Genomic DNA, 72089 nt, shown 5'->3' on the forward strand with positions numbered 1-72089 from the left:
ATCAATGCCCAAGGTCCATCTAAATGCATATGTTTTAATGATATGTGTAATCTTTGGTTCCACAATTCTCCCTATTTTTTATGTTAGTAGACATCAGATCATTAGTTGTAATCATCAAAAGTTGATGCTGTTTGAAAGCATATCACCTGCAAAACAAGGTTCCACAATTCTCCCTATTTTTTATTATGACAACATATCTCTCAGGGGAAGTGGTAAAAGAAAAAGCACATATATGCTTGGCAAATTTGTCTAGTTCTATGTCTTCTTCCTCGGTTTGTTCATCTTCTCCTTCTCATTTTTCCTTAAATGATTAATCTTCCTCTATTTATCCATGCTTGTTGTGAACTCTAATATCTTTTATAGAAGCGTAAGTGATCCAGTGGTTTGTTGATTTTTTTGTTTCCTCCATTGTGTAAACTTTAAAGGTGGCCAGAAGTCTTGTAATTATTGGTCCATAAGGCAGCCCTGCAAATGGGATTTTTTTGAATTGAATTATGTGGTTGAGTATTCCTTCTACCCAGTTGGTTGGGATTTCTTGGGTTATGAGCCATAGGGATACTATATCTTCCCTAAGTACATATCCATGGTTTATGATTCTTGGGAAAAGGATTTTGGTTAGAAGGTAATGGAGGATTCTAAGCTTTGGTCTCGAGTGAGTGGTCTTAAAGGGAACCTTCTTCTTTCCCATGGGGTTTATTACCATGGAGTTTATGGTAGTGGAGTGTTTAAAGTTTTTAAAGTCTATTTGTCTATCAAGAGTGTAGGTCATCCCTTTAGTGGGCAGCTCAAAAATTCTTCCAAAGTGATCCTTGTGAATTGCAATTTTCAATCCTCTTACAGGTGTTCTTAGAGAAGATCCTATTAGGTTCAGGTTTAGATAGAATTCTTTTACTAAGCTTGGAAAGGTCTTATCAGGTATTTAGGTGAAGATATTTGAGGGAGGCCTTACAAATTTGGTGATAAAGTTTTTGACTCTTCAAGAGACTCATTTCCAAGTACTAAGGTTGAATTACTTTCTTGGCTAGAATTGTGATGGAAGCATACATATTTATAGTGTGCCATCTGAAGATTTGATTGTGTATTCCTGACAAGTATTCAATGTAGATTATGTTTATCGAAAATCAAATCAAATATTTCCTATTTGTGTCTGCTAGCCGATTAGCCAAGGGATCTAATCGGTTAGATAGCTTGATTTTTCAAGATTTTGTGCAATCTTCATTAATGATTGGATTTAATTTTCTTGAGGCACAAGTTAAACTTGGATTTGATCTGAAAATCTTCGTGCCAAGCTTTTCTAATCGATTGTCATAACGTGTTAACCGATTGGGCTTTCGTAATTCAGCCTCTTTGGTACATGTTAGGCCTTGTGCTGGATTTGTTACTTTTATACAACGACATGCCATAAAACACTTGAATAATCATCTTTTGGGTTAGAAAATTAATTTATTGAGATAGGTAAAAATTAGATTCATTATTTTAAGGGGTTAATCAGAGTGCTCCGATTACTTCAGCCATAAAATAATGTATACCTCTTTTATCAAGAATTCTTGATAAATATTTTCAAAAAAAAGGGTACACTAAAAATATTATGGTGTATCCTTCTCCACACATAGTTGGATGTGAGAGTTGGTAAAAACAAAATGAATAAGTCCATTACACACATATTCGTTCAGCTAGTCACTAAGGATCATAACCCTTAAGATATTCTCAAATGACTTGTTTCGATCACGATAGTTGATATCTACCATCATTGTTTATCCTTGGATAAGAGACTTAATAAATAGTGTACACTTTGGAAGTGTGTTTTTTCTTTGTATAGCTCCATTTATATTTATCTTAAAGTTTTGGGCTGTAAAGCATACCTGCAAAACAGTTAAGGTTTCGCCTTTGGTGCCCACATCTTCTTGGTCCCAAATGCATTAGTTCCAGAAGATCTAAGGTTCTTAACTTTAAATCTTTTCAATTTATCAAAACAGAAAGGTTATAAGTGTCTTATTCTTTTACAGTGAGTGCATTTATAAACTGGACACTTATTTTCTTTATGATCTATATCTTTCCTAGGTTTTCTATCCTTTTTAAAACTTAACTTGTTTTTTTTATGGAAAATCTTTGACTTAATAGGATCAGGTCGAGCTTCTCTTCTCCTTGGGTGAACTTTCCTAGAGTTTCACATAAGTCAATTATTTCTTTTATAAGGGAGTCACGAAGCTTGCATTCTTCTCTCGAGTTCCTGATCTTAGTCATTTCTATCTCGAATGAATCATTTATTTATTTAATATGCCTTGATGATTCTTTAAGACCTGAGATACGTTCTTATATTTTATTATTTTCATCCATTAATTGACTACTCATTCTAAACAGTTGAGCATGATATGGTTTGATTCCTGGAGTGGTATATGCCTCGTGGGATGCCTTTAAGCATCTTTCATCTTCTTCGCTGGAAGAGGATTCTTTCTTATTTCTCCTAGATGTTGATGTCTCTCATCCTCTTATTTGTTCGAGTATTGAAGAATCATCTTATTTTTCTTTATCATTTCTTGAACAAGAGGATCCTTCATTTGATGTTGAATCTTCTGAGGATCGTTTAACTTATGAGTATGTTCTTTTGAAGTATTTTACTGGATTTCTATGATAGGAGTATGATTAAGATGATGATTCTTCGATTTTCACTTCTTCATCTTTAAGTAATTGAACTAGTTCATTCAATTTCTTAATAATTTCCTCCTTCTTTCTTGATTATTCTTGAAATTCATGAAGGCTCTCATCTTTTGATTTAAGAGTTGGATTAAATTTTCAATTCTTAATTCTTAGATATTTGTTAATGATATAATTTCCAACATAATTTCCTATATATTTGAATTTTGAAAAACATCAGAGAGAGATATCTTTAACTTCTTCGTCTCGTGGGTTCATCTTCTCTTGTTCGATACTTGGAGAAACTCCATATATCATTTCAAGAGTATGCCACATTTTCTTGGCAGTTTTACAACGATGAACATGATAATCTTTACTATCATCTAGAGGTATTATATAAAATTCTTAGTTTTAAGATATATCTCTAATATTCTATTTTCCTCTTCGGTTCAAAGGGAGTAATGTTTATTTATTACTTCATCATTTACTTGATAAGTATGGATAACCGGGCAATTGACTATTATTTTCCATAATTAATGATTTATACTTTGAAGAAAAATTCTAAACCCATCTTGTCAAATATTAAACCTACTATTTTTTAAAATAGGTGGTGTGTTTAAAAATGATTTATTGGCGGAACTCATTTTTCTCTTGAGGCTATTAGTTCTTAAACAGAAGCTCGGCTCTAATGCCACATGTAGGAACTTCATGCATAAGATGGGAGTGAATTGTGTGGATGAGAAAAAGATGGGTTTTGAAAACTTTGCAGATTAAAATTCGAGTTCTAAAACATTTTAATTATCAAGCAGCGAAAAATAAATTTACAGAATATAAATTGCGGAAATTAAATTTTTTAGGGAAAAGAGAGAACACTGAGAACTATAGAGGTTCGGTTAAAACAAAAGGATCTACTTTTCTTCCTAAAAATTGATATTGAGAGTATCCAATAAACATTGAGAGCTTTTAGTAGGTAATACTCACGAACCCTCTTATACAATGAAATATGATTGACTTCCAACTAAAAACAATCTGACCTGAAATTTAGAAATTTGAGTTTTGTCTTCCAAGTGGTTGATTGAAGCAGTTAGTCTTCTTTCCACGTAGTAGATCGAAGCAGTTAGTCCTCTTTCTACCAGAATCTTTGAGCGGTTAGTCTTCAAAGTTCTAAACAAACTTTGCAAGCTTTTACACAGGCTGAACTTGAACCTAATATTGGTTTTAACATGGGCTAACCAAAAATCTAAAGAGATTTTACCACTGGTTCATCTCAAACTTAAGAGATATTTGAATAGGTCTTATCTTGAACCTAAACAAGAGTTTGATACATAATCCTCAAACCAAAGTTTTTTACGAGTTTAGCTTTGAACCCACAAATAATTTCTAAATTTATAATATTCAACCAAGATGTAAAATAATCCCTTGGAAAATTTTACAACTTTACTTTTCCAGACTTACGGCTTATCCTCACTCACAAAAGAATGTTCTCGCATAAGCACTTCGGCTAAAATATTAATCAAAGAAAATGAAAGAAAATTTTAGAGAGAGAGAGAGTGTGTGACTGAGTTATATCAAAACACGGATCGAGACGATTTGGAATGAGGGAAGGACCCTCTATTTATAAGCTAGAGGTTGGTTAAAAAGGAATTTGAATTTAATGCTTTTTAAGACCTTTTAATCGATTATCACCTAATGCCTAATTGATTGGGACTTAATTTTAAACTAAGCCAATCGATTAGGTCAAAGTTCTATTGGCAAAGTCAAAAAGTTTACTGAGAGCTATTCTGACCGCTCTCAATTTATTTGACACAACTTCAAGATATTTTTTTAGAGACATCAATTTGAAAAAAATGTGTTAGTGTGTGTGCACGCGCGCTTTAACCATTTACTTTTACGAGAATACTCTTATGCGTTACAAAGTATTTACTCATGCTAATTAAACTATGGTTTTCTTATACTTTAAGACTTTGTCATATACTTTCTTTTGTAGACACTTTATTGAGTTCGCTTGAGACGAGGCTTGAGTTATATTATATTTGATTGCCATCATCGGATCATCAAGTCCATCAAATCCTAATATTTAGGTTTGCATCTTTTATCTGCTTGATCGCTAATGGTTGACTTGTCAATAGACATTAGATCATTAGTTATCATCATCAAAAGTTGATGTCCTTGTTAAAAGTATATCACCTGCAAAATAAGATTCCACAAGTCATTCTTTATATTTTTAATGACTATCATGCCTCTGAACACATTGAATAGGACTCACCCACACTATCGAAAAAGGAATAACTGATTCCAACATCTGATCACTTAATGATCTCTTCCTGGATCAGATCCTTCATGATAGGATTCAATCTTATCTTTTTTTACTCTCCACAATATTTCATTTTATTCTGACAGTTTTCAAAAATATATCTCAGGAACATCCCCTGATACCAAATAGAATTTCAAAAATTCATATTTGTCTATAACTACTATAAGTACGGACTCTCGTCTCATGTTTCATACCAAAAAATATTACACCATAATGAACATCAGTTGACATGTCGCGAATGTCTACTTTAACGACATGAAACCCTCAATTGAATTTAAGATCAATGAATACACCCTTCTTTCAGATCTGAAATACATAATGCAAAATCTCCAACCATACGTCAATAATCAAAAAACTGTGAAGTTCGAGTATTGTTCATTATCGAATGACAATGAAGAGAAGATTGAATTCAGGAACTTTGAACTGAAGACGGGTGCAAATTTAATGATCCTTGTAAAAAAAATCATTTCGAAACAAAAATATCAATCGAAGTGTATACGACGATTTCGCGATCGATGATATTATGAAGATGTGAGACGTTAAAATGTAATGTTTGATTTATGTTAACAAATTTGTAATGTTATCAATGCTAATTTATTTTGTCAAACTGCACTTTTTTAATTTTCAGATTATTTCTACTTTAGTAAGATCCAAAAATATACATTCTTAAAACTTACAGTGATACATCTCCAAATATAAAATATACACAAATATGGGGCATAGATTATGTGCAACATTGTGAAAAGAGAATTTATTGAAGTAAAATTGAAGTTGTACATTGATTTACAAATTTTCCTTTGTTTACTCTATCCATAAGGAAATGTTACCATCTCTTTATATGTTTACTTCGACCATGAGGTAATAATGCTATCAAATACGACTGAACATTCCATTGGACCAGACACCATTGCACCAGAATATTGATTTTTTTAATTTTTTTTTAATTATATATTTTAACTTTATATTATAATAATTTTTATTTATCTATTTAATTAATTTTTTATAAATATAAAATGTTATAATTACATTGACTTCAATGCCAAATTTATCTAATTTTAAATTCTTAATAATTAAATTTTCAACCGCTGAAGTCAACAATTTGTTAATCGCAAAAGTAGCAGGTAAAAGCATCTAGTTAAAAGTATCTAATTAAAGAAACTAATAATTTTACTCTCTTTTAACAAATTAAACCATAAATAATTGATTTGTGATGAAAACAATTATAATCATATCTAGACAAATTACATAGTAATAGTAATTTAAAAATAAAAGTCACTAAAGGTACTAATTATTTTTAAAAAGTAAATTACTAAACTCATGATAAGGTTAAAATATTGCACGAATGTGGCGTAGCTTATTAAGCTAAATTCAGCAATTTGTTAAATCAAAACAAAGAACTGCTAAATTCAGCAATTTGTTAAATCAAAACAAAGAAGAAAGAACTTTTTAAATAAAAGAGAAATTTATTCAAAATAAATAAAACTAACATTAAATCAAAAAAAATAACCTAAAGAAATTACATTTAATTAAGAGTTATCACAACCACAAACTTAGTTTGATGTTTGTCATAAAAAAAAAAAATCGCTAACCATAACTTTCTTTTATGAATAGAGTTAAACCATGATTTCTTGATCAATATGTCACCAGCTTGTCCACGTACAAAATCGCATGTCTAAAATTATTCTCATGTGTGACAAATAATTAATCTTGAGGAAAGATCAAAACCATCATGAACATGATGACAATGTTTATGCTAAAAGAAAAGAACCTGTCACATTTAAGGGTTAAGCAATTATAGTATCATCACCAACAAAGAAGAGGTCAATTGCAAACCGGAGGATTTAAAATGTGAAGTATGTATCCTATTGTTTCATTTCAAAGAACAAGGTCAAAATTGTAGCAAAATGATTCTTGCAGCAACAAAAAAAACTAACCTAGATTTTAGGAAACTGTGGTATGGTCAATCCACAGAAATCATGTGCAGTTTTACACGGTGTCAAAACACGTGAAAGAATTCATAATATCTAAAACAGTGTTAAAAAGAATGTACTGCATTTCTTGTTCACCTTCACATGAGCTTTTTTGTGTGATCAGCATCAAGGAACTTCTCTGAAAATTAAATCAGTAAGCATTCAATCATATTTTAAAAAAACGGAAAAGAAAAACATATATATTAATCTGGGATTAAAAAAAATACATCAGTTCCAACAACAATCGCGTTCAATAACGGATGTACTGCACAAGATGTGATACTTTGCGAACAAACAACGTCGCGATGAGTCAGTTTCGGGTTGGCTGCCACCGCCACAGCCTCCCCACTATAAAAAAATATTAAAAACCTTCAAATTGCTAAAATTCATATGCTCACTAATACAAGTGTGTGAGTTATTTACCTAGAATCCATATAACAAGGTGACTCGCTAATACAAGTATGTGTGAGTTATTTACCTAGAATCCATATAACAATATTAGTATGTGTGAGTTATTTACCTAGAATCCATATAACAAGGTGACTCGCTACTTAGATGAAATTCCATTAGACGCAAAGTTTTGTCACCATCTGGTGCCGCATAAATCTGCATAATTGGAAGAACACATGATATTGTAAAAGTAATATGTGGAAGATTTCTGTAAAAAGAAGTGTGATATGAAAACTGAGCCTAGAAACATAATTTTTATAGCCTTGAATTTTAATGAAAAATTATTTTGAAATTAAATTAGAAATCAATTTAAACTCAAATTTGCCAAAATGAATTTTGCTTTAAAAATTGAATTTAAAAAACAAAGATTGTTGTAAAGAGGAAAGAGGAATATGGAAATTGATCTTAGGAAATAATCTGAGATGTTAGACTGTGATCTAAGCAAATAAATAAAGGTTTATATAACATTAAAATAATCTAAGATGTTTGATATAGTAATGATTAAAAGCTTTAACATTTAACAAAAACTTAACAGGTAGTTTATAATTTTTCTTACCGAACTTTCTCCCAACCATGACGATGGTTTAGGCCGGTACCTAACAAACAAAATAAAAACAAAACTTATTTTCTAGTCATTCTCAACAACTATAAAACACTAAATTTAAAACTAACTTACACAAGCGGATGGACATGAGTCAATTTTATTTGAAAATCGGCGGTGTCTAAGACCCCACACCTACATAAAATATTTATATAAAAAAATCGTAATCAAATGTATAGAAAGATTTAAACAAAAAAGTAATATTTTTATTCCTTTACATTAGATGTTTATAGGACCCATCTAAGAAAGTATACATACACTTGTATATATGAACACAACCTACCAGCCATTTTCGGTGTTGAAAGCTAACTGAGTGAGATTCGAGGGATTGAAGAGAATGGAGGAAATACAAAATGCTTCCGATTCAGGTTTCTGCATAAAAAAGAAATAACATAGCATTTAACATTTAAAATGGTCTAATCAAATTAAATTCAGGTTTCTGCATAAAAAAGAAATAACATAGCATTTAACATTTAAAATGGTCTAATCAAATTAAAATTCTTTATATCTTCATTGATTAACATTGCTTAGACAAATCTTTAACACTTTTAGATGTGTTTGAGATTCATTCAGGAAATGTATGAAGTGTGTCGAAGAAAAAAAAAAAGAAGTAAAGTTGTCAGGCCGGTGTCGTATGAGTATCATGCATGTGTCTTGACACATATTCAGAGAGTGGCAAAGCAAAGGATTAATCATTTTTTATGCTTGTTTGAGTTTTCCATCATGTGTCAGCAAAGCAAAGGATTAATTATTTTTTATGCTTGTTTGAGTTTTCCATCATGTGTCGTCCGATAGTACACACAGGGATGTCGGACACCTCGAGATGCCTAATTCTAAAAAGGATTAATCATTTTTTATGCTTGTTTGAGTTTTCCATCATGTGTCAGCAAAGCAAAGGATTAATTATTTTTTATGCTTGTTTGAGTTTTCCATCATGTGTCGTCCGATAGTACAAGTGACAGACACAGGGATGTCGGACACCTCGAGACGCCTAATTCTAAAGGTGTTTGTGTTTCAAGTACCCTTCAAAAAACTATGACATTATTCAAAATTAAGGAATTGTAATAAATAAGAAGCATTTAGTTAATCTCACATTCAACTTTGACAGTGGCAGCTCCCAAATAGGTTTGCTCTTGAAAATCAAAAAAATAAAAATAAAATCAGTAGAAAAAATAATTTATAGTTTTTTTAATGGTTTATGAAATAAAGATAATATGACATACTCACATATCCCGATTAAATTGTAGAAATGTAAATCCCAGCCGTAGACTTTGTCACCTTCCCCAGCAGCAAATATAGTCGGAAGAATTGTCCAATAATCGAATACAATTAATAGATGTACTACAAAAAAAATTGTAAAAAAAAATCATATAAACAAAACTTATTTTCAACAGCTTTAAGTTTTATTGAAGACATTGTCAACTACATCAAAATTTATTCTACCATAACAATAATTATAATAGCAAACTTAACTTAGTTTTAATCTGTTCAGAGTTTTGAGGATTCCACTTGATATGTGAAACAACCTTATATCCAACATTAATGTGCATAAGATGTTTGGATTGATCATCTACATCTTCAATGACAGCTAGCAGTAAAAGAAAAGTTTAAAATTTAAATCAATAATAGAATTATGTTAGGTTATCTACAAAATAAACTTACAAGTAAATTTTTGAGAGGTTGAATTTAACTCCTCAAATTTATGGACTGTGATGCATCTTGTTGCTTCTACAACATTACAAGGATGCATCACAGTCCAGGAGTTAAATTCAACCTCTCAAAAATTTACTTGTAAATTTATTTTATAGATAACATAAAATAATTCTATTATTGATTTAAATTTTAAACTTTTCTTTTACTGCTAGCTGTCACTGAAGATGTAGATGATCAATCCAAACATCTTATGCACATTAATGTTGGGTATAAGGTTGTTTCACATATCAAGTGGAACCCTCAAAACTCTGAACAGGTTAAAACTAAGCTAAGTTTACTTTTTTTTCTTGCTATTATAATTATTGTTATGGTAGAATAAATTTTGATTTAATATTTCATTTTAGATGGCTTGTACATGAAGAGAATTGTTGGTCTATGATTTAAAAGATGTGCACCACCTACTTTAAGTAGTTGGCAATGTCTTCAATAAAACTTAAAACGGTTGAAAATAAGTCATGTTTATATGATTTTTTTTTACCACCTACTTTAAGTAGTTGGCAATGTCTTCAATAAAACTTAAAACGGTTGAAAATAAGTCATGTTTATATGATTTTTTTTACAATTTTTTTTAAGTCATGTTTATATGATTTTTTTTTACAATTTTTTTTGTAATACATCTACGGGAATAAATGGATCCCAAACTAACCATATTTTTACTGTTAAACAAAGAAACTACTACGGGAATAAATGGATCCCAAACTAACCATATTTTTATGGCTAAACAAAGACATTAAATAACAAAACTACACCGACTTTTGAATCATAAGGCTCAACACAAAAATGAATTTTTGGATCTTCAATTGAAATTTAATAATGGTACCCTATTGTCTCTAAGGTTAAGTTTCTTATCTTATGTGCTCAGCTCAAATTTCATTTCATATAATATTAAATGTAAAACCGGCAAGTTTCACCCTACTCTCAAATTAGCAAGTTCTAAGATAGGCCTCCAACGAAGAGGCTAACACAAATGAGTATAAAAAAAGCATTTTGAAATGTGTTCGTGCAAATGAACTCAAAGAAAATGAGTAGAAAAAGAAACAAATAAATTTACTTTTTACATTTAACATTTGCAATAAAACAGGGTAATGCTTGATAGCAAGGTAAAATGAATCAAAATACAACTTCATCTACCAATTCATCCCACTGTTATGGGAAGAAAGCATGATTCATTTAATGCCGGCATCTGAAACATATCTTTTTAACATAAGAAATAAGTTTGATGGGAATTGTTTCCCTAAAAACTTGTATCATATTGCATTGAGAATCTTGAACCAAAAAAAAATCAAGAACTATATAACTGATATAGACAAGATAAGACAGAGATCTTATATTGCTACCTACCGTTGTGAAGCATGAACAGAAAATACCTTTGAAATCAAGATATAAGACGCATGCAAAAATGATTGAACATTTAGTTATAGCCAAAAGTAGAGTTTGACCATGCTCACCGGCTAACCTTTGTTATACTTCTTTGTTCTTCGTTGTTCCTGTTCATAAATGAAAGAGAAAAAAGATATAAATTAATAACAGTAGGAATGAAATACAGTGAAAATGAAGGGAAACAAAAAAGAATTTAACACACAACATAATAAGAAAGATAAATGTGAAGCCAACAGAGAGAACAAAGAAAATGGAATGTGAAAAGGTGGTGGATGGTTATGAGAGACGGAGGTGAATGATCAGTACGGCTTTTGCAGATTGAGGATGAAGAGAAAATCGCAAATGACCGGCGAAGTTAGGGTTTTGGAGAACCGGGAATGACCGGCGAAGTTAGGGTTTTGGAGAACCGGGAATGACCGGCGAAGTTAAAAATCGAATGTGGAGTAGAGAGAATCGATCGGTGGAGTAGAGAATGAAGAATGATGTGAAGTTAGGGTTTTGGAGATCGAATCAGGAATGAACGTGAATGAACGGTGGATCGGTGAGGATAGGGTTTACCGGTGGAGTAGAGACAATCGAGAATGATCGGTGGAGGAGTCAGAATCGAGAATGATCGAGAATCGAGAATGATCGGAGGAGTTAGGATTTATCGGTGGAGGAGAGAATCGAGAAAGATCGGGAGAAGTATCGAGAAGGATCGTGGAGTTAAGGTATTTTATTTCTTTTCGTTGTAGAAAACTTATTTACCTTTATTAGAAGAAAAATATCAACAAAATTAATTTTGTTTTGAGATTTTTAATAAAATCATACATGTTATAATAAATAATAAATTATTTATTATTATTTAGGAATATCTATCTAAAATTAAAATATTAATGATATGTCAAATATAAAATATAAATATAAATTATTATAGATGTTTAATATGTTTGTAGGTTTAATTAACAAAAGACTTGTGTATTAAATAAATATATATTAAAATTTATTAATTATGTTTAATAAATATAAATTATAATATATATTAATTATATAAAAAATTAAAATAATGATTGTCATATAAATATGTATTTTATTTTCAATAGTTGCTAAATGTAAAAAATAGTAATATAGGGTCTTTTTTATAGAGAGAATTTATTATTGAGATTGGTTTAATTACAAAAATTAAAAACAAGTTTATTAGTGTTAATATCACATATATTTATAGAATTTTAAAAGCGCACAAATTAATATAACTTTGTTGTGTAATATTCGAATTATGCAATTAAATAAATATTTTATATAATATTTTTAATTGTTATTAAATTAAAATTATATTAATTAAAAAATAAAAATATCAAATGCATTATATTTTATAAAGTTAATAAAAAAAGGATTGTGAGATAAATTTTGAATTAATATATGATATAAATTTTTTTTCCAATATATAATGATTCCAATAAATATTGTAGTGGTGACCCACATTTCAAATACAATTTGTATCATGGCTCAAATGTTTCATAATATTAATAGGCTTCGTGTACCTTCATAAAAGTAGGATTTTGAAAGTTGCATTCACGCATATTCATTCAAGAAGACAAAATGCCACTCAGCTCCTACTAATAACTCGAATAAAATCGTTATTTGGGGGAGTGGAATCATGTATGGGCCGAGTAAGTCAAGTTATGGATATATGTCAGATGATTGTTTATCAGATATAAGGTAAGAAATTATTAATTTGTTCGGCTTATAATGCGTTCATGGGTCAATTTTTTACCACTGTTTTTCTATTTCATGCAAATATCACAATCAAACCTTCATACCTTGCGTATAATATGTTTGAAAATGAATCATTTAGCCATTGAATATAACTGTTTGAAACGATTGCAATATTCAGACTTATATTTTTTTTACTATTTTGAAATCTATTATATATTTATGTAGATCTGGTACATTGACATTTATAATAATGATATCGATTTTTCAGTGGGAACACAACTATGGCTATGATTGAACGTGTGGTGATGGAAGTTACTGAACCTTCCGTAAATAAAAAGTCTTCTAAGAAAGGTGGGAATGGTAATGCAGTTGTTACAAAGACCGTCAACACCGCATTGGTTGCCAAAAATGTTGAGGTCGCAAATTCATATAACAAGGTGACTCGCTACTTAGATGAAAGTCCATTAGACGCAAAGTTTTGTCACCATCTGGTGTCGCATAAAAATTTGCATAATTGGAACAACACATGATACTGTAAAAGTAATATGTGGAAGATTGTTGTAAAAAGAAGTGTGATAGGGAAACGAAGCCTAGAAACATAATTTTTATATCCTTGAATTTTAATGAAAAATTATTTTGAAATTAAATAAGAAATCAATTTAAACTCAATTTTGCCAAAATTAATTTTGCTTTGAAAATTGAATTTAAAAACCGAACATTGTTGTAAAGAGGAAAGAGGAATATGGAAATTGATCTTAGGATATAATCTGAGATGAATATATTTAGAATGTGAACTAAGCAAATAAATAAAGGTTTATATAACATTAAAATAATCTAAGATGTTTGATATAGTAATGATTAAAAGCTTTAACATTTAACAAAAACTTAACATGTAGTTTACAATTTTTCTTACCGAACTTTCTCCCAACCATGACGATGGTTTAGGCTGGTACCTAACAAACAAAATAAAAACATTAAAACTTATTTTCTAGTCATTCTCAACAACTATAAAACACTAAATTTAAAACTAACTTACACAAGCGGATGGGCATGACTCAATTTTATTTGAAAATCGGCAGTGTCTAAAACCCCACACCTACATAAAATATTTATATAAAAAAATTCGTAATATGAAGATATATCAAATGTATAGAAAGATTTAAACAAAAAAAGTAATATTTTTATTCCTTTACATTAGATGTTTATAGGATCCATCTAAGAAAGTATACATACAATTGTATATATGAACACAACCTACCAGCCATTTTCGATGTTGAAAGCTAACTGAGTGAGATTCAAGGGATTGAAGAGAATGGAAGAAATACGAAATGCTTCTGCATCAGGTTTCTGCATAAAAAAAGAAATAACATAGCATTTAACATTTAAAATGGTTTAATCAAATTAAAATTCTTTATATCTTCACTGATTAACATTACTTAGACCAATCTTTAACACTTTTAGATGTATGAAGTGTGTCGAAGAAAAAAGATTGGGAGTAAAGTTGTCAGGCACGTGTCTTATGAGTATCATGCATGTGTCTTGACACGGATTCAAAGAGTGGAAAAGCAAAGGATTAATCATTTTTTATATTTGTTTGAGTTTTCCATCACGTGTCGTCTGACAGTACAAGTGATAGACACCAATGATGTCGGACACCACGAGACGCCTAATTGTAAAGGTGTTTATGTTTCAAGTTCCCTTTGTAAGACCCCAATTTTGACTCTAAGATCCCTCATGCAATTTCATCACATGCATTAGCATTGGGATCATACCTTGAAATTCTCCTTACCCCTCTTTCATTAGGTTTGTTTTAGGAGAGATCACCAAGCACTATGTGATTGTATCATACTTGTATTTTATCATTTTACTAACCAAAATACCAAAAATATGTCTTTGCATTTGCCTAACTCTTTTATAGGCAGGGCATGATCTCCATTGATCTATCAAGTTCACATCTAGGATTTGAGACCCTCATGACCAAATAGCACAACCATGGATTGATCCAAGAATGGTTACAAGCATCATATATGAGTCTCAATGATCTCTACATGTTATATTGATCAAGTATTCTTCAAGAGTTTGAGGGTGATTTGCCTTGGAAACCCTAGTTTGACTGGGTATCTTGAGTAACTTCTCCAACAAGCTATCTTACCAATTGATCAAGTTTCTCAAGGGACACTTCAAAATTCATCATCTTATGCATATATGATCTACCATGAGCCAAGAAAGTCCAAAGAATTGAAGGTTAGCAAGTTGGTTGATGGTGGTTGGCCAGATGAATTCATCTTATCAAAACTAGCACTACGCCAAAAACTGAAATAGACAGCGCACCTTAGAGGGCGCTTTATTACAAAAGCGCACTCTAAAGTGAAGCGAAAAAATAAGGAGCGAACAACTGGAATAGACAGCGCACTTTAGAGGGCGCTTTTGTAATAAAGCGCCCTCTAAGGTGAAGCGAAAAAATAAGGAGGAGATAGAGGGACAACAATACAGGGCACTTTTTAGAAAGCGCCCTCTAAGGTTACCCTTAGAGGGCGCTTTTAAAAAAGCGCTCTATAAGTCCATGTGCATTTCCAGTTTGTAAAGCGCTTTTGGAAAGCCTTAGAGAGCGCTTTCATAAGCGCCCTCTTAGGCCCCCTTTAGAGGGCGTTTTTTTTCCACAAGCGCCCTCTAAGGTCCCCTTTAGTAAACATTAAAATTATAACATACTGCGCGTTTTGTTATTTCACTCTCTGTTATTTTCGTTCTTTTTCACGTTAGGGTTCTCACTGCTACGATTTTCGCTACTTCTAAGGCGTTCTCCTTCCACCTCTGTTAGATCTACGACGTTTCCTCCTTCTATTAATTCGTTGTTAGCTGTTCGATTTTGACACCATAGGTATTTTTCTAATCTTCATATTACTTGGTTTCTCTTCTGACGTTCGCTATTGTTCATTTTTTGTTTCATTTTTCTTGGTTCATACATTTATTGAGTATTCTCAACAATAATTATTGTGTTGCAATGCTAGCAATGGAGACTAGGCATTATGGGTTAAATTTCACCAACTGTTCCATTTGTTTCTCGATGTAGAAAAAGGAGGCAGCAATATCTAAAACACCTTCTACCAATCAAAGGTACACTATGCAGCTTATGAGTGTATTTATTCTAGCATACATAGCGTAGCTAGTAACTTAAGAAGTTTAGGTATGGATGTTATTTGATAGAGTAAATTAGAGTCGACTATTCTTCTGTTAGCTTTCAGTTAGACCATTATACAATTCTACATATATATTTTCTAGTCAATGTTTATCTTTTGTAAAAACTATATGATGATATATAACTATGCTACAAATTAGTGCATACCACTAATGCTTAATGCATGGTTCATACATTCTCATGCTATTGAAGTCAGAGATATCTGAAAATGTTGAGAAACTAACTCAATAAACCAAAATTGTTTTGGTTTTGGGTTGTTGTTGGAGACATGAATGCCCTGCACAGAGACTAACTCAATAAAGCGAAATTGTTTTGTCTCATCCCATTTTTGGTTTCTCTTCTGAAATTGTTTTTTGTTTATTCTAATTAGTAATGGATAATACATGGATGTCTTCCAATCGATTGTCGAGAGAGTACGAGAATGGGGTATCAGAATTCGTTAAGTTTGCCGTTGCGCACGCCGAAGACCCCAGTAGAATGATATGTCCTTGCTTGGGTTGTTGTTATGGGAAACGGGTTGACGCAGTTCAGTTGACATCGCATCTAATGAGGCATGGAATTGATCGAAGTTATACATGTTGGAATTTGCATGGTGAGAAAAGTAACGAGAATGTTGAACCGGGGGATAGTACGACCTATGCCTCAAACTATAGTGGCGCAGATACATACGATTGTGATCGAGTTGAAGAGATTGCAGAAGCACTTGAAGGAGATCTTAAGGATTGTCCCGAAATGTTTGAGAGGTTGGTAAGTGATGCAGAGAAACCTTTGTATGATGGTTGCACTAAATTCACAAGATTGTCTGCGGTATTAAAGTTGTACAACTTAAAGGCGGGGAATGGATGGTCGGATAAAAGTTTCACAGAGTTATTAGCCCTTTTGAAAGATATGCTTCCTGAGGATAATGTTCTTCCCAATCGAACATATGAGACCAAAAAGATGTTGTGCTCTATTGGCATGAGCTATGATAAGATACATGCATGTCCAAACTATTGCGTTTTGTTTTGAAATGAGTATGCATCGTTAAATGAGTGTCCTAAATGCGGTGTCTCGCGATATAAGAACAAGTTGTCTCCAGCAAAAGTCTTGTGGTATTTTCCTGTTATTCCGAGATTTAGACGCATGTTTCGTAGTGAAACCGATTCAAGACACTTGACCTGGCATGCAGATGAAAGAATTATAGATGGAAAGTATCGACATCCGGCAGATTCACCACAGTGGTTGAAAATTGATAATGATTATCCTGAATTTGGAGAAGAATCAAGAAACCTTCGCTTGGCATTATCTACTGATGGAATGAACCCACACGATATCCAGAGTATCTCACACAGTACATGGCCTGCGATTATTATGATTTATAACCTACCTCCATGGCTATGTATGAAGCGTAAGTACATGATGTTGTCTATGTTGATTTCTGGACCTAAACAACCAGGGAATGACATAGACGTGTACTTAAAGCCCTTAATCGAAGATTTAAAGATTTTGTGGGAGACCGGTGTGGAGGTTTATGATGGATATAGGAAAGAAAGTTTCAACTTGAGGGCGACGTTGTTTGGCACAATTAATGATTTTCCAGCATACGGAAATCTATCAGGGTTTAGCATAAAAGGTCAATGTGCGTGTCCTATTTGTGAAGATAAAACAGATTGGAAGCGCTTGGAGTTTGGTCAGAAGAATGTCTTTCTCGGTCATCGGAAATTCTTAAATTCAAATCATCACTACCGTGGATGGAGAAAGGCGTTCAATGGAGAGACAGAACAAGGCAGAGCTCCACCTATATTGACGGGTGATCAAATTTTTGAAAAGGTGAAAGATTTGGATACTCAGTTTGGCAAGCCTTTTGCCCACACACTTGTCAAAAGTGGGTGGAAGAAGAGGTCAGTTTTTTTTGAATTGCCGTATTGGAAGTCCTTGTATGTGAGACATTTTCTTGATGTTATGCATATTGAAAAAAATGTATTTGAAAGTGTTATTGGCACGTTACTCAATATACAAGGAAAGTCTAAGGATGGCCTTAAGGCAAGAAAGGACTTGATAGCGATGGGAATAAGAACTGAATTAGGACCCTTGAAGAAAGGAAAACGAACATATCTACCGCCTACTGCTTATACTCTATCTAAAAAGGAGAAAAAACATTGTGTAAGTTTCTAAGTGAAGTTAAAGTTCCAGAAGGGTACTCTTCAGATATTAGAAGACCTGTGTCTATGAAAGACCTCAAGTTAAAGAGTTTAAAGAACCATGATTGCCATGTTATAATGGAACATTTTCTCCCAATAGGTATACGTTCTATTCTTCCAGAAAAAGTAAGAAGCTCTATAACTAAGTTGTGTTCTTTCTTCAAGTCAATTTGCAGTAAGGTGATTGATCCTGCGATCTTACCAATGTTGCAAAAAGAAATCGTTATTACTTTGTGTGAGCTTGAAATGTTTTTTCCTCCATCATTTTTTGACATAATGGTACATCTAGTTGTTCATCTTATGAAAGAGACACAATTGTGTGGACCAGCTTATATGAGATGGATGTACCCTGTTGAACGTTATATGAAAATATTAAAAGGGTACGTGAAGAACCGAAGTCGACCAGAAGGTTGTATGGTTGAAAGATACATTGTTGAAGAAGCGATTGAGTTTTGTACTGAATATTTGTCTAATGTTCAGTCAATCGGACTCCCCAAGTCTCAGCTTGTCGAAAAGAAAGAAGGAAAAAATCTAATTGGAAATAAAATTGTGGCAGTATCAAGGGTCGAACGGGATCAAGTGCATTTGTATGTTTTGCACAATGAGAATGAGGTTGAGCCGTATGTTGAAATTCACAAGGATGTTCTCCGAGGTTTAAATCCCAATAGAAATGAAAATTGGATAGTACGAGAGCACAATCGATGTTTTATACCTTGGTTTAAGGATCATATTTATTCAAAGTATTATTCAGATCCTGCTTCAATAACAGAAAGGTTGAGATGCTTAGCATATGGTCCAAGTTTCCATGTTTTTTCTTATAGCGCATACGCGATTAATGGATACACATTTTATACCAAAGAACAAGATGATAAAAGTACTATGCAGAATAGTGGTGTCACCGTGGTAGCTGAAGCAATGCACATATCAAGTGTGAAAGACTTAAACCCCAAATTTGCAAATCTGTCGTATTTTGGTGTTATCGAGCGCATTTGGGTGTTTGATTATGAGAAGTTTCAGATTCCTATATTTGGTTGTAAGTGGGTTGAAAATAATAACGGCATTCGAATGGATAAGTCAGGATTTTTGCAAGTGGATCTTAATAGGGTGGGATACAAAGATGAGTCTTTTATTCTAGCCTCTCAAGCTAGACAAGTGTTCTATGTCAATGATCCGAAAAGTACGAAATGGTCTATAATTCTTTTTTCCAACAAAGTAATTGATGAAAACACTAGAGATCAAGGTGATATTGATGTTGAGATTGAATCGTTTACCAGAAATGATCAAGATGAGAATATTATATCAAATGATTCATATATTAGAAATGATCATAATGAGGGTATTTGGATCAATCCAACCGTTCGTGTTGTTAAGAGACATGTAGAACATATTCCAACCAAGAAAAGAAAGAGAACTTAGTGAAAAAGGTACAGGTCAAATGATTTTAATTGTTTTCTTTATTACAGGTAAAATGGCTTTTATTACAGCAAATCGAGTCAGTTGCATAAAAAAAAAAGGTATACACACAATTATATGATATTTATGCATAGAAAATGTTAATTCTTGATCTTATACTTCACCTAACTAATTTTATGATATTTTAGGTTCATGCTATTGATATTGAACAAAAAAAGGTTGTTGCTAAGAAGACTGCGGCTAGCAAAAAAAACATACATCTCAGAGATGCTTTTGCTACTTAGTTTTATTTCTTTTTAAGTTATGAATTGGTTGTATATTTAGAATCTTTAGAAGTTAAACGATTATATATCAGTGGATTATTGTATATGTATGGATTGTTGTATATAAGGCTTGTTGAATGCAATGTGTGAAAAAGGGCTTCAAATTATACAGTTTTAGGTGTACTGCTTCAATATACAGGTTGTCTAAAATAAATAAAAAAATATAGCGCTTTTTAAAAAAAAAATTTAAATAACCACCCACTTTAGAGGGCGCTTTCCAAAATAAGCGCCCTCTAAACCCTTTAATTTTCCACTTTAGAGGGCGCTTTCCAGTAAAAGCGCCCTCTAAACCCTTAAAAGTTTCCACTTTAGAGGGCGCTTTCCAGTAAAAGCGCCCTCTAAACCCTTAAAAGTTTCCACTTTAGAGGGTGCTTTCTTTAAAAAGTGCCCTCTAAAGTGGCCCTTAAAGGGCTTAAAGAGACACTTTAGAGAGCGCTTTCACCAGGAAAAAAAGCGCTGTCTTTACCTATGCTAGCGCCAGATTAGAGGGCGCTTTAAAGCGCTGTTATAGGCCCAAAAAAGCGCCATCTTTTCCCTTATTTGGCGTAGTGTAGGTCTCCCTAGACCCTATCTCCTACAATTTTCACCATATGGAAATGATTCCAAGAGAAACTTTACTCTAAATGACATTCAAACAACTTTCATGTTGAGACCTAGAGCTATTTTTGCTTGGAAAATCATTTTCTATGTTGAAACATTATAGGTCATTTTGTCTAAACCCTAATTTGAAAGTTAACTTCTCAAGACCATAACTTGCTCAATTTTTATGAGATGAAATACTTACAAGTTACACAATCAAATTCAAGATGTCTACTTCAACTTTGATGTTTAGAGTAGGAGCTAATTCAACTTTTTTGAGCATGTGATATGAGGTTACATTATAGGTCATTTTTGACCTATACCATTGAACAAGTGACTTTTCCAAACTTCAAAAATGCATAACTCTATCATTATAAATCCAAATGCCATGAAATTGGTGACCATTTTTAAGGTAATTGAAAGAGCTACAACTTTTATGAAGATACTTTTATCATTTGAAGTTATCATAAAAAGTTAAGTAAGGTGGAATATTGAGGTATATGGCTTAACACTTAGAAAAAATTTCAACATGTTTAAATTTCCAAAATTCCACCTCAAAATTCTCCATGTTCCAAGCCCCAAATGAAAAAGTGTTCAACATAAAACTTGTTCCCCTAGATCCAAGCTTTCCAAAGAACCCAAGTTCATGCATTTTGGACAAAGATTACTAGGTATTGTTAGGGACCAATTAGTACTACTTTTTATACCATTTTATTGGTCCCTTTTACCAAGTTTTGATGTAATTACACACTTTTATCCTCACTATTTTGTATAAATGCAATTAGGTTTAATTTATTTTGTTTTGAATAGTTATTTCACATTTTTTGTTAGTTGTGTAGAATTGTGGATAAGAAAGACCTTGGATTGCAATACTACATTTTGGAAGAAGCTTGCCAAACAAGGAAGCTGGAGAAGCAACAGTTCGCGCCGCGAACTTCCTTCGCGCCGCGAAGGCTGCGAATCCAGCAAGCTGACTGAGGGTCAAAAGTGCTGTTGTGCAGGAAAAGTTAATTGCCATTTTGATGTCTGCCTGGGAATTGCTTTTCTGCTTTAGATGACAATGTCCACTTAGGGAAATGTCAACCTTTTTTGTTAGAGACAAAATACATTAACCTAGGGATTGAAATATTAATTCATTAACATTTGACATTGATATTGAGAGCTTTTTGTAAGAGAGAAAAGAGAGTTTTCTTCTTTATCTTTCTGCTTTGAACAATGATGATGAGGAGCTAAACTCCCTTTTGTCAAGATTGGAGGTAGTAGCTATTCTCATTTGTTTATGTATTCATTTTGATTTATATATATGATAAAGATTGTTGATGTATTGAATACTGTTTTTGCTCTGAGTTGAAAACCAGATTTGAGTAGTTGTCGAGAGAGATTACTTGAGTTTAGACATAAAACAGATTTTCAAGTAGTGGATAAGTTGTAGAGATAGATTTATTCATTACTCTTCTTTAATATTAAACATTAAAGATTGCTATATTGATAGTTAGGTGGAGAGATCGTCTAAGGATCAATATAGTGATTATCACGATATCATTTAGACATAAATGACTTTGAGAGGATATTTGAACATCATCAATAATCTTGAATCTATGTATTTAACATAAGGAATCATAAACATTTGAAATAGTGAACTCCAATCTTGCCAAGCTTTTATATTTGACTAAAACCATTTCATAGTTTTTGTTAACATTTACTCACAAGATATTTTTCCAAACAAAACAACCCTGTTACGTTCTAAACTTATAACATTCGGATTATAGAACGGCGGTAATATCAACCAATCTCTGTGGATATGATACAAAAATATTTGCCGAAGATATACTTCTCAACAAATTGGCGCCGTTGTCGGGGATTGGTGTCGATATTACAAGCATTGCAATAATTATTTGTTTTAAGTTGTGTTACAATTATTATTATCCCTCTTTTGTTTCACTTGGTTTGTTAGTTTTGTAGATTCTAGTGCATGCGAGGAAAAGCAAACGAGGAGCAACTTCAATTCGATCCTGAAATTGAAAGAACACTTCGGAAGCTCAATAGCAAAACACGAAGAAGAAGGAAACTAGCCGAAGAGAGAAACCGGAGAGAAGAAGCATCTACTTCCGCACTTGTTCCAATCGAAGAAGTGGTTGTAGAGGCTTGTGAAGGAAACATGGCGGAGGATAATCGTACCGAAATGTCCGCTAATAGTCCAAGAAGAAATGCTCAATTTGCCCGTGGAGGAAGAAATACAGAGATGAAGACCGGAATCCTCCAACTTCTCTATGCAAATCCATTCACCGGAATGGACCATGAAGATCCGTATACCCATCTCATCAAATTCTATGAGATTGCGGGTTCTACGGGAATTGATGAAGCGGGTGAAGAAACATTATTCAAGAGGATGTTCCCACACTCCTTAGTGGGAAAGGCAAAAGAATGGTACCTTGATCAAGCATCAAGAGTGATGACGGATTGGAATTTGCTAGAAGAAAAGTTCTTAGAAAGATATTTCCCTCAATCCCGATTCATGGAAGCCAAAACGGCTATTGCGGTATTCACTCAAGGAAGCAACGAGTCTTTTAATGAGGCTTGGGAAAGATTCAAGTCAATGTTGAGAAAATGCAAGGGTCATGGTTTTGATGAGCTCACTCAAATCCATATTTTTCTAAATGGGCTCCAATCAACTCACAGAACACTTTTGGATGCTACCGCGGGTGGCTCTCTTATGTCAAAGACCGCGGAAGAAGCTAACATTATTATTGACCGGATGGCACTCAATGATCGTCAAAGTCAACATGACCGTAGTCCTTCACAACGTAAACCGGGAGTTCTTGAGTTAAATACCAATGACGCCATTCTTGCTCAAAACAAGCTACTCTCTCAACAAGTGGAGTTGCTTACTCAACAAATGGCCAAGCTTCCACAGCAAATAAAGGAAATTCAAGGGTCTCAAGTTCGACATCAAGTAGCATGTTGCGAATTATGTCAAGGAGATCACCCTACTGGTTTTTGTCCTCCACTAGAAGAAGTAAGCTATGTGAACAATCAAAATCAAGGTTATCAAAGGAACAATCAAGGTTATCAACCATCAAGGTTCAACAATCAAAATTTTCAGCAGCAAAGTCCTTACCAACATCCAAATTCTCAAGGACAGTAGTCGCAAGGAGGAAGTTCCAAGCTAGAGGATACTCTTCAACAATTCATACAAGCTTCCATGGCAAATCAGAAGAGTAACGAAGCAGTAATTAAAAATCTGGAAACTCAAGTAGGCCAACTTGCAAAGCAACTGTCGGAACAAAACGCCGGATCTTCTTTCTCCGCTAACACTCAACCCAACCCAAAGGAGCATTGTAAAGCAATTTTTACTAGAAGCGGTAGAGAGTTGACAGGTGAAAAAAGTGAGGAAATTACAATAGAGAATGATATGGATGCTGTACTGGAAAAGGAGAAAGAGGCAGAAACTGCTAAGTTCACGCCGCGATCTCGCTTCGCACCGCGAAAACAGCAGAACCAGCAATTGATGGAGGAACAGCAGTGTGAAGCGGAAATGAATAAGGAAATCGAACCAAGAAAGAAGAAAAAAGGAGACAAAGGAGTGAAGGTCATTCCAACTCAACATCTACCCTATCCACATGCTCCATCAAGGAAGGACAATGCTAGGCATTATGCACGGTTCATGGACATCTTCAAGCAACTCCAAATCAACATTCCATTTGTTGATGCATTAGAACAAATGCCACGGTATGCTAAATTCATGAAGGACATTCTTACCAAGAAAAGGTGACACGTGGAAGATGAGACCATATTGCTTGATGCACGGTGTAGCGCCATCATCTAAAAGACTCTCCCAAGGAAGAAGTCCGATCCGGGCCGGGTTGTTCTACCAATAACCATTGGAAGCACATACGTTGGAAATGGGTTGATTGACTTGGGCTCTAGTATAAATTTAATCCCCCTCTCCATTGTCAAAAGATTGGGGAATGTTGAGATTAAATCGACGAGAATGACTCTACAACTAGCCGACAAGTCTACCACTTCACCATACGGAATTGCTCAAGACATGTTAGTGAAGGTGGACAAATTCTTGTTTCCGGTAGATTTTGTGATAGTAGACATGGATGAAGATCGTGAGGTTCCTATAATTCTTGGAAGACCATTCATGAAAACGGCCCGAATGATGATTGACGTAGATGATGGACTAATGAAGGTGAGAGTGCAAGACGAAGAGGTAACCTTTAATCTTTTTGAAGCCAAAAAGCATTTCAATGGTAAGTGTGACTCTTTCCGAATCGATGCCACCAAGGAGGGACTAGTTGAGATCGCAGATCAGGTTCATCTTTCTAATCCATCAGAGGAATCTCTTATCGGAGTCTACAAAGTTTCCACAAAAAACGAAGGCTTGGAGATGACAAAGGAAGTGGAAGAGCCAAAACTAGAGCCACATTTGAAGTATGTGCTCCTTGGTGATGCCTGTACTAAACCGGTGGTTGTTAGTAATACATTGTCCACAAAAGAGGAGAATCAATTGATGCGAGTGCTGAAGAAGAAGGAAGTTGTCAAACTAGTAGAGTCCGAGATAATTTGTTCTATCTCCGATGGTGAATGGGTGAGTGTTGTGCAAGTAGTTCCGAAAACTTGTGGTATCAGATTTTATCGAAGGTTCATCAAGAACCTCTTGAAGACAACAAAGCCCTTGAGGAAGTTGCTCAACAAAGCCGGATCGTGAAGACCGTTGAACCGTCGAGCTCTAAACGACGTTAAACAAAGCGCTTGTTAGGAGGCAACCCAACGTTGTAAGTCTGCATTTTATTTTATTTTCTGCTGTGTGAGTTTCTGCTGTGTTAAATTTTGAAAAAAATTGGGTTCTGTTTTTTACCGTTCGCCCCGCGAACTGAATTCACAGCTTCAGTTCGCGCCGCGAACAAGGTTCGCGCCGCGAACAAGGTTCGCCCCGCGAACAGTGAATGGCAGAAACAATTTTTTTGAAATTTCCTTCAGTTCGCCCCGCGAACTGGAAAAAAAAAACCTTTTGTTTTATGTCATTTTCGTTTCATTCCTATTTTCACGAACTTAGGAGATTCTTTCAACAACCTCGCTACTCCACGTCCAAACCTCCAAATTTCAAAACTTCCCCTCTCCATTCCCTTCCTAAGAGGATTTTGTTGATTATGCTAAATGGCCTGAGGGCAAGCCAATTTTTTTTTTTGGGGTGCAGGAGGTGGTGTAATCCATGGCGATGAATTGAAGGAAGATTGAGAAGTTTGTTGAACTTTAGGGTTTGGCTTGATAATTGCATGAATACTTTTTGAGATTTAAGCGTGTTACAATCAAATTGGTTTACCAACATTTTTTGTTTAATTGTTCGTACTCTTAAGTCAAGCTTAAAGCAACCGAGAAATGATCGCAAAGAAAGAAGCATAGGACACCTCGAGTGGTGATGATAAGAATTAGTGTCGGTATTTCAAGGTACACTTTATCGCTTTCTAGACTTAACATGAGTAGTTTGATGGTTTGTGCAAATTTCATATCATAGACTCATTGAAATGTATGTCATCTTTGAATCAAAATAGGACTTAACCATTTGTGAGGAAGCTTTCCATTGTACACTAAAAAGCGGGAAACCGAGCATTATTTTAACTCATTCTTATCATGCTAAATCATGCATCAATCTATTTTTGTGTGAAAATTTTGAAAATGATAGAGGCATTGTTTGTGAGAAAAACCACTTGACCAAAAAATTTGAATCAACTAACCTTGTGAGGAATAATCCTTAGTCAAACCCCTTTGAGCTTATTTTAGGATTCATTTGATTGATCATTGTGAAATCAATTGAAAATTGTGGAATAAATGAATCCTAATTTCTTTCGTATCAGTTGAAACCTCAAACCAAGTTGTTTGCAAAAATTTTGCCTTTTGCTTATGTCTAAGTAGGGAGCATTATTGAATAAATTTGGTTTTGGAATCTAAAGTTGGGGAGAGTAAAGTGAAAAGTTGATTAGAAACTTAGAAAAGTGAGTTTTTATAAAAGGGTGAAAATTTGAAAAGAAACAAGAAAAAGAAAATACCCTTGAAGCCATAGAGCAAAGAAAAAAGTAAAAAAAAAAATAAAAAAATCAAAGAAAATGCTCATGGTTATGTGGATGTAATAAGAAAAAGAAAAAAAAAATAGGGATCAAAGAAAGGGAAATTGTGTAGAGTCGAATGTTTGGGAATGCTCCCTTAGGATAGGCAACTTTGTTGAATTCTCTTAATCATATCCTTTCTTGTAACCTAAGCCACATTACAACCTTTGAAAGACCTCTTGATTCTCAATTTTCACATGATTTGGTATTTGTTATGATAACCGCATGATTTGAGTTGTTGTTGATTTAATTGCTTGGATGAGTGAAAGTAACCCTTCATGTTATTCATCATTATTATGATGTGTGTGTAAGTTTGATTCAATTTTGACATATATGGTTTTGAATTCCATTGGAATGATTTTTGCACTCAACCATTTTCCTTATTCATGTTTTGTCTAGAATTAAGATAGGTGGACTGAGAAAAATTGCCAAACACTTTTGAACCATTTGAATGTCCTTGGTAAATCCTTGTTCCAATCTTTTGTGTTATTGTCTTGGTTGTGAGGGTGGAAACTTTTGTTTAGGGACAAACAAAATGCTAAGTTGGGGAGAGTTGTTAGGGACCAATTAGTACTACTTTTTATACCATTTTATTGGTCCCTTTTACCAAGTGTTGATGTAATTACACACTTTTATCCTCACTATTTTGTATATATGCAATTAGGTTTAATTTATTTTGTTTTGAATAGTTATTTCACATTTTTTGTTAGTTGTGTAGAATTGTGGATAAGAAAGACCTTGGATTGCAACACTACATTTTGGAAGAAGCTTGCCAAACAAGGAAGCTGGAGAAGCAACAGTTCGCGCCGCGAAGGCTGCGAATCCAGCAAGCTGACTGAGGGTCAAAAGTGCTGTTGTGCAGGAAAAGTTAATTGCCATTTTGATGTCTGCCTGGGAATTGCTTTTCTGCTTTAGATGACAATGTCCACTTAGGGAAATGTCAACCTTTTTTGTTAGAGACAAAATACATTAACCTAGGGATTGAAATATTAATTCATTAACATTTGACATTGATATTGAGAGCTTTTTGTAAGAGAGAAAAAAGAGTTTTCTTCTTTATCTTTCTGCTTTGAACAATGATGATGAGGAGCTAAACTCCCTTTTGTCAAGATTGGAAGTAGTAGCTATTCTCATTTGTTTATGTATTCATTTTGATTTATATATATGATAAAGATTGTTGATGTATTGAATACTGTTTTTGCTCTGAGTTGAAAACCAGATTTGAGTAGTTGTCGAGAGAGATTACTTGAGTTTAGACATAAAACAGATTTTCAAGTAGTGGATAAGTTGTAGAGATAGATTTATTCATTACTCTTCTTTAATATTAAACATTAAAGATTGCTATATTGATAGTTAGGTGGAGAGATCGTCTAAGGATCAATATAGTGATTATCACGATATCATTTAGACATAAATGACTTTGAGAGGATATTTGAACATCATCAATAATCTTGAATCTATGTATTTAACATAAGGAATCATAAACATTTGAAATAGTGAACTCCAATCTTGCCAAGCTTTTATATTTGACTAAAACCATTTCATAGTTTTTGTTAACATTTACTCACAAGATATTTTTCCAAACAAAACAACCCTGTTACGTTCTAAACTTATAACATTCGGATTATAGAACGGCGGTAATATCAACCAATCTCTGTGGATACGATACAAAAATATTTGCCGAAGATATACTTCTCAACAGGTATGCGCATGGCTTTAATAGGGCTACATCATTGGAAAGAATCAATTGCACAAACTTCAGTTCACATTGCCTTGCCATTCAAGCTTCATTCAGACTTCAATATGAATCATTTTGGACCTTAATGCATTGCATCATGGGCATGTACATGCCCATGCACTCGTGTCATCCACATTGCCAATTTTGGACAAATTTTGAAGTGTGCAAATATCATTCCCTTTGGCTATAAATAGAATGCTTCTGAGCTCATTTGAACAACACTTTGTGCGCCAACTTTGCCCCCCATTGAAACCCTCTCATTCTAAAGGAAAACCAGAGAAATCTCAATTTGAAATTTGAGTTTGAATCTCAACTGTTGGAGATTCAAGAACTCTAGGATCCAAAGCCTTGCAACCTCTCTAATCACTTCCAGTTAGCTTCTTAAGTGTGATCAGATCATGTTTGGAGCAAGCAACATCAAGAACTGCATAACATTGAAGGTAATTTTCAGAGAACTTCATCTCTTCGATTCTCACTCAATTCTACTCAAATCTCTTGGATCTTTGGTTGTCTGAAGTCCTACCAATATAGGAAAGAAGATTGAGTTGCTTAGAGATCAAATCGAAGCAACTCAGTTCACACACCTCAAAATTGAACTCCTCATATCTTTTTATATATTTGGAGTTAGTTAAAATTGAGGTCAGATTCATGCTCTACGCCATTTTTTCTTTCAGGTCATGTTCTCCTTTTTCATTTTGGTGATGGTTGAGGGTGGACCAGTCCGGTGAGATCCACCGGAGAAGAAGACCGGAGCTACAGCTCCGGCCGTGTGTTGGCACGTCTCAGACCATAGGATCCTTGCAAAACGTTTTAATCTCATGTGTTGGTTTTAAATACCATTCCTGCAGCGCATTGATTAGTGTCCATTGTGGAACGCACGCTAAGGACCACTTGATCTGCTACCTCAATTAATGAGGGAGATCAAGTGGTCCCCGTTTTTTACTATTTTCTGATTTTTGTTTTAATCCTTTTATTTTCATTAATTCATATTAATTTTAACATTGATCCAAAAAAATATGAGAGTTTCACCAAAAAAATTCAAAAATTTCCTCTTTCATATTTTTAATTAAAATTATTTTTTGGATCATTATTAATATTTTTTATGATTTAATTGATTTTGTATTTGTTTTTAATTGTTTAAAAATACTTTTAAGTCTTTAAAAATTCTGAAATTTTTTTCCAAGGTCCTTTGACCTTGTTTGACCTATGATAAATCTCATGGTCATTTCTTTGGTGTTTTGATGAGGTTTTAGGAATTTGACAAACCATATTTAATTTAAATGTATTATTTTAGTCTTTTTAATTTGAATTAATGCCAATTAATTGTGTTGACCAATTGTGATGACTTGTTTGAGTTTGACTCTTGTTGTTGGGCCTTGGTCAAGGTTAATTTGACTTTGTCAAGTTAATATCATTGGATTTAGGGGATTGATGGAATGTACATTCCATCTCCCAAAATGAATGGATGATATTAATTTGGTAAAAGTCCTCCTTTGACCAATTTGAGTTTTGATCCATTTCCCTTCTTCTTCATCTTATTCCCATTCTTTATGCATTCATCTCATTTGGTCTATGATATCTTAAAGTCCTAAGGCTAGTTGATTGAAAAATCAACATAAGTATGGATGAGATTAGACCACCTCTTTTGCATATTCTTTGTGTGTGGTATGTTTCATGAGCATAGTCCATTATACTATGTCTCTAACATGCATTAACACCAAAATTCTATTGCCCGACCTTAAATAGTTGTGACTTCTACATAAGTCCAATTACGATTGCTTAACATAGCGTTAAATTTGTGACACAAAAAGGCACAATATTCTAGTAAGTGAGATTGTAAGTCTCCCCTCTTTCATGGTATTGTGTGGAAACTTGGCCTTTTTACCTTCCTTTGGAAGATGTCTTGGCTCAAGGATCCATGCTTGTGATAAGTGGGTTGAGTGTTCTCCAAAGAATGACTTCAAATAAAAAAGCAAAAGCAAAATAATACTAACTTCTAACTCATTAACAACTAACATTTAATTTCAAGCCATTTACTTTAATGTCATTTAATTTTAGTCTTTATTCATTTGCCATTATTCATACCATTCTAATTGTTTATGTTAATGCAATTTTCACTTTGTCCACTTGGACCATATTGTGTGATATATCCCATTTTGTGTGTATTTTGTTTGCTTGTGTGGTCTTTGACCATTAATGTACATAATAACAACAAAAACCCTAAAAAACTTTTGTGTGGACTTTTGGCTTGATCTTGGACAAATGGACTTAGAATTTAGGCAACATTCCTGTGCTAAAGGACTTGGCCAATGCCAAATTTTGTGAAACCAAGTGCTTGCAATTTGAAACTTCATCTCATACATCTTTGAAGACCCCCTTTTGAGTTCATCTGCAACATGATCATTGTGAAGCTGTTATTTTAAATCTGTGACTTGTGGAATTCATCTGTTACATGGGCTAATTTGAAGAAGATCATAGAGTGGCTAAGCTTGGATGTGGATATCTTTATTTGATGCCTTACTCTTCAAGATAATATAATTGTGCATTTGTGTGTTGCTTGATTCTAAATGTCCAAGGGAATTTGGGTTTCTATTGACATTCTTGTCTATTGGATTGCTACCCATTGGTCAAATCTTTTCAACCCTTAACTTTTAATTTTGTGCATAGGATTAGTCTCTTCATCTTCTCCCTATTTCTTAAATTCCAAAATCTCTCCCTCCTTTTTTTTAAATCTTCTTTGATTGAACTTATTTTGTTCTAAACTTTGACCACTTTGCAAAAAAGATAGAAACTTTGGCCTTATGCCATTGCATTTTCAAACTTCTTTTCTTAAATCAAATTTATAAATAAACTTAACTATACTTGACTTAAACTTTCAGAAAGCCAAAAAGAACTAACTCATTCAAACCATTTCTAGACCTTTGTGCCTTTCAAACTAAATTTTTGTTAAAAGCAATGCATCCATTTTGAAATTTGTATCATGAACTACGAGGTTTTGATCCCTCATTTTTATGTTGGTATGTAGGCACAAGTCCGAAGGTCTTGTCAAACACAAAAATATAATTAATGAATTCTTTTCTCATCCCCCCATTCTATTTTTTTGTAAACATCATCTTGTACAAAATACATATGCACACAAAAAAGGGCTCCCTAGGAGTATCTAGGACACTTTGGGTGCTAACACATTTCCTCTGTGTAACCAACCCCCTTACCTGTAATCTCTGACATTTTATTAGTTTTCATTTGAAAACTTCTTACTTTTGGGTTTTGTTCGTACTTTTCCCTTTTCCCTTAGAAACAATAAAAGCGCGGTGGCGACTCTGGTTTTATTGATGTCTAGCTTATCCATAGCTTGATGATCATGAATTTACCACTACAAAAATTAAATGGCGACTCTGCTGGGGAGTAGTCTCCAGTGGATTTAGCCTACTTTTTTGTGTGTATATAATTGTATGTATGTGATGTTTGTATGTGTGTGTGTGTGTATATATATATATATATATATATATATATATATATATATATATATAAACATCACATATATGTGTGATATAATCTGCTTGTTGTGTTTGGTGATCTCTGAGCGGTGAGATAAGTTCTAACCCGAACTTTAGTGCAATTAAGATAGGAGGATGGTATAGTCATGTTCGACTTGTGTGGAGTAGTCCTTAACAAGTTGGCTTGAGATCCATCTACTTAGTGGAGACTCTTTTGGATTTGGAAATGTCACACAAGTATATGTCGTTAGGCATTACTATTTCTAATTTGGGTCCGAGAAGATGAGAACCTTAGAACATTTTAACCCCTCTTGGCCTATTTAGGACGTAGTGCGGAAACTGTTCAAGTGTAGACTTGATAACAGTTGTTACGCGATACTACACTCAGACGAGTTTCTCTTGAGAATATTATGGGTCGATGAGTCAGTCATCTTAACCTATAATATCCGATAGATGGAATTAAGACTCTGGGAACTTTTTAGAACATGATCTACAGGTTTTTATCCTTAGTTCACTCCTTTGGGATGGTTCTTACCTATACTTCATGCTCGTGACTCACAACAAACCCTTGATTCTTGGTTGATCCAATCAAGTCTTGTCAATATCAATGGAACTTGGGTGTTGATAAGGTGTAAACCATAATCCACCAAAATGGATGATTGGTCTTGATAATGACTTGATTCATCCTTTGACCTTTCTTTGCTTGCCTTGTGTGTGATCCCTTATTTGTGATTGTTGCATTCATGCGCATCATAACATTCATCACACGAAAATTTCAAGGAATTGAGGTATTATTTGCAAATACTTTCAGACCATGGATTGTGGACGAAGGAACACACAGAAGTACAGTTTCAAATGTCCCGACTTGAAAGAGTTAAGAAAGCTATCATCTTTTGTATTATATCCCTTGGACTTCAAACAACGTCATGGGAAGCTTCTATCTATCTTGTTTGCTGATGTGGTTGAAGGACTTTTGAGTGTGCTAGTACAGTTCTATGATCCTCTCTACCGTTGTTTCACTTTCCCAAATTATCAGCTTGTGCCTACATTGGAGGAGTATTCTCATCTTTTGGGGATACCTATTTCTAGTAGAGTACCTTTTAGTGGATTGGAAGAGATTCCCCGATCTAGTCTTATTGCTGAAGCTTTTCACTTGAAGAAGTTTGAGATAGAGGCTCATTGGATGAAGAAATAAGGGTTGTTTGGGTTGCCATCTGATTTCCTTATCAAGGAAGCTACTGCCTTTGCTCAAGCCGGTAGTATGGACGCTTTTGAAGCTATCTTTGTGTTGCTCATCTATGGATTAGCTTTGTTCCCTAACATTGACGGTTTTGTTGATGTTAACGCCATTAGACTTTTCTTGATTGGGAATCTTGTGCCAACTTTGTTGGGTGATGTGTATTTCTCTTTGCATCTAAGGAATTCTAAGGGTGGTGGAACTATTGTCTTTTGTATTCCTCTTTTGTACAAGTGGTTTATTTCGCACTTGCCTCAGACACCTGCTTTTGTGGAGAACAAACAATGTCTACGGGGGTCTTAGAGACTTATGTCTCTCACTAATGATGATATAGTTTGGTATGATCCCTCTTTGGGCAGTTTGGATATTATTGATAGTTGTGGTGAATTTTCCAACGTGCCTCTCATTGGTACACAAGGAGGAATTAACTACAACCCTGCTTTGCCTCGTCGTCAACTTGGGTTCCCCTTGAGAGAAAAACCTAATAACACTTTGTTAGAAGGTCTTTTCTATCAAGAGGGTAAAGATCCCCAACATTTGAAGCTGAAGATTATGTATGCTTGGCAAAATGTGCATAGGAAAGGAAGATTCGAGCTTGGTCCGTGCAATTGTGTATCTTTGGAAGCTTACACTCATTGGGTGAAGAAGAGAGCTATGGAGTTGAAGATGCCTTATCCTTGTGAAATACCTATATCTATGGTTGTGGTTGAGTCATTAACTCTCCCTAACCAAGATGTAGAGGAGTTGGAAGACACACTCACCAAGATGAAGCAAGAAAAGCATATGTGGGAAGAGCGTTTTCCTGCTTTGAGCAAGAAGCATGAAGAGTTGCAGTTGGAGTCTAAGGACAAAGATGCACTTATTGAGCTACTTGAAGACCGAGTGACGAAAAGACAGAGAGAGCCGGAGGTTTCATCTTCTAGCATGCCTCAGCCTTCCATTGCTCGGAAGAAGATTGTTGATCAACTTGTCCTCGAGAAGGCTCAGATGAAGACTTCTTTTGAGACCGAGATCCGACGCATTCGAAGGAAGTACGCGCCTTCAACCAAATCTTCTGACATTGTTGTTAGGGATCCTTAGGATGACTGGTCTCCTTTTCTCTTGTATTTTTCTATTTTTTGGTTTCTGAAATTGTATTCAGTGTAATCCTTCCAATTATAAATGAAAAGAGATTTTTGGTTTTATATATATATATATATATATATATATATATATATATATATATATATATATATATATATATATATATATATATATATATATATATATATATATATATATATATATATATATATATATATATATATATATATATATATATATATATATATATATATATATATATATATATATATATATATATATATATATATATATATATATATATATATATATATATATATATATATATATATATATATATATATATATATATATATATATATATATATTTGCAAATGATACAGTAAGTTCCTTGAAATATAAAAAAAAAAGTAAATAAACAAGCATTGCATTTCATGCATCATTTGCATAAGCAGGTTTCCTTTTCGCCAGATGTCTCATTGGTGTTTCTTCCGTGCTTTAGCTAAGCTGACTCATCGGTATGATACCCGCGTCAATCATCTGAAAATCATGGAGCATCTAGAGCAAGAGAAGAGAGAACTGAAGGACGAGATCGCCCGCCTGACTGCCATGGTGGAGTTAGTTCTTGCTACTCAGAGCCAGTCTTCTCCAACACCTGCAGCTCCTCCTCCTCAGAGGACTGTTATTTCAGAGGTGGTTACCTCTATCATGCCTGCTGCTACCGCTCATTTTGCACCCACTATGCCTGTCGGATTCCCGTGGGGAATACCGCCCAACTTTATGCCTGAAGGCTTTGCGCCTACATTTGCTTCCATGCCGGTATCTAGCCCGGTCATGTTTGTGCCACCTCCCGTTGTGCACACCTTACCTCGTGTAGAGGACACCATTTATCATTCCGATCCATCGGAGGGTCCAGATGTTTATAAGAAAATGGATGAAATAAAGGATCAGTTTCTTGAGCTGCGCAAGGAATTGAAGATGCTAAGAGGTAAGGACTTGTTTGGAAAGAGTGTTGTTGAGTTGTGTTTAGTGCCCAACGTCAAAATCCCGGTGAAGTTCAAAGTGCCTGACTTTGAAAAGTACAAAGGGAACACATGTCCACTCAGTCATCTAGTGATGTATGCTCGCAAAATGTCTACTCAGACTGACAATGATCAACTGCTGATTTATTACTTTCAAGACAGTCTGACCGGTGCTACGCTCAGATGGTATATGGGGTTGGACAGTGCAAGTATTCACACTTTCAACGACTTGGGAGAGGCTTTTGTCAAGCATTATAAGTACAACGTGGACATGGCACCTGATAGAGACCAGTTGAGGTCTATGTCTCAGAAAGAAAAGGAGACGTTTAAAGAGTATGCACAGAGATGGAGGGAATTGGTTGCCCATATCACTCCTCCCTTGGAGGAAAAAGAGATGACAAAGATCTTTCTGAAAACTCTGAGTTCATTTTATTATGAATGAATGATTGCTAGTTCCCCCAGTGACTTTACCGAAATGGTAAACATGGGGATGAGGCTTGAGGAAGGAGTCTGTGAAGGACGTTTGTCAAAAGATGAAGCATCGTCGAGTAAGAGGTACGACAACAATTTTGGGAAGAAAAAAGGACAGTGAAGCCAACGCAATAACCAGTGGGAGGCAGATGAGGCCTCAGATCAGAAGGAATCAACCACCTCGTCAACATCATCATCAAGTATCTTCAGTTATCCTTGTATTTTCTAATCATCAATCAACACCAGTTCAACAACCACAACATTAACAACAGCAACCGCAACAACGAACAAACACCTACAACAACAACAATACCAACAACAATCATCATCAACAAAGCTTCGAGAGGAAAAAGGTCTCTTTTGACCCGATTCCTATGTCATATTCAGAATTATACCCATCTTTGGTTCTCAAGAACCTACTTCAACCAAGAAACCCGCCACAAATTCCGGAACCACTTCCTTGGTGGTACAAACCTGAACTCCGTTATGCTTTTCATCAAGGAGCACCTAGACATGATATCGAGAATTGTTATCCACTCAAGTACGAGGTCTAAAAGCTGATGAAGAGTGGAATGGTGTCCTTTGAGGACCGCGCGCCGAATGTGAAAGCGAATCCTTTACCCGTTCATGGGAACTCTTTTGTGAATATGGTGAATGGTTGTCCTGGCGAGTTTAAGGTTTTTGATGTGCGTTTTATCCAAAGGTTCTTGGTGCAGATGCATAAGGATATTTGTTTGGTGAGTGATTGTGAACATGACCATGACGATTTTGTTATCTGTAGTATTAACCCGAGGGGTTGCGAAGCTGTGAAAAGGGACATCCTACGACTTATGGATGAAGGCATGATTCAAATTGTTCAATCTCGTCATGTAGATGAAGATGTGAATGTCATAGTGCCCGTTTTCAAATAACCAGAGCGATTGGTAATCCAGTACGACAGCAGTAACAGCAGTAGCAATAGATCAGTATCGCCGTTGGTTATACGGTTAGCGGGCCCGGTCTCGTACTCATTTGATAAAGCTGTGTCGTATCAGTATAATGCTACAATGATAAAAGGTGGTCAAGAGGTCCCGTTGCCTACAACTAGCTTTGTAGTGAGCATTGCTGATGTTACCAAGGTGACTCGCAATGGTCGAGTGTTTGGGTCGGTGTTCCCAAAGGATAAAGAAGAATCAATTGTTGGAAAGAAGGTGGAAGTGCCTGTTGTAGATCCAGTTAATGCTTCAAAGGGTAAATCTGGTGAATCCATCGATTTGAAAGCTAACGATGATGATGAGGTACTTCGATTGATTAAGAAGAGTGAGTTCAATGTGGTAGAGCAGCTGCTCCAAACCCCCTCAAAGATCTCTGTGTTGTCTCTGCTCATGAATTTTGAAGCGCACAGAGAAGCACTGCAGAGAGTTCTGGAACAAGCATTTGTGGAACATGATGTTACGGTGGATCAGTTCGATCATATTATGGTTAACATCACTTCCTGCAACAATCTTAGCTTTTGCGATGAGGAACTCCCTGAGGAGGGCTGAAATCATAATCTAGCTTTGCACATTTCTATGAATTGCAAAGAGGATGCTTTGTCAAATGTGCTTGTTGACACCGGGTCGTCACTGAATATGTTGCCGAAGTCAACTCTATCAAAGTTATCGAATCAAGGAGCGCCTATGAGGTATAACGGTGTAATCGTCAAAGCTTTTGACGGTTCACGCAAAACAGTTATTGGTGAAATGGACTTTCCAGTTAAGATAGGTCCGGGTGATTTTCAAATTACTTTTCAAGTAATGGATATCCACCCGGCCTACAATTGCTTATTGGGAGGGCCATGGATCCACAAGGCGGGAGCTGTTACCTCCACTTTGCATCAGAAGCTCAAATTTGTGAAGAATGGCAAGCTTGTAATTATTGACGGGGAGAAGGCACTGTTGGTTAGCCACCTGTCATCTTTCTCTTACGTTGAAGTTGAGGATGAGGTTGGGACTCCGTTCCAAGCCTTATCTATTGTTGTTGAAAAGAGAGTTGGGGCACCTATGTCCTCATTAAAAGATACTAAGAAGATTGTGGAAGAATGCAATGCTGATCAGTAGGGGGGCGCATGGTAGAGGTCTCCGACAATAAAGGCAGAACCGATTTGGGGTTCCAGAAAGGTTCATCAACTGCAAGGTCTGAAGACATGCAACTTAGCTTCCGTAGCGGAAGGTTCATTCATGGCAATGAACAACACTTAGCTGTTGTGCTAGAGGATGACGAAGGGGAAGACTGCACCAATTTTGTGACGCATGGAAAGACTTGCAACAATTGGACTGCTGTTGATATTCCTGTTATTTTGCATCGATCTAAGTAATTGCTTTTATATGTTTTAAAATCCTTCTCCTATGCCTAAGGGAGAAGTGAACATTGTGTGGGCATTTTCAAATTGATCATTAATAAAATTAACTCTACTCATCCACATCTATGATGTTTTGTTTTTACTGTTTGCTTTGTTCTGAAAATGGTAATCACAAAAAACATAAATAAACAATATAATTGTCCATCTGCATAATATTTGGTCACAAATTCACTTCTCTAAAATCAAAATATCAAATCATTATGCAGGTTGGTTTCTAACCCCCATTGAACATTGTGCTTGTGTCGAAGAAGAATGAAAAAGTCCGCATGTGTGTCGACTATAGAGATTTGAATAAAGCCAGTCCGAAAGATGATTTCCCTCTGCCACACATTGATATGTTGGTAGACAATACAACTAAATTCAAAGTCTTTTCATTTATGGATGGATTTTCCGGATATAATCAAATCAAGATGGCACCCGAAGATATGGAGAATACCACATTCATTACACCTTGGGGAACATTCTGTTATAGAGTGATGCCTTTCGGTTTAAAGAATGCTGTTGCAACTTACCAAAGAGCAATGACTACTCTTTTCCATGATATGATGCATAAAGAGATTGAAGTTTATGTCGATGACATGATTTCTAAATCAATTGACGAAGAGGAACATGTTGAGCATTTGTTGAAGCTATTCCAGCGTTTGAGGAAGTATAAACTCCGCTTGAATCCCAATAAGTGTACTTTTGGTGTTTGTTCTGGTAAGTTGTTGGGCTTTATTGTCAGCGAGAAGGGTATTGAAGTTGATCCTGCCAAGGTCAAAGCAATACAAGAGATGCATGCGCCCAAAACTAAGAAGCAAGTCAGAGGTTTTCTCGGTCGTTTGAATTATATCTCTAGATTCATTTCACACATGACTGCCACATGTGCACCTATATTCAAGCTTCTTCGGAAAGATCAGGCTTGTGATTGGACCGAAGACTGCTAGAAAACTTTTGACAATATCAAGGCATATCTGCTTGAGCCTCCGATTTTGTCTCCGCCTGTTGAAGGAAGACCGTTGATCATGTATTTGACTGTGCTTGAAGATAGTATGGGTTTTGTTTTTGGTCAGCAAGATGAGACTGGAAAGAAAGAATTTGCAGTTTACTACCTCAGTAAGAAGTTCACCGACTGTGAGACTCGGTATTCTATTGATCAGTCACCATTTGCATTGAGTTTTCGTTACTGATCCGACATGAAATAGAGGTTTTTGACACACTGTGCAAGCATTTATGATACTTTTCGAGTTAGTTTTACTTCCGTCATTTTAATTAAGCATTTTTAATCATTGTTATGTTTTACTTATATTTTAGTGATTTTATGCGTGGAATAACTATGTTATTGTCCGACAGGTCCAGGTAGAAGAACCAGGGAACTCAGAACGAGACAATGCGAGATTCCGACAAGCAGAGGAGCAGAAAACCCCAGTACAAGAGGCCTGACACGGCCACCCGTGTCAGGCAAGGGAGGATGTGTTGAAAAAAATAGTAGCCTGACATGGCCACTTGTGTCAGTTGACACAGGCCGTGTCAAGCACCTCAAGCAACCGTGTTACCCCTGCCAGGGGCATGTCAGCCAGGACAGTAGGCTGACACGGCCACCCGTGTCAGCTGACACGGGCCGTGTCAGCCCAAGCCCAAAAATTCAGTTTTTCTCGGGCTTTTGTTCGTCAGGCTTTTTCAGAGATATTTTTGGACATGTCCAACTGCTGCTTGGAGTTTTCACTATAAAAGAGGGTATTCTTCCAAAGAAAAAATCATCTTGGAATATGGCAAAATACAGTATTATGAAGCAATCAAGTATTACAGAGATCAAGGCATTCAGAGAGCTGAAGGTTTTCATGAGCGGGAGCGATTGAAGATCAAAGTCATCCAATTACTTGTAATGTGTAATTTTTATCTTGCATTTGTTTTAAACAATATGAGTAGCTAAACCCCCCAATGCTAGGGGGTGTCCCTGATTTAGAATTGTAAAGAATTGGAGTTTACATTTGCATTTACTATATTGTTTTTACGGTAACCTTTTAATGTGTTTATTGCTTTCTCTTTTGGACCAATCGAGATTGATTTGTGGTTATCAATTAGGCTGGACCGCCAATGATAAGGTTTTCATAAGGTTACTCTACAGTAGATATCACCTAGGACTAGGGATACCCTGTATGAACCAGAGCATTCTTGATATTATAAAGCTTAACTTCACCCTAATTGGCTATGGACATAGAAATTAGGGTAGATTGATTAAAGATTTTCTCACCAAGGACTTAGGAGAAAATACTCTTAAGAACTGGTAATAATTGATATTTGTTAATGCAACAGTGACTCAGAGTTGTTACAGGGATAAATCATACACCTTCCCTGACATTGTTCATTTTTCTCTATAAACCCTTATTTTCATCCTTCTTTACCTTTACTTTTATTATTATATTTTTACACCTAAAAACCAAATTAATATTTTTTGTTTAATTGAATGATAATTTAAATTCAATATTGACTTGCAATCCTTGAGATCGACATTTAGGGAATTTCCCTATTATTACTATAAAAGGCAAAATAGTACATTTGCTATTTTTCCGATCAAGTTTTTAGCGCCGTTGTCGGGGACTGACAAAATATAGAGTTTAATTTTAATTTCAATTAAAATTTTGTTGCTCTGCAATAAAATTATTTTTCTGTCATTTATAATTTACTAATTTATGTATGCGATGAGAACCCTCAGCTGAATTTCTTTTTGATGCAGAGATCGAGAGAACCCTTCACCGAAGACGCAGAGAACAAAGAGTGGATTCTACAGAAGAAAGTGTTGGTGTAATCCCTAGAGGCCAATACTTTTGGTACTTGTATCGAATTATTTATTAATAATAAAAGACTTTTTCTTTATTATGTTTGTTTAATAAAGTCCCTAGAATAGCTAGTCCGTTTAATGTATCAAGTATGACTTAATCATGAGATCACATTAAACATAAGGACACTATTCTTAAAGTATCCGTAGTCGAGCTTTATTGTGAAGTGGGATAACATTAAAGCATTAAGACTATTATGTATATAGACTGATGATCACATCTCATGGATCATGGATAAGGAGTTATCAAGTCTTAAACATAGGTATGAATATTAAGAGTAATATTTATACTGAATTGACCCGCTATGAGAATACTATATAGAATGTTATGCAAAGTGTCATAAGTTATTCTCATGGTGATAATGGTGTATACCACCCTTCGACCCGAAACCGCTATGGACCCTAGATGTAGAGTCGAGTGCTTTATTGCTGATCAAACGTTTTCCGTAACTGGATGACCATAAAGACAGTTGATGGGTACTCCACGAAGCATGCTAAGGGACATGAGTGACCTAGATGGAATTTTCCCATCCTGCGTAACAGGATAAATGTTTATGGGCCCAATATTAAACTGGACAAGGATGACACAGTCTATGCCTTGTGTTCAATATAGACATAAGGGCAAAAGAGTAATTGTACACATACATATTATCACAGAAGGATTTGTCAGATCACATGACATTTTCGTGTCTTGGGTAGCAGTGATGTGTTGCTAGATACCGCTCACTATTTATTATGTTAAATGTATGATTTAATATAATTGCCAATGCCGCGAAAACCTACAGGGTCACACACAAAGGGCGGATTGATGAGAGATAGAGTAACTAAGGAACACCGTAAGGTACGGTGCACTTAAGTGAATTGTAGAACATCGTAAGGTACGATGTACTTAAGTAGAATACGAAATATGGTAATGTACCACGCGTTTAAGTGATTTTGGGCATATTATAAGATATGAGTCACATACACTTAAGTGGGTTTTTTAGCTTGTAGGCCACATAAGTGGTTCTATAAATAGAACCCTTGTGGAGAAGCATTTAGTGATTTTTCAATTTTCATTTTCTCTCTCTCTCTCTCTCTCTCTCTCTCTCTCTCTCTCTCTCTCTCTCTCTCTCTCTCTCTCTCTCTCTCTCTCTCTCTCTCTCTCTTTCACTCAAAGCCTTCATTCGTAGCAGCTAGCACTGAGATTGAAGGAATTCGTTCGTGTGGACTGAGTAGAGGCGTTGTCATCGTTCAACGTTCGTGATCGCTCCGTAGATCTGCATCAAAGGTTTCAATCGTCACAAGAGGTAACTATTCTATCATTGATCATGCCCATTCGTAAGGATCACTAAAGGAGAAATTTTAAATTTCCGCTGCGTTTTGGATCGCCCTTCTCCTTCAGAAAGTACCTCTGATCACTTAGAAGTTAAGGAACCAATGGCTGAAGTTCCTTCAATTCCACCTCCTCCACCTCCGGAAAGACTCCTGGGTGACTATGGAGGTGCAAATGCACCGGGTGGTCGACTGACCATTGTCAATCAACCGGTGAATGTGACAAATTTTCAACTATATCCTAGCACGATTAATCAATTGGAAAGAAAACCTTTCATTTGAAAGGTTAATGAAGATGCCAACAAACACCTGCAAAGATTTCTGACCATGAGCACCATCCTGAAAATCGATGGTCATACGGATGAAGCAAAAAAATTAAGAATGTTCCCATTCACTTTAGCTGAAGATGCGGAAAATGGTTCTATTCTCTTCCTGCCGGCAGTATCACATCCTGGTAGGAGATGGAAACTGCATTCTTAAATGAGTACTTTCCAGCATCAGTATTCCTGAGAAAAATGCATGAAATTCTTAATTTCAAACAGAAGGATGGTGAATCATTGGGAGACACTTACAAAAGATTCAAAAGGATCCTAGTAGTGTGTCCAACTCATAATATGGATCAGACCGAACAAATGCAGATGTTCGTTAATGGGCTGAAAATAAAAACAAAATAGTTGATTGATACATCAGTCAGTGGCTCAACAAATTTCTCAACAGCCACTGGTATCAAGAGGATTATTGAAGCAATAGCTGCCAATGAGCATCTAGAGCTATACGACAGGTGTACTAGTTAGCCAGAAGGGGTGATTGATCTAAAATTAGAGACAAATAAAATCCATCTGGAAGATACAGTTGTTGCCGAAGTAGACAAAAAGCTGAAAGCTATGAATATAGGTACTCAACAGATAGCGCAGGTTCAGCCAGCTCAGGCTAGCACTTGTGAAATCTGTAATGGACCTCATCACACGGTCTATTGCTTTGCTACTCCTCAACAAATTGAAAAGATCAAATTCTTGAAGCCGAATAATCCCTGTCATACCCCAAAATTTGCCCATTAATATTTCAAGACATTTTTTCAAGGCATTCCTACTCATTTTTATGACACTGCTCTTAAAGGAACCAAGGCCCAGCTCACGAATGGCCCAATCCAGAAAATGGCCCAAACTGGCCTGTTCGCTACGCGCTCGCCTAGCGAACGTTACGTTCGCTACGCGCTCGCCTAGCGAACGTTACGTTCGCTACGCGCTCGCCTAGCGAACGTTCGCTACGCGTTCGCTACCAGCTCGCCTAGCGAGACTGACACACAACAAAAAATTTCGGGCTTCGTTCTGAGCCCATTAGGTCATGAAAAAGAGCATTATAAATACCAGCACTTCAGTAATGAAAGGGAGGAGGAAAAGAGGACGAAAAGAGGACGAAAAACAGAGGGAGACAGACGAAAACCCTGGCACAAAAACCTTGGAGGCTACTTTAGAAACCCTGAAGGCCGCTCCTCCGCTCCGAAGCTACCACCGCCCAACTCAATCCGGCTCGCCAATTCAAGGTTGCAATTCGATTGCAAACAGGTTTGCATTACTATTATCGCTTTATTTTCTTAATTTGCATGTGATACCGCTTTATGTTCTTAACTTGCATGTGATATTATAATTGAATTCATAAACATATTTGAGGTTTTGCATGTGAATTTAAGTGTGCCTGAATATTGTGAATGCTGAACCGTATAATTATGTGTTGGATGCCATAAGCCATGCCGCAGGTTGAAGTCATACTGTTCTGAAATTCGAAACCCGCAGCCGCTCGCTAGCACATCGCTAAGCGAGCATGTAGCGAGTATTCGCTAGGCCCTCGCTAGGCGAGGCAGAGGCGAACGGGACAGTCGCTAATATTTTGTTTGTTATGTCCTATGCGTCTCTGATCTATTCTATGTTAATTATACACTGTTTTGCCTGACATTCATACTGCTGTATTTTCTTTTGCGGTGTAATCTTCGATTACACCCCGATTTGGTATTCTAACCCGTTTGCTGAATTTTGCCAAGGTTCACATGTCCCAGGAAAAGATTGTCGTTAGGTCTTCCACTTTATTTGTGGGATACCCTTGTGGAGACTCACCCTAAATTACTTAATTAATTTTAATGTGTTAATTTTAATGTATTAATTTTAATGTATTAATTTTAATGTATTGATTTTAATATGGAGGCTCGTCCTAATTACCTAATTGACTTTACAATATTGCCTTTAAATAAGTGATCTTGGACCTCTCTTTGCTGCCCTACGGTATTACGGTATAACGGTCATGTCCCGCGAATGTAGGGATACACTTAGCAAAGACCCTTCGATTAAATCATCATAAAATAAATCATGGTCCCTCGGATGTTGCCTTCGAAAATACGATTTTGTCCCTCGATGACCCTTCGGTGTAGCCTACGGTTAAATGATGATCGTCCCTTCGAATGCTAAGGTATCCTTACAACTGTTGCCTTCAATGACCTATCGATGACCCTACGGTGACCCTTAAACATCCAAAGGGTAAGATTACTTACTTCTCAATAGTAAGGACAGTTTTACCCTCATAAGGATAGGAAACGTTCATAACGACCTTAGGAAGGTATAACTCTCAATTGCTGGATCATAACCTAAAACATTTTCCACCCCTCACACTTTACACTTTACAAATCCTAGAAAATCACCACTTGGTATACATTCATACTAGAATCATTACCGAGTTATATTTTTCTAAACCATTTTCAAAATCAAATGAGATAAATACTTTGTATACATTCATACGAGAATCATTACAAAGTTAAACTCTCTTTCAAACATTTTTTAAGCAATTCACCGACACTTTTCAGACAAAAATATAAGTGATCCAGTAATTAAGAGCCCATGGATAACCATGGATACAAAGGGTGCTAACACCTTCCCTTTGTATAATGTACCTCCCGAACCCAAAATCTATTGAGGTCTTTCCTGTTCTTTTCCACCTTTCCTTATTGGATAAAAGAAAAGTCGGTGGAGACTCTTGGTATCCGCGACATTGCGATAAAAAGCAAAACACCCCAAGTCAGTTCACCGTATGACAGAACTGGCGACTCTGCTGGGGATAACTTTAAAAAGAGGGGTTACCTTAAAAACAAGATCACTTATTTAAAATTGTCTGATTTACTTTTAAGGGATTGCTTGGGTATTCTTGAGTGAAAGATCCTACACCCGGATCTAGTGTACCTTAGGTAAGTAGCAATAGATCATCGCGACTATCCGGCGTATACTGGAATGGTTAAAATGATGGCTACGGTTAATGTGACACTTTGGATGTCCTGATGTTCCTCATGTTTACTTGAGGAAAAATTTGGCATCTGCGTGGTGTCATCAAAGCATTAACCAGACCTTTAGAACCCTAATTGACTCATCCTAGCCATTAGAAAGTAGTGAGATAACTGACTTCGGTTCCGACTGGGGTTGGTTGAGACTCGATACTACACTCTTTGAGATTGGACTTTAGGGAAGCTTCGGTCAACCACTTGGTGTTGCACTGAAGTGGACTTGAAGGAAGGTCAATGATTGGAGATCCTTTTAGAACCCGGTTACTATTCTAGGACAGGTTGAACCAACCAAACTTCAGTGGGGAGGGTACTTACCTATGGAACTCATGCAAGCCTTAAAACCTAGGAATGATGGTTGTGTGACTTGCTTGTGCTTGTTATTTATTTAACCTCATAACATCATAACATCATAACATCATGACATCATAACATTGTACTAACCATTTCAAGGACTTAGGGATTTAACTTTGCTCTGTTTTGTATGAAAAAAAAACAAAAAAAAAAAAAAAAAGTTTCCCTTTTCGGTAGTTTATGCAAAGTTAAATTCCAAAAGGCCTTGAAAACATTTCATGCATTGCATAGCATAACATAGCATAACAGGTACTCTAAAGGGATCAGTGTTCTCACGGTTTTCCTCCACACAGAAAAATGGACCTCGAACAAACTATCAAAGATCTCCATGCTCAGAATGCTCAACTCCAGGAGATGATCTTGAACTTATCCAGGGGGCAGGAGGAACTGAAAGCTCTCTTGCTCGAGAAAAAGAAAGACAAGAAAGCTGTGAGTTACATTAACCCGGGAAGAAGGCTTAAAGGACAGGCTGCGAGAATCAAAATCAGAATTCCGAAGGATCAAGAAGAGGAAACAAAGACAGATTCAGAAGATGAGAATGCTGATCCTTTCAACCCTGAGGATGACGATGAAGATTACGAGAATGAACAGTACTCTCCAAAAGATGGCAAGTACAAGTTGCTGGAAGAACGCATGCTAGCTATGGAACGTCAGAAGGCGCCCGGTCTGGATTTTGAAAGTTTGGGTCTAGTCTCCGATGTGATCATTCCTCGCAAATTCAAGGTCCCCGCTTTCACTCAGTATGATGGGGCATCTTGTCCTCAGATGCATCTGAGAGCTTACGTGAGAAAGATTCAGCCGTATACCACTAATAAGAAGCTCTGGATCCATTTCTTCCAAGAGAGTCTGTCTGGCACACAATTGGAGTGGTATTATCAGCTCGAGAGCTCTGACATCCACACATGGACTGATTTAGCAACTGCTTTCTATAAACAGTACCAGTATAATTCTGAACTAGCGCCTACTCGGCTACAGTTGCAGAATATGACTATGGGATCTAAAGAAAGTTTCAAAGAATATGCTCAAAAGTGGAGAGATTTGGCTGGCAGAGTCAAACCCCCTATGACTGATCGAGAATTAGTGGACATGTTCATGAGCACACTGACTGGCCCATTCTACAGCCATCTATTGAGGAGTTCCTCATTGGGTTTCACTGAACTTATATTAACAGGTGAACATGTTGAAAGTGGCATTCGAAGTGGGAAGATACAGGCGACTATCTTTGATCCTCCGGAGACTCCTAATGGCATCACTGCCCCTCTGCCTAATCATGACGAGACTGTCAATGCTGTGGAAGATACTGATAACGATTATGACTTGGATAGCTGGATTTTCCCAACAATTGGTGACGGACCCAATAATTGGAAGGCTGAAGACACTATCCCGATTTCCTTTAGTCAGGAGTAATTGTTATTGCTATTTTTGTGTTTCAAAGCATTGTGTCTATACCCGGGGCATAATAGCTAATTTTTCAAGGGTTTTGTCATTTCATAAGCATATTCATATTCAATAAATCAATGGACTTTTTGCACTCAAATATTGCGCTCTTTATCTTTCCTGTCATTTTTTTCAAAACAAGCTATGTTTTCTTGCACACACACACGTAACAGTTTTCAGATCCATATCCACTCTGGATCCTGTTGATAATAGTTCTGCTACTGTTCATTATGACTTTGAAAATCCGATCTACCAAGCCAAGGATGGAAGCGAGGAAGATTGTGAAGTCCCTGGTGAACTTGTCAGACTGGTACTACAAGAAGAAAAGACCATACAGCCGCAGGAGGAATCAATTGAAATTGCAATGGGTACTGAAATAGACAAGAAAGAAGTCAGAGGTTTCTTGGGGCACTCGAATTACATTGCCCGATTCATCCCACATTTGACTGCTACCTGCAAACCCATCTTCAAATTACCAAAAAAGAAAAATCAAGAGATGGTATGGAATGATGAATGACAAAATCAAGAAATATCTCCAAGAACCTCCAATTCTAATGCTACCAGTTGAAGGAAGACCTCTAATCATGTATTTGACCGTGTTAGAAAATTCAATAGGGTGTGCTGGGGCAACATGACGAGTCTGGTCGAAAAGAGCATGCCATACACTGCCATAGCAAAAGGTACCGACTGTGAAACAAGATACTCACAGCTCGAGAAAGCTTACTGTGCTTTGGCTTAGGCTGCTCGCCGACTAAGACAGTATATGTTGAATCATACCACTTTATTGATTTCTAAGATGGATTCTATCAAATATCTACTTGAGAAACCTGCTGTCTCCTGAGAGAGTTATCACTGATAATGGTACTAAACTGAACTCTACACGCAGTTCAAAATAAAGCACCATAACTCTTCTCCGTACCGGCCAAAGACGAACGGCGCCGTGGAGGCTGCTAACAATATCAAGAATATAACAGTAACATACAAAGACCGGCAGGAGATGTTACCTTTTGCTCTTCATGGTTACCGCACTTCGACAGGGGCAACCCCTTTCTCTTTAGTCTATGGAATGGAAGCCGTTTTACCAGTGGAAGTTCAGATTCCCTCTCTAAGAATTGCGAAAGATGCAGGCTTAGATGAGGATGAATGGATTCAAACTCGACTCGATCAGATAAATCTGATTGATGAAAAGAGACTTGCGGCTGTTTGTCATAGGCAGATATATCAGAAGCGCATGACCCAAGCATTTAACAAAAAGGTCAAGAGACAGGTGTACCAACTTGGCGCCTTGGTGGTCAAGCGTATCATTCTACCACAAGGTGATCCCAGAGGCAAATGGACTCCCACACACGAAGGGCCATTTGTAGTTAAGAAGGTATTCTCTGGTGGAGCCATGATGCTTGCTACAATGGATGGCGAAGAGTTCCCGCATCCTGTGAACGCTGACATAGTTAAAAAATACTACGCATAAAAGAGACCCGCTAGGTCGACGTACCTAGGCAAAAGTAAGGGCATCCCGGCGAACCAAAAGGGTTCGGGCAAAAATTAGGGATAAACATATAAAAACGTACACCCGGCAAGTCGAAAACCTGAAAAGGCGGCTTGGGCAAAAAAGGGTATCCTGGTGGACTGAAAACCTGAAAAGGCGGTCCAGGCAAAAATTAGGGATTAAAGCGTATGACTATGTCCCGTCCTCTGTCAGCTTCATCCAAGTTCAAGGGACTGAACAAGCCAATCACTTCTATCCGACAGCAGGAGATGAAATGCTTGAAGACATAATGACAGTGGTGGAATTAGAATCGATAGGACTTTTTCTGCATAGCTTTCTCTTTGTTTGCCTGACAATTTCCTCTTACCAGGATTTCTGTCTCCTTGTACACAAATTGCCTATTCATAGGCCCTCTTTCAAAATCAGTACAATTTCATTTCCAAAAAGATGCTTTTGTTTTACTTTCTCTGTTTTGTTTGCGTAAACATCCATTGATTTAACTTGAATTGATATATGCATTTGAATATGATCAATGTTTATCAAAATACATGCATAAAATAACAATGACAATTACTACACGACTTCAGGATCGAGGAGAAGGTCTAATCACGCCTCCCAATGAATCCGTTGCTAATTCTATTCCCCAGCTAAGCCAGTTATTCCCCAGAAGAACTTGGCATCACCAGACAGACTAGTCATCTCTTCCACCCCCAGCCAGGCTCTGTTGAGTGTTTCCATCGTCAGACAGAAATCAAGTATCCCCAGCCGAGACCGGGTCATCAATACCAATGTCTTCGACCAGCAGACTGAGATTTATTTCCCCAGTAAAGTCCCCTGGAGGAACGTTTCAGACACATAGTGCATTCATTACATCATTTCACATCACATACCTACATACAATTTTCGTTCCGCATCATATACATTACATCATTTCATAACATGCACATGTATACAATGCTCTCATTTATTCCAGACGCATAATTCACTCATTACATCATTTCACGGCACACGCATGCATCATGACATTGCATGAAACTAACTTTATTTTTCAGGCTGATTATCTTTCTGATCGCATTCAAGATTCGAATACAGCTCTCAGATATAATCCCTCTGACGAACGTTCTGACATCTTCCCAATGGTGGCATCTCTAAGCCCATCCCAGACATTTATTGCAAATACAGCATATACAAATACTATCAGATATAGCCTAGCGTACGGTTCATCCTGATTCAGCCCAGCATATGACTCCTTCCACTCAAATACGATCTAACGGACGATCCATTCTGATCTTCAACTATCCCAACACGGTCTAATGTACGACCCAGTTGGACCTTCACTTCTCAGGTACTGCCTAGCATACGGTCCATCCTGATTCATCTCAACACATGACTCCTTCAACTCAGATACGATCTAGCGTACGATCCATTCTGACCTTCAATAACTCAAAGACAGTCTAATGTACGACCAAGTTAGACCTTCAAGTCGGATTCTGCCCAGATACAGTCTAATGTACGACCAAGGTAGACCGTCAAGTCCTCGGACAACTCAGATAAGGTTTAATGTACGACCAAGTTAGACCTTTATCTCCTCAGATGATACCTTCGGACAGGTACATTTCTGAATGGTAGTCTGGTATACGACTACTCCCTTGCTCAGGTGCTACCTTCGGACAGGTACATTCCTGAATGGTAGTCTGGTATACGGCTACTCCCTTGCTCAGGTGCTACCTTCGGACAAGTACATTCCTGAATGGTAGTCTGGTATACGGCTACTCCCTTGCTCAGGTGCTACCTTCGAACAGGTACATTCCTGAATGGTAGTCTGGTATACGGCTACTCCCTTGCTCAGGTGCTACCTTCGGACAGGTACATTCCTGAATGGTAGTCTGGTATACGGCTACTCCCTTGCTCAGGTGCTACCTTCGGACAAGTACATTCCTGAATGGTAGTCTGGTATACGGCTACTCCCTTGCTCAGGTGCTACCTTCGGACAAGTACATTCCTGAATGGTAGTCTGGTATACGGCTACTCCCTTGCTCAGGTGCTACCTTCGGACAGGTACATTCCTGAATGGTAGTATGGTATACGACTACTCCCTTGCTCAGGTGCTACCTTCGGACAGGTACATTCCTGAATGGTAGTCTAGTATACGACTACTCCCCTGCTCAGGTGCTACCTTCGGACAGGTACATTCCTGAATGGTAGTTTAGTATACGACTACTCCCCTGCTCAGGTGCTACCTTCGGACAGGTACATTCCTGAATGGTAGTCTAGTATACGACTACTCCCTTGCTCAGATGCTACCTTCGGACAGGTACATTTCTGAATGGTAGTCTAGTATACGACTACTCCCTTGCTCAGATGCTACCTTCGGACAGGTACATTTCTGAATGGTAGTCTAGTATACGACTATTCCCTTACTCAGATGCTACCTTCGGACAGGTACATTTCTGAATGGTAGTCTGGTATACGGCTACTCCCTTACTCAGATGCTACCTTCGGACAGGTACATTTCTGAATGGTAGTCTGGTATACGACTACTCCCTCTTCAAGCAGATTCAGCCTAACGGACGGCTCATTCTGCAACTCAGAAACGATCTAGCGTACGATCCATTCTGATCTTTCATCCCCATCAAAGTCATCCGTCTAACGAACAGCTCACTCTGGTACTCAGATATGGTCCAGTATATGATCCATTCTGATCCCTTATCCCCAGCAGTATATAGCATACTCTGACTCCCCAGCGAAGTCAACAGCATGATGGATGATTCACTATACGGTCTAGCGTATGACCCGGTATGACATCCATGTCTTCAGACATCGTCTAACGTACGACACAATCTGGAAGCTCTCATCATCAAATTCTCTGGATGGCATCTTTAAGCCCATATCCATCAAGACTAACCTGTGATTAGCAAGAGCAAATTTTTGGGGCATTCTAGTGTTCAATAATCTTCCACCTCCAGACCACGAATGGCGTACACACCATTCTAACTCTCTCGGTTCAAGAATATTGAACAGGGGCAGCTGTCATACCCCAAAATTTGCCCATTAATATTTCAAGACATTTTTTCAAGGCATTCCTACTCATTTTTATGACACTGCTCTTAAAGGAACCAAGGCCCAGCTCACGAATGGCCCAATCCAGAAAATGGCCCAAACTGGCCTGTTCGCTACGCGCTCGCCTAGCGAACGTTCGCTACGCGTTCGCTACCAGCTCGCCTAGCGAGACTGACACACAACAAAAAATTTCGGGCTTCGTTCTGAGCCCATTAGGTCATGAAAAAGAGCATTATAAATACCAGCACTTCAGTAATGAAAGGGAGGAGGAAAAGAGGACGAAAAGAGGACGAAAAACAGAGGGAGACAGACGAAAACCCTGGCACAAAAACCTTGGAGGCTACTTTAGAAACCCTGAAGGCCGCTCCTCCGCTCCGAAGCTACCACCGCCCAACTCAATCCGGCTCGCCAATTCAAGGTTGCAATTCGATTGCAAACAGGTTTGCATTACTATTATCGCTTTATTTTCTTAATTTGCATGTGATACCGCTTTATGTTCTTAACTTGCATGTGATATTATAATTGAATTCATAAACATATTTGAGGTTTTGCATGTGAATTTAAGTGTGCCTGAATATTGTGAATGCTGAACCGTATAATTATGTGTTGGATGCCATAAGCCATGCCGCAGGTTGAAGTCATACTGTTCTGAAATTCGAAACCCGCAGCCGCTCGCTAGCACATCGCTAAGCGAGCATGTAGCGAGTATTCGCTAGGCCCTCGCTAGGCGAGGCAGAGGCGAACGGGACAGTCGCTAATATTTTGTTTGTTATGTCCTATGCGTCTCTGATCTATTCTATGTTAATTATGCACTGTTTTGCCTGACATTCATGCTGCTGTATTTTCTTTTGCGGTGTAATCTTCGATTACACCCCGATTTGGTATTCTAACCCGTTTGCTGAATTTTGCCAAGGTTCACATGTCCCAGGAAAAGATTGCCGTTAGGTCTTCCACTTTATTTGTGGGATACCCTTGTGGAGACTCACCCTAAATTACTTAATTAATTTTAATGTGTTAATTTTAATGTATTAATTTTAATGTATTAATTTTAATGTATTGATTTTAATATGGAGGCTCGTCCTAATTACCTAATTGACTTTAAAATATTGCCTTTAAATAAGTGATCTTGGACCTCTCTTTGCTGCCCTACGGTATTACGGTATAACGGTCATGTCCCGCGAATGTAGGGATACACTTAGCAAAGACCCTTCGATTAAATCATCATAAAATAAATCATGGTCCCTCGGATGTTGCCTTCGAAAATACGATTTTGTCCCTCGATGACCCTTCGGTGTAGCCTACGGTTAAATGATGATCGTCCCTTCGAATGCTAAGGTATCCTTACAACTGTTGCCTTCAATGACCTATCGATGACCCTACGGTGACCCTTAAACATCCAAAGGGTAAGATTACTTACTTCTCAATAGTAAGGACAGTTTTACCCTCATAAGGATAGGAAACGTTCATAACGACCTTAGGAAGGTATAACTCTCAATTGCTGGATCATAACCTAAAACATTTTCCACCCCTCACACTTTACACTTTACAAATCCTAGAAAATCACCACTTGGTATACATTCATACTAGAATCATTACCGAGTTATATTTTTCTAAACCATTTTCAAAATCAAATGAGATAAATACTTTGTATACATTCATACGAGAATCATTACAAAGTTAAACTCTCTTTCAAACATTTTTTAAGCAATTCATCGACACTTTTCAGACAAAAATATAAGTGATCCAGTAATTAAGAGCCCATGGATAACCATGGATACAAAGGGTGCTAACACCTTCCCTTTGTATAATGTACCTCCCGAACCCAAAATCTATTGAGGTCTTTCCTGTTCTTTTCCACCTTTCCTTATTGGATAAAAGAAAAGTCGGTGGCGACTCTTGCTATCCGCGACATTGCGATAAAAAGCAAAACACCCCAAGTCAGTTCACCGTATGACAATCCCTATTCTAACACTTACAACCCAGGTTGGAAGAATCATCCAAACTTCTCCTGGAAATATCAGAGAGGGAATGTTCCGCAACAAGGTACAAGGCAATATCATACCCAGTATCAACAACAACAGCAACAACAGGCACCTAAAAAGGCTGAATGGGAAATTGCCATTGAAAAGTTAGCAACCCACAACATACAATTTCAAGAAGAAACAAGGACTAATCAGAAAAACACCACGACCTCCATTAAAAATCTTGAAGTCCAAATGGGATAGATAGCATAACAGTTAGCTTCAAACTCTCAAGCCCCGGGTACCCTACCTAGTGGTACGGTGACAAATCCGCGGGAACATAACACTGTTAACACTGTCACAACCCGAAGTGGAAAGTCAACAGAAGAAAATGATATAGAAAAAGATGGATTGATAGAGGTGGATTTAGAAATCAAGGAAACAAAAAACCAAGATGAAGAAGTAATACCACCTCATGTCAAGGAGAAAGAGAAGGTTCCTAAACCAGTAATCAAACTCCCTTACCCTCCAAGACAGAAAAAGAAAGATCAACATGAAAAGAATTTTGAGAAATTCCTGGAAATGTTCAAAAGACTCGAAATCAACATCCCTTTTTCTGAAGCATTAGAACAAATGCCAATATATGCTAAGTTCATGAAAGACATCATTTCCAAGAAGCGTTCCACTGATATGGAATCGATCATCCTAACTGAAATATGCAATGCCATTCTCCAAGGCATGAAAATCCTAGTGAAAAAGAAAGACATGGGATCGGTTACTATTCCATGCACTATTGGTGATAGAAAATTCAAGAAGGGTCTGATTGACTTAGGAGCGAGTGTAAGCTTGATGCCACTGTCAATCTATAAAAAATTAGGCATCGACTCTGTTCAAGATACTCGAATGACACTTCAGTTTGCGGATCGCTCTGTGAGGCGACCCTATGGTATTGCAGAAGATGTTCTTGTAAAAATTGACAAGTTTGTCTTCCCAGTTGACTTCGTCATTCTGGAAATTCCGGAAGATGAGAAGATTCCTCTCATATTGGGCAGACCTTTATTGGAAACAGGACGGTGTATGATAGACATTGAGGAAGGAACTATGACCCTCAAGGTCTATGATGAAGAGTTAACAATAGATGTGAGGAACACAATGCAATACAAAGATGATATCAACACAAGCAACACTATAGAGATAATAGACCAAGTAATTGCTCAAGAAAATGAAAGGCATATACCCCAGTCACCACTAGAACGGGTCTTAAGCTTATCCATTTTTGAAAGTGATGAAGATGAAGCAAAGTCTGAGGTGCTCACTATGATGGAAAAACAACCTGAATGGATTAGATCTAGACCACACAGGTGGTAAGATTTAAGACCACCACCATCAGATGTCACTGAAGAACCAAAAATAGGGGTGAACCTGAAGCAGTTACCAACAAATCTGAAGTATGTATTTCTAGACACTAAAAAAAATGCCCAGCTATTATCAATGCTAATCTACAGAGTGTCCAAGAAGCAGAACTCATTCAAGTGCTAAAAAAATACAAAGGTGCAATCGGATGGGCAATTGAGGACTTGAAAGGTATAAGCCCTACCGTTTGCATGCACAAGATCTTAATGGAAGATGATCACAAACCGGTGGTGCAACCACAACGAAGACTTAACCCAACCATGAAAGAAGTGGTACGCAAAGAAGTTGTAAAACTCTTGGATGCGGGCCTAATCTACCCTATTTCCGATAGCTCTTAGGTAAGTACAGTCCATGTGGTACCAAAAAAAAGGGGCACGACGGTGATAAAAAATGAAAAGAATGAGTTGATTCCAACCCGAACTGTTACAGGTTGGAGAGTGTGCATCGATTACAGAAGACTAAACGTGGCAACACGGAAGGATCACTTCCCGTTACCATTCATTGATCAAATGCTGGAAAGGTTAGCCGGACACGATTACTATTGTTTCCTAGATGGTTACTCGGGGTACAACCAGATTGCTGTTGCCCCTGAAGACCAAGAGATGACTGCGTTCACATGCCTCTATGGTATTTTTGCTTATAGAAGAATTCCATTTGTATTGTGCAACGCACCAGCCACCTTTCAAAGGTGTATGACTTCAATCTTTGCTGACATGCTCGAGAAGCATATGAAAGTGTTTATGGATGACTTTTCGGTATTTGATTCTTCATTTGATAATTGTTTGATTAACTTGTCACTTGTGTTAGAAATACGCCAGCAAACAAATTTGATCCTGAATTGGGAAAAATGTCACTTCATGGTAGGGGAAGGAATAGTCTTGGGACACAAGATCTCCAACAAAGGTATCAAAGTGGACATAGCAAAAGTGGAGGTAATAGCAAATTTACCACCACCGTTAAATGAAAAAGGCATCCAAAGCTTCTTAGGACATGCGGGGTTCTACCGCAGGTTCATAAAAGATTTCTCCAAGATTGCCAAACCACTAACTAGTCTGCTGGTAAAAGATACACCGTTCTTATTTGACAAGGAGTGTAGGCAAGCCTTCAAGACCTTGAAAAAGGAGTTGGTGTCAGCCCCCATAGTTATTGCCCTCGACTGGTCTCTTCCTTTTGAGATAATGTGCGATGCGAGTGATAACATAGTAGGGGCAGTACTAGGGCAACACAAGGAGAAGCTCTTGCATGTGATCTATCATGCAAGCCACATATTAAACCCTGCTCAAATGAACTATGCAACCACAGAAAAAGAACTTCTAGCGGTAGTATACGCATTTAACAAGTTCAGATCCTATCTACTGGGATCAAAGGTAATTGTGTATACTGACCATGCTGCTTTAAAATATCTTTTTGCCAAACAGGAATCAAAGCCAAGGCTGCTGCGATGGATCCTACTACTACAAGAACTCGACCTGGAAATCAGAGACAAAAAGGGTAGTGAAAACACTATTGCTTATCACTTATCTCGGATGACCCCGATTCAAGAAACGGAAGAAACGCACCCCATCAAAGATGAGTTCACAGACGAACGTATCCTAGCCGTTACGTATATCCCATGGTTCGCCGATTACGCGAACTTTGTGGTAGGTGGACTAATACTTGATGACTTTGACTCTAACAGAAGAAAAAAGTTTTTGCATGATTGCAGGTTTTATGTGTGGGACAATCCATTCCTTTACAAAAAGGGATTAAATGGCCTGGTCAGGAGATGTGTTCCAGAGGAAGAGCAGAGGGACATCCTAAAAGCCTGCCATAACTCAGAATATGGAGGACATTTTAGCGGAGATAGAACCACGGAAAAAGTCCTCCAGTCGGGATTGTACTGGCCTACACTGTTCAAAGATGGACAAGTAGTGGTCAAAGAGTGCGACATATGTCAAAGAACAGGAAACATATCCAAAAGAAATAAGATGCCTCAGAATGCCATGTTAGAGGTCGAACTGTTCGATGTGTGGGGAATAGATTTTATGGGACCCTTCCCTCCATCCTTTGGAAAGCAATACATTCTGGTCGCGGTTGACTATGTGTTAAAATGGGTAGAAGCAGTAGCACTGCCCACGGATGATGCGAAAGTGGTAATCAATTTCCTCAAGAATTGTATCTTTGCAAGGTTTGGGGTACCAAGAGCACTGATTAGTGACGAAGGTACCCACTTCCTCAATAAGCTGATGGAGAACCTACTGCGGAAATACAATGTCAAGCATAAAATCTCCATACCATACCACCCCCAGACTAGTGGACAGGTTGAGGTATCAAATCGGCAGATCAAGCAAATCCTAGAAAAGACCGTTAGCGCCTCACGAAAAGATTGGTCAATCAAGCTCGATGATGCACTTTGGGCATACCGAACAACGTTCAAAACACCAATAGGTATGTCCCCGTATCAACTAGTCTATGGTAAAGCTTGTCATCTACCACTCGAACTTGAGCACAGGGAATTCTGCGCTACCAAATTCCTCAACTATGATCTTTCCAAAGAGGGTAAATCTCGGATCCTCCAATTACAAGAGCTGTAAGAATTCAGAAATCGAGCATATGAGAATGCCAAGATATACAAAGAGCAAACCAAAACATGACATGACAGGCGCATTCAGAAAAAAGAAATCCAGGAAGGACAACTCGTTTTATTATTTAACTCAAGGCTGAAACTATTCCCAGGGAAACTAAGGTCACGATGGTCGGGACCCTTTGTGATTCAAAAAGTATTTGCGGATGGAGCCGTTGAACTAAGAAATCCCGCAAATAGAGACATGTTCAAGGTAAATGGACAGAGAGTTAAACCGTACCTACAAGACCAGGAGGGTGGTCCAATCGATAAAATTCGTCTCACCTAAGCAGACGGAGGACCGTCGAGCCATGCGACGTTAAACAAAACGCTTCGTGGGAGGCAACCCACGCTTTTTATATTTAATCAGTTAAGTATGTTTGTAGGTTTAAACATGAGCTATACTAGGAGGAAACATCACGTCAACAAAAGTCTAAGTCATGCAAAAGAATGATCAACATGGCCAGAGATACCAGTAGTTAAACCGGAGAGAAAGCCAAAAAACAGCCAAAAGGGCAGGCTGACACGGCCACCCGTGTCAACTAACACGGGCCGTGTCAATAGGGTGCAAAAATCAGACAAAGAGGTGGAAAAACAGTGGCCTGACACGGCCACCCGTGTCAGCTGACACTGGCCGTATCAGGAGCACTGAAGGTGACAAGAATTTTTTGATCAACAGTAGCCTGACACGGGTCATGTTAGGAGCACTGAAGGCCATCCCCAACCGTGCTTAAAAACAGTAGCCTGACACGGCCACCCGTGTCAGCTGACACAGCTGTGTCAGGCAGGCGAAAATTTTGAATTTTTTTTAAAAATTTGAATTTTTTGTGGGACCCACCCAATTAATCCACCATTAACCATAACTTTTTCCCTTTAACCTTATCGTTATCAGATTTTTCATTACCCGCTCATCATTCTCTCTCATCACTCTTACTCTCTTTCTCTAAAAAACCTTCCAACCTCCATTAAAACTCAAAACCCCACCACCTAACACCTTCCATAACCTCCATTTCCACTCACCTATAGTCAAAACACCCTTCACTAATATTACCCCACTCGTCGTCCCCGTCCTAACCACGGTTTCTATTTTTGCAGGTCCAAAATGCCCCCGAGGAGAATTCTCACCGGAAAGCAACAACTCGCGGAAATGGCGAAGTCACGGAAGTGTCCGAGTCGGAATCCTAATCCACACAACATCGTGTTTGACAATCCGGAACAAGGAAGGAGATACCAAATTCACCGGAAGCGCAAACTCACGCCGACAAGGTACACGTGTGAGCAGACTCTGAACGCCCTAGGGCTCAAAATGGAGGTATACCGAATGTTCCATGTTTTAGGAATGCTAGAGTTCACGAGTCTGGAAGCGCCAACATACGAGCCCATTACTCTCGAATTCCTCAACACGTTGGAATTCTAGCTTGAAAAGTGGTGGATAGACACAACCAGGTATTATTTCGGCACTTTGCGTTTCCGGTTGTTTAATAATTATCATGAGCTGTCTGTTGAGGAGTTAGCAACAATAATCCGACTCCCTCTGTACGGACCAGGAGCGGTCCCAGATGGGTTCTCACCTAAGGATTTCTGGATTGCCATCACCGGGAGGACGAATTACACCTCTAAAGGTGCTAAGGCCTCGGGCATCCAGAATCCATGTTTCAGGTACGCTCAGAAGGGTTTAGCCTATATCCTGTTTGGAAGAGGCGATAACACAGGGGTATCTAGTCAGAGAGAGCTATTCTTTATGTACTCGATGGCTCAAAACAAAGCCATCAATGTAGCTGCCTTTGCAGCAGACTATATGGGTAGAGTCGGCCGAGCTGACTCCGGAGGCATATCCGTAGGGGGAATGATCACCCAAATCGCTGAGCATTTCGGGTATCAAGCTGTTTTACTCGAAGACACGCCAATTGCAGGTAAGACCAAAATTGACATGTCTGCTCTAATTTCACAAGGTATGATTGTTGTTGCCCCTACTTACTATTCTGTACTTATCCATAAGAGGTTTATTATCGCTCTGTCGGATTCGGACAAAGTTGCTATTACTGACTATGCTAATTGGTTGTATGTGAGCGCTGACCCCGACGCGGATGAAGGTCACGAAACTTACCATTTTACTGCAGGTGAGCAATTTATGGATGACCAGGTGGAAGGAACGAAAGCAAAAGAAGAAGATCCTTAAGCACCTCCTGAGCAGTTTGTACCACCACATCAGGAACCCACCCAACAGGAGGCGGGTTCATCATCCTGGTCCACTGACCAATGGAGTTGGGTACAAACCGAAATAGGTGACTTGAGGACGGAACGAAAACGACAAGGCATCGAGCAAGCCCGTCAGGGGGCAATGTTGGATGAGATGAGCAGCATGATGCGACGGTTGATGCTGCATTTCCCGCAACCACCTCCTCAGTAGGGTACTGTGAGTGCCCTCCTTCGCTCTTGTTCATAAACATTTGGGATAATGTTGAGTTTAAGTGTGGGGGAGATTTTATGTCTTTTATTGGTATTTTATTCTCAGTATTTGGTTATTTTGTTATTTTACTTTTGTGCATTCTAGATTTGATTTTTCTGTTTGAAGGTACATTATGCTGCAAGTGTGTCAAGTCTGTGTTGATAGGTTGGAAATAGTAATGATCACGATTGAGAGTGGATGAAAGGATCACGCCATTCACCATTGCTTGTTGGGAAGGATCTCCCCGGGAAGTTGACACTGCTGACAGTAAGATCGGACACAACGTATACAGCTTAACCAACATGAGTATCCTGTACATTCCGAAGTAAGGAAGAAATCGCACTAAGCTAAAGAGTACTGTGGATCATGTCAAAGCTAAACCAAACAGAGTGAGTCATAAAAAGCCAAACACATTGATCATCATGAGCGACATTCAGGTTTGTCTTTATCACTCTAAATTTGCATAGACTCTCTGGGACTGTCACTGCATGATACACACACTGAGGCACGTTGTTTGAAATTAACCCTGAGCCTTTCTAGTCATCCTGAATAATTATATCCCTCGTTAACCCCATTTGAGTATGTATCCATTTGTTTGTTTAAACCCCATAAATGTACCCCTTGGCCAAAACACTTCCGTACCCTGTTCTGAGTCATGTTAATGCATTCAAACTGTGTTGAAAAGCTAAGTTTGGGGTAAAAACCCCAAAAGCTACCAAAAGCCCAAGAAAGTGCGAGAACAAAAAAAGAAAAAATTGATGAATCGAGAGAAAGAAAGAAAAAAAAAAGAGAAAAATTTATAACTCGAAGATTCAGAAAGAAGCACAAAAAAAGGCATTCGGTTAAGAAAAGAAAATAAGAGAAGAAAACCGAGCAAATAAGAGAAACAAACACAGTATGTAACATCGACTCTGAACCAAAAACCCACTTGTTTTCCGTTTTTGTTTGAATAATCCGTACCCTAACCAAAGCCAAGTTACAACCCGAAAGACCTCAAAAGTGTGTGTGTGTGTATGTGTTGTGTAGGTGATAAAAAAAGAGAGATTATTCAAACTTGTGAGTGGTATTGCATACTCAGAATTATGAGTGAAAATAGTTGACCCCGGGAGAATTGGTGAGAATGTGATATAAGCTGACAGGTGAAACGGTGTTTTGAAGTGGAAGTGCGAAGGAAGACTTACAAAGAAAAAACAGGACTTGTGGAAGGAAAAGGGAAGACGTTAGTGAATGATCTCAGCAATGGTGGGAAACATGAAGAATTCTGGGGAGTTACAATGTTGTCTGAAACATTACTTGGGACAAATAATGAGCTAAGTTTGAGGTTGTGATCAGTCACCATTTGCATTGAGTTTTCGTTACTGATCCGACACGAAACAGAGGCTTTTTACACACTATGCAAGCATTTATGATACGTTTCGAGTTAGTTTTACTTCCGTCATTTTATTTAAGCATTTTTAATCATTGTTATGTTTTACTTATATTTTAGTGATTTTATGCGTGGGATAGCTGTGTTTTTGTCCGACAGGTCCAGGTAGAAGAACCAGGGAACTCAGAACGAGACAATGCGAGATTCCGGCAAGCAGAGGAGTAGAAAACCCCGGTACAGGAGGCCTAACACGGTCACCCGTGTCAGCTGACACGGGGCGTGTCAGACAAGGGAGGACGTGTTGAAGAAAACAGTAGCCTGACACGGCCACCCGTGTCAACTAACACGGGCTGTGTCAGCTGACACGGGCCGTGTCAGGCACCTCAAGCAACCTTGTCACCCCTGCCAGGGGCGTGTCAGCCAGGACAGTAGGCTGACACGGCCACCCGTGTCAGCTAACACGGCCACCCGTGTCAGCTAACACGGCCACCCGTGTCAGCTGACATGGGCCGTATCAGCCTAAGCCCAAAAATTCAGTTTTTCTCGGGCTTTTGTTCGTCGGGCTTTTTCAGAGATATTTTTGGACATGTCCAACTGCTGCTTGGAATTTTCACTATAAAAGAGGGTCTTCTGCCAAAGGAAAAATCATCTTGGAATACGGGAAAATACAGTATTATGAAGCAATCAAGTATTACAGAGATCAAGGCATTCGGAGAGCTGAAGGTTTTCATGAGCGGGAGCGATTGGAGATCAAAGTCATCCAATTACTTGTAATGTGTAATTTTTATCTTGCATTTGTTTTAAACAATATGGGTAACTAAACCCCCTAATGCTAGGGGGTGTCCCTGATTTAGAATTGTAACTAATTGGAGTTTACATTTGCATTTGTAATATTGTTTTTACGGTAACCTTTTGATGTGTTTATTGCTTTCTCTTTCGAACCAATCGAGATTGATTTGTGGTTATCAATTAGGATGGACCGCCATTGATAAGGTTTTCATAAGGTTACTCTACAATCAATATCACCTAGGACTAGGGATACCATGTATGAACCAAAGCATTCTTGATATTATAAAGCTTAACTTCGTCCTAATTGGCTATGGACATAGAAATTAGGGTAGATTGATTAAAGGTTTTCTCACCAAGGACTTGGGAGAAAATACTCTTAAGAACTGGTAGTAATTGATATTTGTTAATGCAACAGTGATTCAGAGTTGTTACAGGGATAAATCATACACCTTCCCTGACATTGTTTCTTTTTCTCTATAAACCCTTATTTTCATGCTTCTTTACCTTTACTTTTATTATTATATTTTTACACCTAAAAACCAAATTAATACTTTTTGTTTAATTGAATGATAATTTAAACTCAATTTTGACTTGCAGTCCTTGAGATCGACATTCGAGGAATTTCCCCATTATTACTATAAAAGGCAAAATAATACACTTGCTATTTTCCTAATCATCTATGCTTGAGAAAACTTATTACGCGTTGGCTTGGGCTGCTAAGCATCTGCGTCAATATATGTTGAATCATACCACTTGGTTGATATCCAAAACGAATCCAATCAAGTATATATTTGAGAAGCCTTCCTTAACTGGAAGAATTGCCCGTTGGCAGATGTTATTATCAGAGTATGATATCGAATACCGATCTCAGAAAGCAATCCAAGGTAGTATCTTGGCTGATCATTTGGCTCACCAACTAATTGAAGATTACCAGTCAGTGCAGTATGATTTTCCTAATGAAGAGATCTTGTACCTGAAAATGAAAGATTATGATGAACCATTGCTTGAAGAAGGGCCAAAACCTGGTACCCGTTGGGGCATGGTATTTGATGGAGCTGTTAATTAATACGGTAATGGCATTGGGGCAGTGATTATTACTCCTTAAGGAACGCATCTACCATTTACAGCTAGATTGACTTTTAAGTGTACAAACAACATGGCAGAATATGAAGCTTGCATTATGGGGCTTGAAGAGGCCATGAATCTCAGAATCAAGTATTTAGATGTCTTCGGAGATTCCATTTTGGTTGTGAATCAGATCAAAGGTGATTGGGAGATGAATCAACCCGGTTTGGTACCGTATAGAGATTATGCGAGGAGGATTTCAACTTTCTTTACAAAGGTTGAGTTTCATCACATCCCTCGAGATAAGAACCGGATGGCAGATGCTCTTGCAACATTGGCATCAATGATTGTAGTGAAGTATTAGAATGAAGTTCCCAATTTGTCTGTAATGCGTCTTGATAGGTCAACTCATGTGTTTGTTGTTGAAGAGATCAAAGACGAGAAGCCATGATATTATGACATCAAATGTTTCCTCCAAAGTCATATTTACCCATCTGGGGCATCTTTGAAAGATAAGAAGACTTTGAGAAGATTAGCCGATAATTTCTACTTGAATGGTGATATACTGTATAAGAGAAACTTTGACATGGTTTTGCTTAGATGCGTGGATAGACACGAAGCATACTTGTTGATGACTGAAGTGAACAAAGGTTCCTTTGGTACTCATTCCAATGGACATGCAATGGCAAAGAAAATGTTGCGAGCATGTTACTATTGGCTGACAATGGAATATGACTGTTGCAAATTTGTGAGGAAATGCCTGTAATACCCCAAAATTTACCCTTCATTTTTCATGGAAGCATGGGATTGTGTCTTACATTTCATCAGCATCATACTAGGTCATACTCATTGCATACTGCATTAGTAACTTGGAAATCAGGCTTTGATTGATCACTCCTTAATAGAAGGAGCCCACACAAAGCAAGACTGAGAATTGGACTTTATTTTCTATATATACAAGTCTCAAGGGGTTCCATATGTCTTATTATGGTCCCCAGTTCATCAGTGGAAGATTCAAAGCTCTCAGAGTGTGCATCTGGATTTAATCAGAAATCAAGGTTTCATGGCTATCTGCAATAGGCAAGGTTTGGTTGGAAGTGAAGAAACTTATCCATTTCATGATTGGAGAGGCATCTTGGTCTAGGAAGATTCACATTTATCTCAGAAAGATCCATTGGCAATTAGTGCAATCGGTTCATGATCATTTTGCCCTAAAACTAGGGTTTGGTATAAAATCGGTTTATTTGTGATTCCTTGGGTGAAACTCTTTTCCATGGCCCTCCATATGTCCACAAGGGTCTACATACGAAAAATCAACTCTTTATTTGAGCCAGATGTACTTCAATTGATCAATGGAATCAGGAATCAGACAGTTTGGGAAAAGTTGTGGGGCCAGAAAAGTCAACTCCTGACATTTTGAAAGTGGAATCTCAAAATTCATGCCTAAGGGAGCCTACATGTGAAATTTGATCAAGGTTAGATCATGGATTCATCATTTAATCAGGAGTTGGAAAACTTACTAAATTTGGAAATAGTTGACCTTCCATTTAAGGCAAGTTTTCATGATTGTTGCACTCACTTTAAGCCTATTTTCCATCAAGATGCAAGCTCCATTTGAAAATTTATCCAACATGGAAGTTGTCCCTCTTGTTCCAAGATTTCTAGAGATATAAAGTTTGCTCCATTTGGATTAAAATTGAGAAAGTTATGCTTGGTCAAAGTGAGACATTATTTTAGGACACTTAGAAAATTTTCTAAGTCCAAAATGTGCAAAATTTGTCAAGACTTCTTGGCCAGGTTTCTTGCACTTCAAGGCATCTTTTGAAAACACTTTCTTTATAACAATTGCACCTTGCCATGCCCTCTTTCACACCTTTTTGGAATCATCCCATTTGGATCATTGGTTTGGGAGATGCACTCATCTAAAGTTGGCATCATGGACTGAATTTTTAGGCAGCATTTAGGCCAAACTGGCCCAACCTGTTGGCATGATGAAACCTGAACTTTATGGACATTTTTCATCTCTTTCCACTCATCATTTCAACTTGTGTTCAACATGAAAGATGTTAAGCTCCATGCACTCTTCCTACTGTTTGCATTGCCTTGCCATTTGGTCACATAATCATCAAGATACATAGTCATAAAGTCACCCATTTGGATTGTTTTTATGCTGCACAAGACAACCAAGTCAGACCACAAAATCGACCAACCCACTCTCTTTACCTCATTTGGCCATTTGCTTTTGTTTCACTCACTTAAGTTTTGCCAAAATTAGAGTTTACTCATACACCTCACTTTTGCACATTTTTTGTTCATGAATCATAACCAAAACCAAACACCTCAAGCCCATTAAACACTTTAAACCCTACATATTTAAGGCTTTGAAACCCTAACTTGAAGGGTGGTGGCTGCAAAAACTTCAGAGCAAAGTAGGCAAGACAAGCAAAAGATCCACTTCATTCCCTTTCCATTTTCACAAGTTCTTGAAACTTCAAAGCACCAAGAGCATCTTCCTTCTCTTTCCATTCCTCCACTATCAAGACGCAGTGGACTGTTTTCCACTAGGTAAGCTTTCACTCTTTCTTCCATGGACATGTATGACCTCTTATGCTCACCATTATGCAATGCTTATTACTATTTTTTTTCATGCCATTATACCATGTTCATCATCATGTTGTTATTGTGCCATGCTTGTCCATGAAACCGTGACCATGAGGCATTGTTTTTGAGCTTGAGTTTATGATATTGTTTTCTGTTGTATCCGTGTTCATATGCCTACCTTGCTGTTCACTTTTCTTCATGCTAAAGTCACTATTTTTCATGAAACAAGACACCATTGTGTTCTACTCATGTCACACTTGAACTTTGCTTTTTACTCCGTGCCATTTGGTGAACTAGAGCGTGAGATTTTTTGGTTGGAACATTGAGTGAGACACACGGTTTTTCGCGCATGCCCTAACTGCTGCATGGCCTTAAGCGTTGCTGCATGAAGGAGATGGGACGTGTCCTTTTAGTGACCGCTGGATCGCTCGCTCACCTTATGATCCTGGCCGCTGGATATATTTTGTCCTGTAGCGTTTAAATGATGCCTTGACTGGTTGATGAACGTTACATAGCCTATTTTAATAAAATGTTACTTTATATTATGTCACACGCTGAATAGTCACATGGACCGTGGGCCTTTCCACCATTTGCTGTTCACACCACCCGCCTGGCCCATTAATCCATTCTCATTCCATTTTTTTAATTCACATTTTTATTTTCTGTTTTGTTTTGTAATTAATAAAAATATTTTATTTATTCATAAAAATACAAAAAAATACTTTTCACATTTCTTAAAGTTTTATTTAATTTTATTTAATTTTTTATTTTCATATTTATTTAATGTTAATATTTTATTTCAATTATTTATTTCAAGTGGATCATTTTAACACACATATTTTTATTAATTTTATTTTCATGACTTAGAATTATTTTTAACTTTTAATTTTTGGGATGAAGGTTGACCAATGTCTCATGGTTAACCTGACCTTTTCTTGGAATTTTATTTCCCATTTTAAATTTATTTTGGATTTATTTTTGACCTAGTTTGCTTGGTTGACTTTTCATTTGACTTCTGTTTTATTTCAATTAATTTATCCACTAATTCACATTATTTTTAAAATCTTTTTGGTGGATGATGATGTCCTGAACCCACCTTAGTTAGTTTAATTTATCATAATTTTCTTGATTAATTTACTATTTATTCCATATTTTTTAAGTTGACTTGACTTTTCAGTTGAAGAGATCTTTTGATCCTCCCTTGTTCATCTCATATTCCATGTATTATAGGCCTTTCATCTTGGTTTTATTTGATCCTTGCATCATTTCCCGATTAAATTATCCAGTGATCCTTTGTGTGCATAGTTTCATCTGTCTGATTCATCTGATATTTTTTATACTTGTTTCTTTCATCCATGCTTCTATTGTTTGATTGTTTAACATGTTTATACTTCTCATACATTGTTTAATGCTCATTTATTTCATTCTTTGATTATTTGATTTGATTATATACCTCCTTATTTATCTAACTTGATCATTGACTGTTGCCTACTTGTATGGTGTATGAGGCATATATATTCTTATTGTTTGATTGCCATGAACAATCCCCATTCATAACAAATGTACCCCTTTCCCATGAAGTATATAATGTTTATTCTTTCATTCTTTATTCATCTGTTAATACAAAATTAAAACGAACATCCGATAACCATTTCAAAACAAGATCAAAACCTCGATCCGACGTCGAGTAATCATTTTCAAAACTTAACAGAACCAACACGTATTCATCCATCCTTTTGTAAGTCGATTACTTCATGCATCGCCATTTCTCTTGTAATTCGATTGCTTCAGGCATCGCCATCTACCACCTGTAAGTCGATTGCTTCATGCATCGCCATCTACCCTCATCCCTGGTTCCTCTCCTTGCTCCGTCCGTCGACTCTTGGTCCGTTTAGGTAACACCCATTAGGTAGAACCCTTTGTATGATAACATAGGTAGAATTCCCTCATTCTTTTGTATGATAACATAGATAGAATTCCTTCATTCTTTTGTATGATAACATAGGTAGAATTCCATCATTCTTTTGTATGATAACATAGGTAGAATTTCCTCATTCTTTGCATGCTAACATTAGGTAGATGTTCCCATTTGTAAATCCTAACACTTAGGTTCATATTGCATGACAACTCTAGGGCAGAGCTTCCCCACTTTTTAGACCTTCCGTGCGTCTCCTATCCTGTGGCATGTCACTCTGTTCTATTGCAAAGAGGTAACTGCCTAAGACTCGATTCAGCGAGCTGCGACACCTACTGCTAGGACGTGAACATATTGCCCACTTTCCTCTGACACAACTGGTGTCCTCCTTTGTAAGTCCATGTTCAGATGGCAATCCTTAACCCTTAGGTAGCCGAACTACGGCAACTCTGATTCTCATGTTCAGATGAGATACGTAGGCACGAGATGTAATGTCTTGCCGAGTTTGACTGACAACTAACAACTAATCCTTGTTTGCTTTCGCCCTCGGTTCGATTATTTTCTCTCGCCCTCATTGCGATCGAGACCTTCCCTTTCTCTTGCTTTAGTTGCAATCGAGACCTTTGTTCCCGTAGTTAGCCGAACTACGACAACTCTGATTCTCATGTTCAGATGAGATACGTAGGCACGAGATGCGATGTCTTGCCGAGTTTGACTAACAACTAACAACTAATCCTTGTTTACTTTCGCCCTTGTTGCGATTCTTTTCTCTCACCCTCGTTGCGATCGAGACCTTCCCTTTCTCTTGCCCTAGTTGCAATCGAGACCTTTGTTCCCGTAGTTAGCCAAACTACGTTTTGATCTGATTCTCATTCCAGATGAGATACGTAGGCATAAGCCACGATGTCTTACCGAACACACTTCTCTCTATCCCATAGGTAGTCGAGCTACGAAGACTCTGATTCTCATACTCAGATGAGATACGTATGCAGTGGATGCAACATCCGTGCGAGTCATTTTCTTTTAACCCCTTATTTTAGTAAATAGTACATTAGATAAACACACACCCTTTAGATAAGAACAACAAGAATGGATCCCGTAGAGTATTACGGATGCGTAGGGGTGCTAATACCTTCCCTTCGCATAATCGACTCCCGAACCCAAGATTTGGTTGCAAGACCTTGTCTTTTCCTTTCCTTTTTCTTCAGGTTTTCTTCGAGCGTTTCCTTTCCCTCATTTGGGATAAATAACGCACGGTGGCGACTCTTCTGTCTTTCTTTTTTCGCCGGTTGTTTTTTCGCAGTTGCGACAGCTGGCGACTCTGATGGGGACCCGGTTTCCCTAAGCGAGTCCCTCCTAGCTTTTGTAGTTTCTTGTTTGTTGGGTGTTTATTCTTTTGTACAGTTATTTATTTTTCAGCATTTACTTGCTTTATCTTATTGCATTATGTACATGATTGTTGTATCTGCTGTTGGGTTGGTTGTTTGTTGGGATGGGTTGTTCTATGAGAGATAAGCCCACTACCCAGGCTTGAGCGTACACACAGGTTTTAGAGTGGATAGTCATGAGGCTTGCGTGGCATGTTGCTACGTTAAGTCGTTCATGAAGACCCACACCCAAACGAGGTTTCTTTTGGATATATTATGTCTTATGGATGTTCCATAATGACAGATGTTCCTTTAGAAATCGTCGACTCTGGTGACCATTTCCCGAGGACTCAACCGAGGCCTCTCCTCCAAGACGCGTTTATGTTAGCTCTGGTGGGCGCATTCTCGCTGCTCAATCCGAGGACCCCGAGGCTGAGAACTTGCTATTAGGATATCCTGTTGAGGGGAGTCAGTGAAGGTCTTTTATCCCGTAATAATGCCAAACCTTCAGTGGTAAACGTTTTAGTCTTGACTGAAGGGCTGAAGCTGACAAACTTCTGTTCTTAGAACCTACTAGTGAGGGGCGGGCTAAATTCAGGAAACCTTAACCTTCAACCAACCCGGTTTTCTGGAGCAGAGTTTTGATCTCGTATTATATTCCTCAGTGGGTTTCCTTTCAGACAGTGCAAAACCCGACAGTTGTCCAAACAGATACAGCAGTCCTGATTTCCATGTCACTGCATTGCATCACATCATTTTGCATTCATATCATTTAACACATGTTTATCTATTCCCAGGGGGGTTTATATCTTCTTCTTGATTCTGGTCGGGGTTTTGTGGTTCTCCTAAGATGGATATTGGCAGAAAGAGACATGTCGCCTACAAGTTTCATGTGGTTTGTTTGGAGCCTATTCAACAGCTGATGAAGTCAATGGATCATGATTCTCTAGAAAGATTCGGAAGGATTATGGGTTGATTCTAAGTTTCGTCATGGTTCTCTCCAAAGATCAACACGATGCTCTCTTTACACTGTTGCAGTTCTATGACCCTCCATTGAGGTGTTTCACATTCCCGGATTATATCTTGGTCCCTACTTTGGAGGAGGTTGCTAATCTTCTCATAGTTCCTATCAAGCTGCAGTTGCTATTCTACAGTTACGAGTTTCTGCCCGATCTCAACATGGTTGCTTCAGCCACATACTTGGGGAAATCAGTCTTGAAGTCTAATATGTGTCAGAAGAGAGGAGTCAGTGGTTTTCATTTGAGTTTCTTAGTGGGAGAGGCCAAGAAGAAGCTTGAAGAAGGTAATCAGAGGGGTTTCAATGTTGTGTTGGCTCTTTGCGTATACGGGATTGTCCTGTTCCCTAATGTTGCCAAATTTGTGGACGTAGGCGCAATACGCCTCTTCGTGTTGGGAAATCCAGTGCCGACCTTGCTGGGAGATTTCTTTCATTCAGTGCATCACAGGAACGAGAATAGAAAAGGAGGATTGGTGAATTGTTGTGCGCCTTTGTTTTATAAGTGGTTCAGTTCCCACCTACCCAAGTCAGGAGCGTTCATTGATCTCAAGGACTCGTTGAGTTGGTCGAAGAGACTGATGGGGATAAGAGCTAAAGATATTTCTTGGTGGTCAGACCAAAACTTGCTTCGGGCGGATATTGTTCACTGTTGTGGGAACTTCCCGAATATACCGTTGGTAGGAAGAAGGGGAGGAATCAACTATAATCCCTCTCTAGCAGTCAGACAGTTTGGATATGCTTTAAGGACTCCGCCTTTGGAAAAAGATGTGGAAGAATCTCTATTTTTCCATTCTTCATCTGAGCTGACTGTGTCCCATAAGGCAGCTGAGGCCTGGCTCAAGGTGATCGAGAGAGGAAGGACTGTGCTTGGAAAAGGAGATTGCAGGACTTATCCTCAGTATGAAGATTGGCTTCAGGGAAGAGTTGAAGAGTTTGGTATGCCGTTTCCTATTGAAGAACCTTTGTATCCACCTACTCCTGAGCAGTCAACAATGGTGAGTCGAGAGGAGTATGACAAATTGAAGAATGCCATGGAGGAACTTCAAACTGAAAACTCGGAGTTGAGTGGGAAGTTGCAAGACTGTACGCATCTGTACCATGAGGCGGAATATCAGAAGGGGGAAGCTGTCAGATTGCAAGAGGAAGCAGAGAAGAAATTGGTTGTGGAGGTGAACTTCTTCAGGAAGACAGACAAAGCCTTGGGGTCATCCAGTTCTGAGTTGAGGCGAGTCAAGCAGCAGTTAACAGATGCCCGTGGTAAGTTAGCTGGGTGGCAAGAGCAGTGGGATGCATTTTCAGCTTCTCGGAAGGCAAAAGAGGAGGAGATGGTGGCCGAATTGACTGGTCAGATGGAGAAGTTGAAGACTTTGCTGAAAGAGAAGAACAATGAGCTCATATGTGCCCGTTCAACCAATGATTACATCACGGATCAACTCGACAAGGCTCAAGAACAGATTGAAGAACTCAAGGTGCTGACAGGTTTGAAGAAATCCAGACTTGAAGAGGTTTTCGGGGAGGATAATGGGGATTACTACAGAGAGCACATCAACGAGCTGAATGGGATTATTCACAAGAGGAATTTGCTTATCCGGCGTTTGACAGAATCTCCAGGTCATCCTGACACGATGGCACTACTGGCTGAAGTGAGGAGCAGTCCTTATGGGTTGTATATAGGAGGTTGATTCCTGATTTTTGTTCCTCTCTTTACTTATCGTGTTGTTGCTTTATAGTGATGATCCACAGGCTTGTTGTGGAGTTCCTCTTTTGAT

At 37.5% G+C, this 72089-nt stretch overlaps 1 protein-coding gene across 1 annotated transcript; it reads right to left on the minus strand.

The window, feature by feature from the left end:
• Positions 1 to 6788: 6788 nt before the first annotated feature.
• Positions 6789 to 59242, minus strand: LOC127135865 (uncharacterized). The gene is made up of 12 exons (XM_051062493.1): positions 59126 to 59242; positions 14016 to 14104; positions 13794 to 13853; positions 13687 to 13710; positions 11621 to 11800; positions 11139 to 11169; positions 8253 to 8341; positions 8045 to 8104; positions 7925 to 7964; positions 7439 to 7524; positions 7146 to 7266; positions 6789 to 7057 (listed from the first exon to the last, which is right to left on the minus strand). The coding sequence occupies exons 1-12, from the start codon at positions 59240 to 59242 to the stop codon at positions 6935 to 6937; spliced, it is 1020 nt and encodes a 339-aa protein (XP_050918450.1). The 3' UTR covers positions 6789 to 6934.
• Between the last annotated feature and the right edge of the window lie 12847 nt (positions 59243 to 72089).

The sequence above is a fragment of the Lathyrus oleraceus genome, chromosome 4 (genome assembly GCF_024323335.1).
Source record: "Lathyrus oleraceus cultivar Zhongwan6 chromosome 4, CAAS_Psat_ZW6_1.0, whole genome shotgun sequence".
Classification (NCBI taxonomy): Eukaryota; Viridiplantae; Streptophyta; class Magnoliopsida; order Fabales; family Fabaceae; genus Lathyrus; species Lathyrus oleraceus.

Bases quoted from the DNA above. Each gene is read 5' to 3' on its own strand.
- LOC127135865 (XM_051062493.1), bottom strand. From the start codon at position 59,242: ATGATAATTATTAAACAACCGGAAACGCAAAGTGCCGAAATAATACCT. The intron at 13,711-13,793 runs GTAAGTTAGTTT...TTTGTTTGTTAG, and splicing joins AGTCATGCCCATCCGCTTGT to GTACCAGCCTAAACCATCGT. The intron at 8,342-11,138 runs GTTAGCCGGTGA...TTTTTTATGCAG, and splicing joins AACAAAGAAGTATAACAAAG to AAACCTGAATCGGAAGCATT.